Raw genomic sequence first — 72,089 nt, forward strand, 5'->3', positions numbered from 1 at the left:
TTGTTTTCACTTTATGTATACCGACGCTGACTTTATATATTCAAGTTTTGACTTTATATATTCTGACGCCGACTTTATATATTCACAAAATCAATGTATTTGCCTGTTTGGTACCCCATAGTACAAACCGGATTCCAAAAAAGTTGGGACACTAAACAAATTGTGAATAAAAACTGAATGCAATGATGTGGAGATGGCAAATGTCAATATTTTATTTGTAATAGAATGTAGATGACAGATCAAACGTTTAATCCGAGTAAATGTATCATTTTAAAGGAAAAATATGTTGATTCAAAATTTCACGGTGTCAACAAATCCCAAAAAAGTTGGGACAAGTAGCAATAAGAGGCTGGAAAAAGTACATTTGAGCATAACGAAGAGCTGGAAGACCAATTAACACTAATTAGGTCAATTGGCAACATGATTGGGTATAAAAAGAGCTTCTCAGAGTGGCAGTGTCTCTCAGAAGCCAAGATGGGTAGAGGATCACCAATTCCCACAATGTTGCGCAGAAAGATAGTGGAGCAATATCAGAAAGGTGTTACCCAGAGAAAAATTGCAAAGACTTTGCATCTATCATCATCAACTGTGCATAACATCATCCAATCAAGTCCGTAAAACCATACTGGATGCCCATGATCTCCTGCATGGGGCCCTTAAACGACACTGCACCACAACCAGGAATGCTACTGTAAAGGAAATCACAGAATGGGCTCAGGAATACTTCCAGAAACCATTGTCAGTGAACACAATCCACCGTGCCATCCGCCGTTGCCAGCTGAAACTACAGTGCAAAGAAGAAGCCATTTCTAAGCAAGATCCACAAGCTCAGGCGTTTTCACTGGGCCAGGGATCATTTAAAATGGAGTGTGGCAAAATGGAAGACTGTTCTGTGGTCAGACGAGTCACGATTCGAAGTTCTTTTTGGAAATCTGGGACACCATGTCATCCGGACCAAAGAGGACAAGGACAACCCAAGTTGTTATCAACGCTCAGTTCAGAAGCCTGCATCTCTGATGGTATGGGGTTGCATGAGTGCGTGTGGCATGGGCAGCTTGCATGTCTGGAAAGGCACCATCAATGCAGAAAAATATATTCAGGTTCTAGAACAACATATGCTCCCATCCAGACGTCATCTCTTTCAGGGAAGACCCTGCTTTTTTCAACAAGATAATGCCAGACCACATTCTGCATCAATCACAACATCATGGCTGCGTAGGAGAAGGATCCGGGTACTGAAATGGCCAGTCTGCAGTCCAGATCTTTCACCTATAGAGAACATTTGACGCATCATAAAGAGGAAGGTGCGACAAAGAAGGCCCAAGACAATTGAACAGTTAGAGGCCTGTATTAGACAAGAATGGGAGAGCATTCCTATTTCTAAACTTGAGAAACTGGTCTCCTCGGTCCCCAGATGTCTGTTGAGTGTTGTAAGAAGAAGGGGAGATGCCACACAGTGGTGAAAATGGCCTTGTCCCAACTTTTTTGGGATTTGTTGACACCATGAAATTCTGAATCAACATATTTTTCCCTTAAAATGATACATTTTCTCAGTTTAAACTTTTGTTCCGTGATTTATGTGCCAGCAACACTCATGACAATGACAAAACAATTACATTGTCAATCATGTTACGTTATTATTAAAATGTTTCCTTTTCTATTTACTTCTCCGCTGCCAAGCGCAGGTATTTTGCTATATATATATATATATATATATATATATATATATATATATATATATATAGAGAGAGAGAGAGAGAGAGAGAGAGAGAGAGAGAGATGACAACAACACTCATATCATTGACAAAACAATTACATTAACAATCATGTTATTTTTAAAATTTTTCTTTTTCATAACTTCTTTAACACACTACTTCTCCGCTGCGAAGCGCGGGTATTCTGCTAGTTTTTAATAAATTTGCAAAAACCTCAAGTAAACTTTTTTCACATTGTCATTATGGGGTGTTGTGTAGAATTCTGAGGAAAAAAATGAATTTAATCCATTTTGGAATAAGGCTGTAACATAACAAAATGTAGAAAAAGTGATGCGCTGTGAATACTTTCCGGATGCACTGTATAGTAAGTGATTTGTCAATTTGGAGTAAGTTGATGTATAACCCTGAATATGTATTTGCTTATTTATTACAGTATATATATTCAATAATCAATATTAATATACTCAGTGAACACATATTAGGTTTGGAGTTTTCATTATTGTTTGTTCAAACACAAGGATGAACAAGAATCATGACTTAACTGAATCTGACCAGTGCCAGATGTGATGGTTCGAGCACGTAGCATTGCCCTCCTATGATATTCATGCACTATGGTCTCTAGAGTTTACAGAGAATGGTGTGACACACAAAAGCATCTTGTGAATGAAAGGTCTGTAGGTAAAAAACAACTTTGACAATCAGAACAGCCGGGCCTGTTCCACCCAACAGAAAGGTCACAAGTATACGAATAACAACTCTTTACAATAGTGGCTTACAGAAGAGCATTTCCAAAAACACAACATGTCATAGCATGAAATGTATGGACTACAGCAGTAGAGGATCATGTAGGGATCAGTTACTCGCAGAAGTACAAAACAGAAAAATGAGGCTACATTGGCTGTTTAATTACCAAATCTGGATGATTGAATATTTTAAGAGTGTTGTGTTATCTGAAAAATCTTGATTTGTACAGTAACGTATACGTAAAATACATGAATCAATGTGTCCATCCTGACTGTTGCAATCATACAGGCTGCTGGTGGTAGGAAAATGCTGTGAAGAACTCTAAACATTCTTATTGGCAAACATTAGGCCTCTTAGTACCATCCTGTCATCATATGAATGCCTTGTGTCCTTTTATGGCTCGACTACAGTATTTGGATAATGTGCTACTGTACACATTGTCACAAAGCACACATCATTTCAGGCTGGTTCTATGAACATGATAGTAACTTCCATTTATTCCAGTGGTCTGCAGGGAGTTTTGGTGTTTTATTGTGAAAGAATATTTAAAAAGTCACTTTAGCCAATAAGGGATTTTATGTTGGTAAATAAGTCAATAGATGGCACAAACAAATGAGCTTTATTTGTCTCAGGAGGAAACTTGACTTTTTACAAAAGTTCATTAAACAAATAAATACAATGTCCTCCATAATGTTTAAGACAAAGACACATTTTTCCTTGATTTACCCCTTTGATTCAAAGATTAAAATTGAATATCAAACAATTCAGATGTGATTAAAGTGCACATTGCAGGTTTTTTTTAAAGTAATTTGCATACGTTTCAGTCACACTATGAAGAAATTACAACACTTTTTATACATGCCCCCCATTCAACCCCCAATACCATTTCAGGACACCATAATGTTTGGGACAATTGACATCACAAGTGTTTGTGATTCCTCAGGTGTGCTTCACTACTTTATAAGGTACTTAGGTTTGCTTCTACCCACAGATTACCTTTGGAGTCTGTAGTTGCCATTGTTCAACATGAGGACACGAACTGTGTGAATAAAAGTCAAAGAAGCCATTAAAACCTAAGGGCTACTAAAATCAACTGTCTGTGATATTATTAAGAAGAAAGAACACACTGGTGAGCTTGGTAATCACAAAGGGATTGGTAGGCCAAGAAAGACCTCCACTGCTGATGACAGAAGAATCCTCTGCATGGTAAAGAAAAAGTCTTAAATACCTGTCCAACAGATCAGAAACAATCTTCAGGAGGCAGATATGTACAGTATGTGTCAGAGGCTACACTCCACAGAAGACTTCATGAATAGAAATACAGAGGCCACTTTGCAAGATACAAACCAGTAGAAAATCATAAAACATGATGGCCAGATTTCAATTTGTGAAAAAGTACTTAAAACAGCCTGCAGAATTCTAGAAAAAGGTCTTTTGGACAGATGAGACAAAGATGAACCTGAATCAGAGTGATGACAAGAGTAAAATGTGGAGACAAAAAAGAACTGTCCAAGATCCAAAGCATATCACCTCTTCTGTTAAATATGGTGGTGGGGATGTTATGGCTTGGGCATGTATGGCTGCCACATATTCTGGGACTTCATTGATGATGCAAGTGCTGATGACAATTGTACAATGAATTCTGAGGTGTATAGAAACATCTGCTCATGTTCAAGTAAATGTAAAATAGCAAAAGTTAGACCTCTTATATCATTGAAAGATGCTGAGAAATTAATTCACACTTTTGTTTTCAGTAGACTAGATTACTGTAACGCACTCCTCTCAGGACTACCCAAAAAAGACATAAATCACTTGCAACGAGTGCAGATTGCAGCTGCTAGAATCCTAACTAAGAAAAGAAAATCCAAACACATTTCTCCAGTTTTGATGTCACTACACTGGTTACCTGTGTCATTCAGGATTGACTTTAAAATACTGCTTATGGTTTATAAAGCCTTAAATAATCTCGCTCCATCTTATATATCAGAATGCCTGACATGTTATATTCCAAATCGTAACCTTAGATCTTCAAATGAGTGTCTCCTTATAATTCCAAAAGCTAAACTTAAAAGAAGTGGTGAGGCGGCCTTCTGCTGTTATGCACCTAAAATCTGGAATAGCCTGCCAATAGGAATTCGCCAGGCAAATACAGTAGAGCACTTTAAAACACTGCTGAAAACACATTACTTTAACATAGCCTTTTTATAACTTCACTTTAACTTATTCCTGATACTCTATATGTTCAATTCATCATAATAACTATTCACAGTGGCTCCAAAATCCGTACTGACCCCAACTCTCTCTTCTGTTTCTTTTTCCGGTTTCTTTGTGGTGGCGGCCTGCGCCACCACCACCTACTCAAAGCATCATGATGCACCAACATTGATGGACTGAAAGCCAGAAGTCTACGTGACCATCATCATCAGGTCTTTCCATGAAAACCCTAAATACAAAGAGGACTGTTTGATTTATGTTAGGTAGATTGCCCAGAGGGGACTGGGCGGTCTCTTGGTCTGGAACGCCTGCAGATTTTATTTTTTTTTTCCTCCAGCTTTTGGAGTTTTTTTTTTTGTTTTTTCTGTCCATCCATTACTTATTCTAGGTTAATTAATGTTGACTTATGTTTATTTTTTATTGTGTCTTCTATTTTTCTATTCATTTTGTAAAGCACTTTGAGCTACATTTTTTTGTATGAAAATGTGCTATATAAATAAATGTTGATTGATTGATTGATGTCTCTAAACGTTTTTGGACAGCACTTCATACTACAGCAAGATAATAATTCCAAACATACTGGTATGGCAACACAGGAGTTTTTCAAGCTAAAGAATAATAAAAATCTAATTACAATATAAATCTAATTGAGCATGTCTTCCCTATGTTGAAGAGAAAATATAAGGGACAAGCCCCTGAAACAAGCAGGAGCTGAAGATGGCTGCCTTGGTGGCTTGACAGAGCATCACCAGAGAAGACTATCAGCAGCTGGTGATGTCTATGAATCTCAGACTTGAAGCAGTCATTGCATGCAAGGGATATGCAACAAAGTACTAAATGTGACTGTTTTAATATACCTACCATTGCTATGTCCCAAGTATTATGGTGCCCTGAAATGGGAGGCATGTAGACAAAGTGTTGTCATTTATACTTGGTGTGATCGAAATGTATGCAAAAACAATTAATTAAAGACTGCAATGTGCACTTTAATCATGTCTGAACTATATCATTTGACATTTTAAACTGCGGAGAAGAGGAGTAAATCAAGTAAAATGTGTCTTTTTCCCAAACATTATGGAGGGCACTGTATGTACACACCAGAATGGCTAAAACAAAAAAGAAAACTACAGAGAAGGAAAGGAAAACTTCTTGCTTGGCAGTCACAGCTCCAGTGAGGCATTATGAAGACATACAGCTGTTGGTAAAAGGGGTCCCAGTAGTGTTTCTTCACATACTTCTACTGAATAATTCATTGGCTGAAAGTTCTCAGTGTTAGTGTGTTAGAAAGAGGATGTGCTGCATTGTTCTCAATGGTACTTAGTTTTGTTTTACTTCTCTCCTTTGCTCCTATCTACAGGGGTTCAGTGTGTGTCCCATAACTGACCCTGTCCTTTTAATTAAGTTATTGATATTGGTGGGGGGTGGAGGGCGTGCACTTGAAGTGATGTTACTAGCCCATCACTGGAGATAATGAAAATGAGCCTTGTTAAGCTTCGCTCATCACATACATACAACCTAAACAATTCAAATTGGGGTCATACAGCAAGCTTTATATCAGGAGACTACACTGTTCCAGCCAGTGTGGTGCTATTAGTGCGTGCTCCCAACCTATAGATTACTTTATTTATTACAGTCTTTGTCTTCCTAAGCCAAATGTGATACTTGAGATCAGAGGGGCAGTAGATGGAAAATCTAACAGAGTTGTCTCTGTAAGTTGTGATGTCTCTGAAAATGTTTACATTCAATAGGGTGCTATTGATGGCTATTTTTTAGTAGATGATATCGTTCAAAGTCAGATAAATAACAATTTCCATTTGTCAGGGAAGTTGCATTCAGTTGAATATGAATAAGACATTTAAAGTATATCGATAGTAATGCTCCCAATTGTCTATATCACATTATCTGTTCCACTCACAAGCATATGCACAATGGTTAGTTTTTTTCTGAACTAAAACACATACAGTACAGTACATAGATAAAATAATAACACTCTTTAACATTTATCTTTCCAGAATACTTTAATCTATTTGCATACATTCCAAAATTCTATTCTATCTTTTAAAAAACATCCTATGAATCATTGTCATCTGCCAGCTAGGTCTTAGTCATACAGTTTAGTCACTTAAAAGCTACATCTAAATAATCATGTCATTTTCTAACCTGTTTAATCCAGACCAGGGTCACTTAGGGGTGTTGGTGTCTAACCCAGCTGGCACAGGGTACAAGGAATGAACAAACCCTGGACAAGGTGCCAGTCCATCGCAGGGTGAACACACACAAACCACACACTATTCACATAACCTGCATGTCTTTGGACAGTGGTAGGAAACAGAAGCAACTGGAGGAATCCCATCCAGACACAGGGGGAACATGCAAACTCCACTCAGGGAGCACCGGCGATATAACTCTTGGTCACCTTGATGTGAGGCAACAGTGCTACTACTGCACTGCTAGATTACATGTGCTCTGAATAAGAGTGCCATCCAGGTTGCAGTGTTAGAGTCGGCAGTATCAACAAATCAGTCCACATTTCTAGTTGTGGAACACTGCAGCTGCTCTCCACAGTGATTGTTTACATATTTTTTATACCCACAGAAATGTCTCTTCTCTGATATCTGCTCTCTACATCTTTTTATTGTCATGGGTAAGCACTGAGTCAGACAAAAGATCCTCTAGATCTTCCATACACACATAATGCACACACACAAGCGCACGCACACACACCTACACATTCAGCAAGATCTTCCATACACACATAATGCACACACACAAGCGCACGCACACACACCTACACATTCAGCAAACCCAAGCTCTAATTTCAAGATCCCTGTTAGTTCTACAGCTGTAAAAGCAATTCTACTAAAAGTTCAGAAAATTCCCGAAGACAGAAAGTGAAATGGTCTGGAAATTAAGGGCTTGCCATTCCTGGACACACTCTCCATGGCAGTAAGTCAAACCAGCACACAGTTATTCATTGTGCACTAAATGGCTTTTCTGAAATATGTTTAGGGATTGGATATGACATCCCTCTTCCAGCGAAGTGCCTAGGTGGAAAATACCTGACAATAAAACTGGTGCCTTAAAGTTAAATGCACATATATTCTAGTCATAATGAAGATCTCTACACTCATTATTGTCCCCAGTAATGAAACCTTCCTAAACTGAAAGGCAAGAATGTAATTATGTTGCAAGTAGATTTCATTTGCTTGAAAAACTACATACAAAGCCCTGGATTAAAAAGACAGAGATGCAAGTGAAAACTGGCCACATGCCTTCTAGACAGGGCAGGGATCTGTTACTGCCAGAAGGGATCCTACTCTTCTGGGCCCTTGAGCAAAGCCCTTAACCAAAGGTGCTGTACAATGGCTGATCCTGTGTTCTGATTTTCAAAGATCATGTAAAATGACAATTTCCCCTCAGGGATTGACAAAGTATATCAAAACTAAAATCAAAATCTTGATGGATGAAGCCTGGTAATAAATAAAGATCCAGATCAAAACTGTCTAGAGGTCATCTGGATAGGGAGAACAGTTTGGGTAAGAAGATATCATGGGTCTTTAGACCAATTGTGTCAATTGTGTCAGACAGATAGCATCCTTCTTTGGAAGACTAATAGGCTAACTGCTCAAACATATGCAATACACAGGCTGACACAGACAGCAATTTATATATCAGATTGCTCCACTGACCACATGCATTGGGTTGTGTATAAAATCTATTGTCTTATCTGATTAAGTCCCTTATGTGCAAGCATTTTAGATTGGTCACTATATTGTACGTGTGGTAGTCCAATATTTAGACCTGCAGTCTTACAGCTTCAAACTCCTGAGTTTAAATCTCAGGTTGGTAATGCTTATGAGGATTTTTATGTTCTCTCTGTGTCCAATTGCATTTTCTTTTAGTATTCCTGGCTCTCAGATGTATGCAAGTTAGACTGATTGAATGAAAACTGGATTGAGGTGACTGTGTGTGAGGGTGCCTTGAGTATCTGATCCAGGGTGGCTTTCTGTGTTGCATTCAACACTGACATGATAGGATCAGACCACATACAACTATGTATTGGTATATTTCAGGTTTCTTAAGTTAAATAATATGTTCAGTATGAAATATGTATTATTTTTTTATTTTGCAACTGCTCCTTATTTTCATTGATAATAGATATTAACATGAGACAGGATCCTGATCTGACCAGAATAGGATTATGTGGGTTTGAGAATATTATGTGTGTGCATGTGTGTGTGTATGCGATGACCCTGCGATAGACAATAGACTAGTATCCAGTCCAGGTGTTGCTCTTGCCTTGCACCTGAAGATATTTGAGATAGGCTTCAGCTGCTCTGTACCCCTGCTTTGGATAAACAGGTTAGGAAAATAAATGAAGGGGTGTTACTGTGAGCATGAAGTAGTTAAGCATTTGAGGCAAATGTTACTCTGAATTGCTCTATGAGTGTCTTGATGTGTTCTGTTACGGTGATGAATAAAGATGTGTGTGTACTGCTTAACTTGGTAGTCTGTACTGTGACATAATCCAATAAAGCTGAAGGCCCATCTCTACATCTCCTGTTGCCAACTGCATTACCGAACATACTGTGGATACTCTAACAGTATCTACAGGTGCTGGTCATAAAATTAGAGTATCATGTCAAAGTTGATTTATTTCAGTAATTCCATTCAAAAAGTGAAACTTGTATATTAGATTCATTCATTACACACAGACTGATGTATTTCAAATGTTTATTTCTTTTAATTTTGATGATTATAACTGACAACTAATGAAAGTCCCAAATTCAGTATTTCGGAAAATTAGAATATTGTGAAAAGGTTCAATATTGAAGACACCTGGTGCCACACTCTAATCAGCTAATTAACTCAAAACACCTACAAAAGCCTTTAAATGGTCTCTCAGTCTAGTTCTGTAGGCTACACAATCATGGGGAAGACTGCTGACTTGACAGTTGTCCAAAAGACGACCATTGACACCTTGCACAAGGAGGGCAAGACACAAAAGGCCATTGCTAAAGAGGCTGGCTGTTCACAGAGCTCTGTGTCCAAGCACATTAATAGAGAGGCGAAGGGAAGGATAAGATGTGGTAGAAAATAGTGTACAAGCAATAGGGATAACTGCACCCTGGAGAGGATTGTGAAACAAAACCCATTCAAAACTGTGGGGGAGATTCACAAAGAGTGGACTGCAGCTGAAGTCAGTGCTTCAAGAACCACCACGCGAAGACATATGCAAGACATGGCTTTCAGCTGTCAAATTCCTTGTGTCAAGCCACTCTTGAACAAGAGACAGCGTCAGAAGCGTCTCGCCTGGGCTAAAGACAAAACTACTGCTGAATGGTCCAAAGTTATGTTCTCTGATGAAAGTAAATTTTGCATGATGATTATAACTGACAACTAATGAAAGTCCCAAATTCAGTATTCCAGAAAATTAGAATATCAATTAAGACCAATGAAAAAGAAAAGATTTTTAGAAATGTTGGCCAACTGAAAATTATGAACATGAAAAGTATGAGCATGTACAGCACTCAATATTTAGTTGGGGCTCCTTTGGCCTGGATTACTGTAGCAATGCGGTGTGGCATGGAGTCGATCAGTCTGTGGCACTGCTCAGGTGTTATGAGAGTCCATGTTGCTCTGATAGTGGCCTTCTTCTGAATTGTTGGGTCTGGCGTATTGCATCTTCCTCTTCACAATACCCCATAGATTTTCTATGGGGTTAAGGTCAGGCAAGTTTGCTGGCCAATCAAGAACAGGGATACCATGGTCCTTAAACCAGGTATAGGTAGCTTTGGCACTGTGTGCAAATGCCAGGTCCTGTTGGAAAATGAAATCTGCATCTCCATAAAGTTCGTCAGTAGCAGGAAGCATGAAGTGCTCTAAAACTTTCTGGTAGATGGCTGCGTTGACCTTGGACCTCAGAAAACACAATGGACCAACATCAGCAGATGACATGGCACCCCAAACCATCACTGACTGTAGAAACTTTACACTGGACCTCAAGCAACGTGGATTCTGTGCCTCTCCTCTCTTCCTCTAGACTCTGGGGCCTTGATTTCCAAAGGAAATGCAAAATTTACTTTCATCAGAGAACATAACTTTGGACCACTCAGCAGCAGTTTTGTCTTTAGCCCAGGCAAAACGCTTCTGACGCTGTCTCTTGTTCAAGAGTGGCTTGACACAAGGAATCCGACAGCTGAAACCCATGTCTTGCATACATCTGTGCGTGGTGGTTCTTGAAGCACTGACTCCAGCTGCAGTCCACTCTTTGTGAATCTCCCCCACAGTTTTGAATGGGGTTTGTTTCACAATCCACTCCAGGGTGCAGTTATCCCTATTGCTTGTGCACTTTTTTCTACCACATCTTGTCCTTCCCTTCAGCTCTCTATTAATGTGCTTGGACACAGAGCTCTGTGAACAGCCAGCCTCTTTAGCAATGACCTTTTGTGTCTTGCCCTCCTTGTGCAAGGTGTCAATGGTCGTCTTTTAGACAACTGTCAAGTCAGCAGTCTTCCCCATGATTGTGTAGCCTACAGAACTAGACTGAGAGACCATTTAAAGGCTTTTGTAGGTGTTTTGAGTTAATTAGTTGATTAGAGTGTGGCACCAGGTGTCTTCAGTATTGAACCTTTTCACAATATTCTAATTTTCCGAGATACTGAATTTGGGTCTTTCATTAGTTGTCAGTTATAATCATCAAAATTAAAAGAAATAAACATTTGAAATACATCAGTCTGTGTGTAATGAATGAATCTAATATACAAGTTTCACGTTTTGAATGGAATTACTGAAATAAATCAACTTTGACATGATACTCTAATTTTATGACCAGCACCTGTATATTCAAATATGAGTGTCATCATAATGAGAGTGTCTTTCTCTTTTAAATATTATCAGATCAAAGAAATAATACACAGTGCATAATAAACATCTATGTATGAAATTGTAGATGTCAACTGCCATCTGCTGGACACTATTTTGCAGGTCACTACAAATACTTATGTGCTTGTGTCTGGCACCCTCAAGTTCCAGTGAGATCTTATTGGCATGGATTCATTTAAAATTAGAAGACCAAAAATGATATAAGAACCTCTCCACCAACCCAAAACAGCTAATAAATCCATCCACTCAAACATTCTGTAATTAAAACAAATGTTCAGAGCTTCTTGGCACAATGGTAGTAAATGAGTCAGGACAAAGCACCCTACACAAATTTTGCTACATATTATTCATTTTAACTGAGGTCCAGTTTTTTCTCTTATCAAAATACCTGAAAAAATATAAAAAATATATAAATGGTCTCAAATACTTAAAGAGTTGCTGCTCAACTCACTGTGGTATGCCTTCACATGGTCTGTTGCTCTTGATAAACATCCTTACTTATATCTAAATCTATAAAAAAAAAATATATACAAAATATGACAAATAAAAATAATACAATAAAAACTGAAAAGTGCACTGTTGTAAAATAAGTAAGGTCACCTTTGGAAACCTTATGATAAAATGCTCTTTTTATTTAAAAATATACCAAACCTTTACTCTGAATGGTCTGGATCACCAGGATCCAGGGGTCTCAAAACCTGTTAGTCTGCAATGGTGTGGATAGAGGCGCAAGGCCAATATTGCACACCAGCTGTTGGCTCAGTTTCTAGCAGAAGATACCATGACCTACTTAAATGTATCCTTTATTAATTTGTTCTTGTTATGCTTTATTAAATTGTTATTGGTATTTGTATATTAATTGAATTAGTTTTTATGTATCTTACCTTCCATGATATAGAAAATCTTTGTCACTACAAAAATCTGGATGAGCATTTGTAGATGTATTATGATTTTGCTTCATGTAATTGTGTATGATTATGACATTATTTTTTGTATATTATTTTGAAATCACAGAGAGAAAGTTATAGGTGCCCTTTTGTTATAAAGCTTGTGATGTCTGTTGTGTTTTCATGGTTTCTATATTTATTTAGTATATTGGTGGCCTATTATAACTTACTGTATGAGGATGGTATAATGACATGCTATTTTCCATCTACTGTTCAGTTTTCCATAAATTTAGATGTGAACTAGAGCATTTATCAAGACCAATGGACCTAATCAGCCACTGTTTTTGAATATTTGTAACTTCATAATTTAGTTTGGGTTGATATTGAAATACTTTTAAGAATACTATATTCAGATCATATAACAAGGAACATTTCTTAAAAATACACTGCTCAAAAAAATTAAGAAAATACTTAATCATCACAGTCTAATGCCAAATCAATTAAGCTTCAGGTATATCAATCTGTCCAGTTAGCAAGCAGAAGTGATTGTGCATCAACTTTGGTGCAAATGAAAGTGGCAACAGGTGCAATGGAGAAGCAACAGCAAGACACTCCCCCCAAAAAGGGAATGGTTCTGCAGGTGGTGACCACAGACAATTGCTCTCTGCATATCCTTCTTGACTAATTCTCTAATTTTGCATTTTGCTAGTGTCCTTGTCACAACTGGTAGCAAGAGGTGGTTGCACAGGTCGTCCACCTCCTCCAGGATGGCACATCCATATGTGCTGTCACAAGAAGGTTTGCTGTGTCTCCCAGCTCAGTCTCAAGAGCATGGAGGAGATACCAGGAAGACAGGCCATTACATGAAGAGAGCTGGGCAGATAACTCAGCAGCAGGGCCGGTAATCTGCTCCTTTGTGCAAGGAGGAACAGGAGAAACATTGCCAGAGCCCTAGAAAATGACATCCAACTGGCTACTGGAGGATATGTTTCTGATCAAACTGTCAGAAACAGACTCCATGAGGGTGACATGACCTGTAATCACAGCCCATCACCATGCAGCTCCATTGGAATTCGCTGGAGAATACCACAATTGGTGGCTCTGTCACTGGCACCCTGTTCTCTTCGTAGATAAGAGCACACTGCAAAGAATGAAATCTAAACCAAGTGAAAAGTATTTAAATCATGATATTACATCTAGTTTTCTTTACTGTAAGAATTATTGACATATCCGAAAATTTGCATTTACGATTATTTAGCTTACTTTAAGAAATCTTGACAAGTAAATTTTCGCACCTTTTTGGCAGATTTTTTTTTTGGTAAACACAAGCAAAGCAACTCTCGTTTATAAAGTTTTTTTGTCTAGTTTTTGCATATGCATTTTTTGCAGTGCAGGTTCAAACTGAGTGCATGTGACAGATGTGAAAGTCTGGCGACGCCATGGTGAATATTGTGCAGCCTGCCACATTATCCAGTATGACTGGTTTGGGGTGAGTCAGTGATGGTCTGGGGAGGCATATCCTTGGAAGGTCACAAAGACCTCCACATGCTAGGCAACGGTACCCTTACTGCTGTTAGGTACCAGGATGAAATCCTCCGAGCCATCGTCAGACCTTATGCTAGTGCAGTGGGCCCTGGGTACCTCCTAGTGCAGGTCAATGCCTAGTCTCATGTGGCCAGATTGTGCAGGCAGATCCTGGATGATGAAAGCATTGATGATATTGACTGGCCTACAAATTCTCTAGATCTGAATCCAATTAAGAACTTTTAGGACATTATGTATTGGTGCACCCAACAAGTAGCACTACAGACTATCCAGGAGCTCACTGATGCCATTATCTTGGTCTGGGAGAAGATCCCCAAGGACACCATCCACCATCTCATCAGGAGCATGACCAGACATTTTTGGGAGTGCTATACAGACACATGGGACCCATAAAAACTACTGAGTCACATTATGAGCTACAGTACCATGCTGATATTCACACAGGTTGAATCAGCCTGTGATTAAAATTTTTGACTTTGATTTTCTGTGTGCTGTTGGATCCAGCCCACAATAAGTTGGTGATTTTGGCTTCCATTGACTGTTGTTATATCATTTTGTTCTATGTTGAATTACACAATATCACTTAGTAAACATTTTCCACTTGAATATTTCATTCATCGAGATCCAACATGTGATTTAAGTGTTCCCTTATTTTTTTTTAGTGTACATACTTATACACTTCCATTTATACATTCTCAATCTCATGAAGTCCAATCCATGCACAAGGGGATTGGGGCCTATCATGACTGCCATATGAGGCAAATATGAATTAATAATTCTTTTTTTTTTTTTCTTTAGTTCCAGGTGATCAATAATATATTTTAACCAATAATACAGTATATACTGTTCCTGCTGCACCTGTACTTGCTCATGATCTGTTTCTGTTCTGTATACTCTATCCCTAAGTTAAATTTAAAGACCAGCAGCACACTACTTTTCAGTTAGATGTACACATTTCTTGTAATAATATCTGATTTTCAATTTACTTATTTTATGAGTTATGTGTGTGCCTTGACACAATCCGCTGCCCCACCCAAGTTTGGATCCAACTCTATGTGCAATGTTGCCAAAATAATCTCTGAGGCACCTCAAGACCTTGTAGTGGCATTAGTGGGATGAGAAAATTAACAGATTGATGGATGACAAGGTGGATCATCCAGCTGGTTAGGTTTCAAACCACTTGGGTTAGGTCATTGTGATTTTAACACTTCAAACAGTAACAAATAAAGATTTGTTGGAGAGAAACATGTGGCTTCTTTCTGGGCAGGTAAAAGAACTGGACAGTAGATTGAAATATATTAATTTCCACTGCATTTGCAGGGTCCCTTTATTCTACATAAAGATACTGTATAATGTATGGCAATGTTGTAAATATTGCACCATTGTTTTTCTTCAATTCACCCATTTTCACAATCTGTTGATTCCTGGTCATGGTTGTGATGCTAAGTTTCATTAGTATTTATTTCTTGATCTTACTATATGTGCAAGTAAGAAGTTCACTTTACTGTGTACACTTGACGATTAAGACTCAATAAACCAATATACAGATAGATAGATAGATAGATAGATAGATAGATAGATAGATAGATAGATAGATGGGTACTGTACATGTGGGGCAGTCTGACTACAGTATGTAGTGCAGGTTAATCAAAATAATGCATAAGTGAACTTCCATTATCTATCTATCTATCTATCTATCTATCTATCTATCTATCTATCTATCTATCTATCTATCTATCTATCTATCTTGTAGCATTGCCACATAAAGTATATATTTTTCTTCTTTTCTCTATGGAAAATCCCGTTGCCAAATATATATATATATATATATATATATATATATATATATATATATATATATATATATATATATATATATATATATATATATATATATACGGAAGATAGGCGCTTTAAATAGAGAAGACCTTTTGGGAGGTACAGGGTTATTCTTTACAATTTCCGGAGGTTGCCATGGAAACTGACGCACTATTTAAATAGAGGCGGGAAAAGGCAGAAAAAAAAGGAAAGAAAAGACAGCCTGAGTTGTATGGTGAAGGAGGGAAAGGACATGACCATTCTAAGTCCAGGATAAAGATTTGTTTTCGGGGAGCACCACAAGTCAACTGCAGTCTGGGGTGGCCACCTCGAAGTTTCCGGATACACTGAGGATACCAGGAAAAGGATCCAAAACAGTGTGAGCGGTAAATCTTTTTATTCTGAGATTGGCATGCCTGATGAACTGGACTATGGAGAAATAGTAAAACGAGAAAAACACTAAATCAAAAGGACGGAGGGGAAAGCCTGGGAATTATAGTTTCATGCTTTGTGTTCATAGTGTATATTGGAAGTGGGTTTTTTTTTTAAAGTGTATTAATTATAGTTTTTTGTTTTTGCATTTTTTTTTCTCAGTGTGGGTTTTTTAATATCGTTTTATTATTATAAATCACCTTTCGGCGCTGTAGGAAGGGGTTAAAGGCAGGGTGAGGTTGTCCTGCAGTCTTCAATTAAACTTATTAAAGTTTAGCGGAAAAAATCGTTACAGAGAGGTGCCCTCTCTGAGGATTAGCAGCCATAGCCTTTTCTGTTTTACCCCTGTTACGTGTTACATCGTTAGCAATGTCCTTAGTGCAGCCAGGGCAGGCAAGCGCGGAGCCGATTTCCTCGCTGTGTGAAGAAATGCTAGGCGGCGGCCGCCATGTTACAGTTAGGACACCTTCAGCTAAACAAGAGCGGCAGAGCTTGTTGAAATCAATGTATCTCGATGACCCTCAAGGACAGGAGGAAATAGATAGTGATGGGTCTCTACCGTTGTTAAATGAACTGGCCGGCCGTCTAGAGGTGCTTGATCAGCGGTTAACATCTGTAGTTGAGAGCACTCTATCCCGTGAGGACGCTATCAGAACCCACGTAACGGAAATGCATGAACAAATGAAGGAATATGTGGAAGACCTGAGAATAGAACTAGAACGAGATATTGTGCAGTGTTTGGAAAGACGAGATCAGCTGTGGAAGGAGCACCTCCGTAGGGAAATACGAAACAGTTTTCGATCATTTAATACTGTTCAAGCGCATTCGACTCCGCGGGAGGGGTCTCGTCTTTTTGCTTCTTTCGTGTCCACTCCAGTGATTCGTGTGGAGTTTCCAAAGCTTGGCGAGTCGTATACTACAGAGGACATAACCAATTTTGTTGAACAAGCCGAAGCATTTCTGTCTGTAACTCCCCTGAGTAAAGAGGAACTGTTGAGGGTGATTAACGCAGCGTTAAAGGGACCCGCGAAGAGCTGGTGGCAGGCTAGTAAACAGACGATCGGCGATTGGGGCAGCTTTAAAACAGCATTCCTTGAAGCATTTTTTACCAAACCGAACTGGTGAATAAACTACTATCCATGGTGCAACAGCCTAATTAATCAATCCGGGACTTTGCTTATGACTATCTGGCGCTGTGCTTGAAGTCACGGCCGGAGATGCAAGAGGAAGAAATAGTGAGACGTTTGCTGAATGCATGCAATCACCGCCTGGCGGGGGGGTTGAGAGGGCTGGTAAAGGTAGGCTCGTTGTTGGAGCGGGATTGGGCTTCATCAAAGGATTACTGGAACAAGGTACATTCTAGTAAAAAAGAGCCTCCACCTTCCAAATCCGCTAAAATAAGAAGCTGCCAGGCAGATGTTGGACTCACCGTTTTCTCCTCTTTGACACCCCTATTAGTGGTTCCCGTACAGGTAAGGGGCTGGATACTAGATGCTGTGGTGGATACGGGAAGCCAATATACCTTGATACAGAAGAGCTGGTGGAATAAATTGGCCCAGCCCCAGGAAAAGCTGCAGCTGGCCTCGGGGGGTCAATTTCATTTTGGCGGATGGAACCAAACACCGGGCCCTAGGCAAAATTCAGTGGAAGCTCCAGTTACATTCATCAACCTGGAGGACAGAGATCTATGTAATGGAGGATATGTACCTGACAATCCCAATCCTTTTGGGGTTGGATTCAGCCATGGCTATCCATATGGTTGCATATTTTCAACCTCGGAGATATTTGGTATTCGGGGGTGGAGAGCATTCCTTTTTATCCTAGGCCCGTGAAGAGCTTCAAGGGGTTTACTTGGGTTTCTATGCAGTAGAGATTAAGGACTCCAAGGGCACTGAGGCAGCAAGCACTCTGGAACAACCTGAGGGGGTAAGAGCTTTGCTGGGACAATGGCCAAAGGTATGGACGGAAAGCCTGGGACAGACCACTGTTATGTTTCACGACATCCACACTATAGATGAGGTGCCAGTCAGACACAAGCAACATACCGAGTTTCACCTCAGAAGAAGGAAATTATAAAGGAGCACATAAACAAGATGCTTGTAGATGGAATTATTGAGCTTTCAGCATCATCTTAGGCTGCTCCGGTGGTCTTAGCAAGAAAACCTGATGGGTCTTTCCGGTTTTGTGTAGACTTCAGAGGCCTGAATGCGAAAACTCACCTTGATGCTTATCCCATGCCTCAGATACATGATATATTGGATTCATTGCATGGTGCTACCATTTTCAGCACATTGGATATGCGTAGTGGATATTGGCAGGTACGAATGGGAGAAGACAGCAAGCACAAAATAGCAGTTACGAACCCTGAGGGTTTGTTCCAGTTCTGGGTCATGCCTTTTGGCCTGAAAAATGCCAGCGCCACTTTCCAGCGTCTTATGGAGCATGTACTGGGAGGATTAATAGGTGAACTCTGTTTTGTTTACATTGATGATATTATTGTCTACTCCCCCACTTTAGAACAGCACCTGAGGGACTTGAACGCTGTCTTCCAGAGGCTCCAGCAGACACAGCTTACTCTAAATGTAAATAAATGTCACCTTGCTCAACCTCATCTCCATTTTTTGGGCCACATAGTGTCAGCAAAGGGAGTTGAAGTAGACCCAGAAAAGACCATTACTATACAGAACTACCCTACGCCTGTGGACCTCAAGAGTTTGCACGGTTCCTAGGATTGGTAGGGTGGTACCATAAGTTCATTCCACACCTTGCTGACCTACCGGCCCCCCATAACCACGTAAAGAAAAAAGATGTGCCCTGGAAATGGACCACTGAATGCCAAGAGGCGGTTGATCAACTAAAGGCGGCTCTTCAATCTCCAACTATCTTAGCTCAACCAGATCCCACACTGCCTTTCCAAGTCCAGACTCATGCCAGCAACCTTGGCCTTGGTGCTGTTTTATCCCAGAAGAAGGATGGACTGGAGAGGGTGATCGCTTTTGTGTGATGAAGTCTGTGTGGTGCCGAAGTAAATTATTCTACCTCTGAGAAAGAGTGTTTGGCGGTGGTATGGGCAGTGGAGAAATGGCATCATTTTTTGGAGGGAGTTGAGTTTGAGGTCTATACCGATCACAATGCCCTTACCTGGATATTCAATCAGCCCAAAACGTCCTCCCGGCTGACAAGATGGGTTCTACATCTCCAGGGTTTCACCTTCAAGGTTTTTACAGGAAAGGATGTGGCAACGTGGTTCCAGATGCGTTGTCATGGATTCCAGAATCTACGGGTATGATATGTCTTGCCATGATCCAAAGTCAATGGACGCATTTACCCCTGAGCTTACCAGACTTGGCTAAAGCACAGCAGATGTGTCAGATGTGCCAGCAGTTTCGGAAGGACTCTAGCAAATAAGGGTTGGGTTGCATTTATTTTGAGGAATTGCAAGGTTTATTATATTGAGCAGTGCCGGCGAGATTTGGAGGGAATAAACTACAACTTGTGGTCCCTCAAGAATATGTCCCTGTGTTCCTCCAATACTATCATAACAGCCCTTTTGGCGGACAACTGGGTAGATTGAAAACCTTGTTAAGACTGTTGGAAATGGCATGGCGGCCTTCTGTGCGGAAGGGCGTATGGGACCATGTGAAAAGATATCAGACATGTCAGATGATGAAAACTCCACCTGGAGAGTTACAGTCAACCGTGGTGTCCGAACCTGGAGAGATGTTGGGAGTTGACCTGATGGGACCTTTCCCTTCTAATTCTACCAGATAGACAGTTTTGATGGTCCTTGTTAATTATTTTTCAAAGTGGATGGAGCTGTTTGCTCTAACAGATGCTAAAGCTCAGAAGGTCTGCACCACCCTGAAAAATGAAATATTTACCCACTGGGGTGTGCCAAAATATATTGTGTCTGATAGAGGTCCCCAGTTCACCAGTGAGTTAATGGAGAAAATGTGTATGGCATGGGTTGTAAAGCAGAAACTGACTACGGCCTATCATCCTCAAACTAATTTGACAGAGAGAGTAAATCGGACATTAAAGACCATGTTGGCATCCTATGTAGGAGACCGCCATCAAGACTGGGACAAATGGATCCCGGAATTGCGATTTGCCATTAATACGGTGAGCCATGAGGCTACTGGTGCTACACCTGCCTTGGTAGCCTTAGGACGACAGGTAAAGGGCCCATTTGATCATTTAATAACAGCTCCCTTACCTGAAACTCCTCAATATACTACAGTTACCACTCTAGATCAATTTAGGAGGGACGTTCAGATGAGATTGGTGAGGGCGACAGCCAGACAGGTATTGCCACTCACAAATATGTAATATTCGATCATTTTCCTCAATAAATGACCAAGTATAATATTTTTGTCTCATTTGTTTAATTGGTTTCTCTTTATCTACTTTTAGGACTTGAGTGAAAATCTAATGATGTTTTAGGTCATATTTATGCAGAAATATTGAAAATTCTAAAGGGTTCACAAACTTTCAAGCACCACTGTGTGTGTATATATATATATATATATATATATATATATATATATATATATATATATATATATATATATATATATATATATATATATATATATATATATATATTCTAGCACATGCACATCTGTGAATCACCTCATCAGCTTAGATAAGATAGGGGGTGCTGTTGCTAACAGTATTGTCTCTTCCCTCTGCAGCCTCTTGAGGGTGAATGACTCGACCCCCCTCCATCCAAGACAACCCACACCACCATTTAAAGGTTGCGATTCCTAGAATGTAGTGACTCAGTCTCAATAAAACCTACTGCAGGAGGGTGCTCTACAGACAGACTCGTAGGAAAGAGCCATTGGTAGCTACAACATGTGTGCTGTCAAGTATCTGTTTATTCTGCTGCCAAGAGTTGTGTTATTTTCTTTTTTGTTGGCCTGGTTGGCATTTGTCTGTCCATTGTACCATGACAATATATCTATCTATTATATAAAAAAATTTGGGGTCAAGACATGATAATCTTCGAGAGACACTTTGAAGTCCCACGAGACTTCTTGCACGTCACGGCCTACTTTCAAACAATTTCTCGGAGACACTTCAATGTCCCACAAGACAAGGAAGTGAGATAAAAGGACAGCTTCTATATGGGGTTTTAAATGATTGACGCGCAGCACAACATGCAGATCACACAGCTTGGTATCAGCAGCTGCTGTACAGGCTTTTAAATGATCGATGCGCAGTGTGACATAAAAATCAAAATGCGCAGCATGACATGCAGATCACGCAGCTTGGTAGCAGCTAGCAGCAAGCCTGCAGCTGATCCTTCTTTAGCGTTTGTTCAACCCCCCCCTCACCCCACCACCACGCTAGCGGCAGAGATATGAAGAGGCTAGTGTGATGCGCGCCCCTGTGTGTGGGTGTTGTACAGGCTTTAGAATGATAGAAATGCAGCGCGAGAAGCAGAACATGCAGCATGGCAGGAGGAACAGTAAGCAAGCAGGTGATCCATCTGCATCTCCAAAGCGTGCATTCAGCCACCCCCTACACATTGCAAGCGGCATAGACGTGAAGTGGCTGGCATGTGGCACACCCTTGGGTGGAGGGGAGGGGGTGGGCTCACGAAGCAAACAGGGGGCAAAGCCCCCTAGTATATATTTATATATACTCCTGCACAACTTCAACTGTGTGACTGATGCTTGAACATTATCCTGAAGAATTTGTTTATATTGGGTTGAATTCATCTGACACTTGACTTTAACAAGGGCTCCAGTCCCTGAACTAGCCACACAGTCCCACAGCATGATGGAACCTCCACCAAACTTGACAGTAGGTAGCAGGTGTTTTTCTTGGAATGCAGTGTTCTTCTTCTGCAAAGCGCTTTTTTTTTTATGACCAAATATCAAAATTTTTGTCTCATCAGTCCAAAGCACTTTGTTCTAAAATTAATCTGGCTTGTCTAAATGATCATTTGCATACAACAAGCAACTCTGTTTGTGACGTGAGTGCAGAAAGGGCTTCTTTCTCATCACCCTGCCATTCAGATGTTCTTTGTGAAAACTGCGCTGAATTGTAGAATGATATACAGATACACCATCTGCAGCAAGATGTTCTTCCAGGTCTTTGTAGGTGATCTGTGGGTTGTCTTTAACCATTCTCACAATCCTGCGCATATACTGCTCCTGTATTTTTCTTGGCCTGCCAGACCTGGGTTTAACAGGAACTGTGCCTGTGGCCTTCCATTTCCTGATTAAATTCCTTAATGTCCAGAATGAGCCATGCTATTACACCCATAGCGTGGGGAAGTGGTTAATCAACATTATCACTTTCATTCCAATAAGAGTAATAAATGTCATGGAAGCTAAGATGACTAGGCCACCTTTTCCTCAGCACCTTCTGTGGGAGTTCATGAGATGTAGTCATATAGTGTCCTGGATCTTCTCCCAGTGGGTCTGGCTTTCTACATCTGCTGTGCGTGGCACCAAGAATGCATCCTAATTACATGTGCAAACCACCTCAGATGGTTCCTGATGATCTGTGGAAGCAGTGGTGCTTCTCTGAGCTGACCATATCATGCAGTTTGTTCCTAGCAATTCCATGCAGGAGCCTCATTTCGGCCACTTGCACTTCTGACCTCATAGATTATGACTAGGATGTAGACTGACTGGGAAACTAAAAGCTTCATCTGAGGATTTAGCACCGTCAACACCTTCATAATCCAGAACAACTACAAAACTACTACTGCTGCACCAGTTCATTGGTAAATGTCTCCATCAACTATTCCTTTACTTATGAACTGCTCAGTCCCTTAACTGCAGTGATTACACCTCTCTTTTTCTGAAAGAAGACCGAGGGTAGTAGGTGCTAATTCATATCTTTTCTGAATCATACCTAATCATAATATTTCCCCATCCTTGCTGACAATAGTCTGAGTGAATCCCCCTGCCTTGTAGCCAGGCTGAAAGTCATTCTCCATGGCCTCATCAGACTCCACCACCACCACATAGGGTTTTACAATATTCACGGTTTTATCCATTACATTTTGAGCAGTGCCTGTCGGTCTATTCTTTTTGCTAACAATGTATGCAATCATCTTGACAGTTTTCCTTACAGCTCATATTCACCAATGTGGTTTCCACATAACAGGCAGCATTCTGGCCACAGTTGCATCCAGCAGCCTCCACTAATGAGGTCTTCAAGACAATCCATTCAGTCTATAAAGTACATTGTAGACTGTTGTAAAACTCATCAGAAGCTTGTCTGGAGCCAAGAGCTGGAATGACCCTAAACAGAAGCATCTACTAGTTCTTCCTAGCCTTCTGTCCATTTCAGTTGCGTCACCACCAAAAGGTGATCACTTGACAGCTCAGAACCACTCTTTACCTGAGTATCCAGAACATAGGGCCTCAGATTAGTTGACACTACAATAAAGCTGATTACTAACCTTAGACTAGACTTTGAGTTACTAGCATTCTTGTATTCTAACCTGTTGCTTTATTATAGCCAATCCATGGCTAGCACAAAAATCCAATCACAATTCCCAATTCGAGTTCAGACCAAGGAAACTGTTCCTCCCAGTCATTCCTCTTCGTATATCTCAGTCATTCCCTATGTTAGTGTTAAAGTCTCCCAGTAGGACTACAGAAATAGTAGCACACTTTCAAGCACTGAATCCAATGTCATAAAAAAGGCAGGATACTCTGAGTAGTGGTTTGGTACATACACACAACAGTCAAATGTTTTTATCTTATTCACCAAAACAAATTCGAACTGTATGGCGCTCAGCTGAAGAATCACTTTTAAGGCTACTCCAAAGTAGGTGACAGACCACTCTTGATTAAGACGTTAGTTGCAGAAAAATTACTATAGAGTCAGACAGCAAGACAATTTTTTGACTTCTTCCCCACCAGAGGTTCCATGTGAATTTTTTAGACTGAGCTTGACTAGGCTGCACATGTCACATCACCAGCAGTCATCTGCCAGTGAACACCACTCCTGGGTGTTTCTCCAGCAGTAGTTCCCAATATCCCTGTTCTGAGATTCTCTTTGATTTAATCATGGTAGTTCATAGATTGTTTGTTCTCTGCACCACTACACCAATCTGGCATGGCAATCCTATCAGCAGTGCAAATATCTGGATGTTTCTAAGGATTATTAAGGTACAAAAGCACCCACACCCACCATTTCAAGGTAACTTTTCTGACCTTCTGTGTGGTCCTGAGTAAAATCTACACCAGCATACATCATTATTTAAAACTGTACATGAAAAATAATTGTGGAATGATGCTGGCTCTGAATGTTCTTCAGAGTCTGTATGGACCCATCTCATTTTTTTCTCTTCTACTTCATTATCGGGTTAGCTGATTTCATATTCTAAGAGCGTTTTTCTCAGCTGTACATATCATTTTTCATGTTTGCTCTCACATTTTGCCTGTTTAATTTTCTGATTCACTCACAGGCAATGCTAATGCACCATTCTAGTCCCATTTGGCCAGAAGGTGGGGACAATAAGTATCTGCTACTGAAAACAACAATATGACCATTTCTGGCCGCCTTCTCATCTGGAACAGTAGGATCCTTCATGGCAGTCAGACTTGGTATGGCAAACTATCTGAAAGCGCTGTGGACAGTCTGGTGATTTAAAACGAGCTTGTTAGTCTTTGAACAGAAAAGTAACGTTATGCAGAACTAGCCCACATCGAACACAGTAACCAGAAAGGCAACAAGATAAAAATAATTTATTGCTTTACAACACAATTATTGGGCAGATGAACAACAATGTGCAGTAGGCGCCTCTTGGTGACAATCATACAATATTAATGCTGGCACCAACCAGGATATTCTCCATCTTTTCTGGTGCAAATTGGACACACCTGGCCAGTACCATCCAGGTAGCAGTATGCAGGGATGAGCAGCCACTCTATATTCCTATTCCCTTTGCATGTTGACCCCATCAGCTAGTGAGGCATTCCACAGGATCTTAGAGGGATCAACAGTATCAACTAGGACAGTCACATGTATTACATCCATACAGTCAGCTTCCTTTCCCAGACAGAGCCTGAGTAGGAGAGAAAAAACTTTAAACACTGAAAGCCACTATTGGCCTCAGTGGTCATCATGGCCTGTGGACAGTGAGGTACCATCCAGGAAAGGTTAGCCCCAGCTACTAAACTTCATAGTCAGTGAGATTTTTTTATAAAGATGCTCTTCAGTATCAAGAAACGCAAGGACCTCCCGAACAAACTTTCGTGAAAGATACATAATTGATTCTCAGTATGTGTGGTCAAGATGATGCAGAGTGAGCCATTTTAATGGACAACTTTAGCTGGACTCAATATTTGGCTTATAATGAAGCATGACACAAATCAGGCAGGGAAAATGGCTGCAATAAGTAAGAAAGCTCTCGGAATGATCTTTGGTCAATTCACCCTATGGATAGCCTCTTCAACCTCATGGACTGAACGGGAGAGGGTGGTTTGGGAAAAAAAGGCCAGTTGATTGGGGTCTGCAAAAAATCCCATCTTGTAGCTAGCTGTCTATAAGGAAACAGAAAAGAGAATGGACACATGGCAATCATATATGTATTGAGGACATGAAGGCCTGCTGGTCAGCTCCTCCGGCAGCAGCTGTCACAAAACAATATCCTTTCCACTAAATCTGGCTATGAAGTGTAGCAGGAAAAGATTCAGCTCTGGCCTCCAGAGACAGTTGAAAGTGCAGGCAGTGATATGGGCTGAAATGAACACTCTGGAGAGCTGTTAGAAAAGAGACATATATTAGGAATTAAACAAGATTCACTCACCACATACAATAGGGTCATCTGGAAGGTTTCAGTAGGTGTAAAGGAAACAATCAGTGGTAATTTACCTGGAAGAGAAGAAACAGACTAACGAAATTACAATAGCTAGTGTCCAAAAGCAATGGTGAAAATGCTAAATCATTAATTGAAAACAGCACAGGTAACCAGACTGTGGTAACAACGATGTTAAGTATTTATAGATCAGCAGGTGGGATGTCATCAAATTTGTGAGAATAATGAATTTTAGATTCAGGTCTTTATGTGTGAATGACATTAAAGTCATGAATGTCTACCTGGGTAAAGATCTTGATTATCTTTAACATATTATCATCATACAGCTGGTTTCCTAGAAGAAAACAGGTCTAATTGAAGTCCCAGCTGTAATGACATTAAAGAACAGAGTATCCTCAGATCTTTGTGCGTTAGATTAGAGATCTGAGGATGTGTTTCACCAGAGAATTCTACAGTTTTCTAAATGGATGCTCCACACAACACCAGAAATGGTGGGATGTTTTAGATCAATTAATCTTGACTAGGTTGGTTAGGTGGATACTGTGGTGTTCTGCCACAACAGAAAAAAACATTTATCACACAGAACAGCAGATGTAACAGAGAAATGGTGCCTAGGAAAGGCAGACATCAAAATCCAAAACTAGAACACCCAGTAAGCTAGCCAAAAAATCAAACTAAATAATTTAAGCCAAGTCTTGTCACGCTAAAATGTATTTTACTAACAAAACAGATGTAAGAATTCTTCCACAATATCCAAAACCTTGGTCAATGCCATCTTAAATATTATCTAAATATTGATGTTACATGACTCATGACATTACTAACAACAATATGGCTGTCACTGCTAAAAAAGTCACAAAACAGCAGTGCCCACAATTAAAACCTTCTAATTAGTAATGCAGTAAATCAATAAACACATCAGTAAAAATGATTAATACAGTCGCAATGGACATAAAAACACAATACAGCAGTAGAATATAATTCAGGGTATTAAAAACCCTAAAATTGTAATAGTGAATATTTCACTGTCATTATGATGGATATCAAACCCCTTGCCCCAGATGGCATTGAGAAAAATTTAGAGCAGAGTTCCCTACATTTTTTTATTTTTGTCTTGACCCAATCTTGCCCTTCTAAGTGTCTTTGAGACCCATTTCTTGATGAGAATCAGAATGGGGAGTGGGGTTCCCCCTTTCAGATTCACATGTGATTGTCATAGCAAACTCTCTACAAGAACTGCCACCAATTCCTGGAGCACGACAGTGATGTCTCCCTTGGAGAATCACTGCCAATCATCAGAGTGCTTTGGATCAGGGAAGGTCATCAGAGCAATTTTGATTTCTTAATCAACCTGCGGTGACACACTGCGACCCACTTAATATGAACGTGTTGCATATAGTTTAAGTACAGCTGTGACTTGCAACCCACTGGCGGCAACCTGTGATCCATAGTTTAAGATGAGAGCTAAGGCATTCAAGAAACCTTTGTTTAAAATTTAATTTATTAGCTGTAAGTGTATATACTGGATACTGAGATATGAAAGCAAAGAAAAGGAACATTTATCTACAATATTGCTAAGATGTGCTTAGGTGGTGCTCCTGTTCTAAGAAAAAAAAATTTGACACTGTCTTTGTGAAGTTTACATATTTTCTCTAGGTTCTCATGAGTCTTCTCTGGATACAACCTCTTCTACTCACATCCCAAAAATATGCCTGTAAGAAACGTTAATATTTTTTCATAATTGTTCATTTTGGTTTGTTTATCATTTATTACTATTTTGGTGATATAAATTCATCACCTTTTGTGTGCTGGTTTTCATTGGCATTGCCATTTTGGATCCTGTAGTCATTAGGACACCATATGCACTAGGCTATGCTTTATGTCATGTAGTTAGGTATTTCAAAAAGCTCAGTTACCTTGTTGTAGTCAGAATCTCACTTAATTTCTATAGTTAGGTTATGCTGTTTTCAGTTTAAAACAAGTTAAGATGCTAAAAAGGAGTATAGTGAAGCATGAATAGAACTGTGAGATACTTCAAGGATTATTGGGAGAAACAGTATGTTACAATACACATCTGATAAAGAAATGTAGTGTGGGACAGACCAAGGTCAAAACCAGAAAGACAGAAAAAACTGGCAAACAAAACACAAGGACAAACCAAGAATCTAAGTCAGGAAACAACAAGAGTTCAAAACCAGAACTGAGCATACCACTTGCCCTAGTTGAGAGAAACTAACTGCACTAGAGTTTTTTTATTGATTTAGTAGATAGAGAGATAGAGATAGCGATACATGGTACCACTGCCATTGCTCCACTAATGTGACCAGTGCATCACGTAAATAAAAAGAACAATCAAAAACAAAATGAAAAATAAACTAGGCCAAAATAAACACATATGTTTCAAAACACAAACCATTACATTACACATGGTAAAAAAAAACATCAGATGACTCATTAGATAAATAGACACTGCCATTAACACAAGACTGCTAATGTGTAAGGATTGGCTCACAGAATAACAAAATTGAAAATGTATTTTCCAAATACCAAAAGAGAACTTTTTCTCTTTCACATCATAGATCACAATTTGTTTAAGAACCAACATTCTTAGCAAGCTTTAAAATGTTCATAGTTCTTTCATTGCACTTGAGGTTCAAATATATGGCACAGACATATTACATTAAAATATCTTCTTAATCATTTATACCACTTGCTGCAGATAAGACGCCACACACATTAAACAAGTTTAAATTATGTGGTTGTGTTTGATTTTTAATAAGCTATACCCACCTTCACTTAGTGTTTTCAAATGCTTTAGTTTAGGATTAAAAAATGTATGTGCTGTCACATACAAGTGAAAATGCTTTTTTCTTCTGGGGTCTGACTTAGTAAGTACCTGGGGAAAGTGTGGCATACTAACATAACCTTTCTCTCCTGCCTTTAGCTCAAAAGAAGACTAACCAGATGAACCCAAACAACACCAACACCCTTTCTCTTCCACTCTACCCCTAATGTAACAGCCTGCAGCCCCCTCTACGGGCATCAATTTCAAGATCACCAAGGGACAAGACACACGTCTTCGGTTGTGAGTGCTCTAAAAAGATGGCAAAAAAGATCAATTGTGGAGCCCCAATATATTTTGACACCTTTGTTTTGTTTATTCTGGGTCCATAGTGCCTAATTCGAAGACTTTTGTACCTATACAAATTGAAGTTTTTGTTCAAGGTAAATCAATTAAAAACTGTTGCATTATTTAAAATTATATTATTCAAAACAACATAACTCAAAATCTTGTTGCAATACTTCTTTTCTTTCTGGCACACTTACTGAAACACAGCATTAACAATATTTTTAGAATTTCTCACTGACTTCTCAGAATTTCTGCTCATTCATTTGAACTCATTTATTCCACTGTAGGGTAGGGGAGCCATAATCTACTTCTGCAGCACTGAGCACAAGTCCCATGGAACCTGAGCTCAAACAGGCAGCATCAAGCCCAGTGGAGAATTCAGACTCTACAGTGGGTCCCAATCCATCCAGGGACATGCAATGTCCATGCATACTGATTGTTAGTTGAACCCAGGCCCTGGTTAAATAATTCATTTGTTAAGATTAAACAACAGGGGATATTTAAGGGTGCCAGAAATGATAGCCCAGGTGTCACTGGATGACTCATTATACAGTAGATATTTAAATTCATGCTTTAATTTGCAAATAAAGACCTACCAAAATAATTTTAGGATACAATGAAAAATGCACCAAAACATTCAACAGTGCTACAAGCAAGTGTTAACATAAAGTGACAAATCATTTAATATTTTAACCATAAAAAGCTGAAATTGATTATGAGACATTTTTCAAAATATACTCATGTATTTCAAATTTAAGTCTTATTAATATCTACAAAGACAATATTCTTCATATTTGTCATTTCGATAAAATAAAACATTTTTTCAGCTATCCACTTTACAAAAAGCCTATAATACAGAACAATAAATAAATTAATCATTACTTATGTGGTAAAAATCGGCAGACATTCATGTAGGTTACATGACATGAACAGAAAGCAGACTGTTCAGTTAGATCTAATTTCCTCTCACCCTCTTATTCTACCTTTTTTAGTATCAAACCAGACACAGTTATAAATTCAGTGCTTGTGGAAGCAGTAACATTCACACTCTCCTGTACTGAATAGGAACTTTACTATTTATCTCAAGTTAAATTTCTAAAACAAAAAAAAGATATTGAATAGATTATAATGCAAGGTCAGGTTTACTCATGTTTGGTAGATAACATAAGATTTAAATCACATTTTGTGATATATTTAAGTTTTTTCCTCTTATTAGTACTAGAGGGCTCCACCCCCTGTTCGCTTCACTCGCCCACCCCTGGGTTTGGTTTACTGGATATACAATTTAAAGAGATTGTTATTTTCATGGGAATTGTTACATATGACTTATTTTCACTTTTACTTTAAAACTTTTGTACAAATAATACTTGTCCTTTATTTCCAGCCCCAGGCGTGGTTAAATCTTTCTCGTAGGATACTGTCAGATCATCTGCTGTCTTTCTGCTGCTGCTGGTGAGCTGCGCGTTATTTTTGTTGCGCTGCACATCGATCACTTTAAAGCCTGTACAACAGCTGTTCTTTTGCCACTTTGTGTCTCTGCCACTCACGTTGTGAAGGGGGGGCTGAACACACACTAAGGAGTTGCAGTTGGATCATCTACTGGCTTCTTGCTGCTGGTGAGCTGCATTTTCTACTTGTCGTGCTTTGCATCGATCATTTCAAAGCCTGTACAACAGCTGTCCTTTTGCCACTTTGTGTCTCTGCAGCTCGCGTTGTGAAACTTGCGTTGTACTGTATTACAATCAACTGCTGCTGGCAAACTGCATGTTCTGCTTGTCACTTATCATTTTTTTAAGAGCTGGGAGCACATGATGTCTGTCTCCCAAAAGCATTCCAACAACTGCTTGGTTAGATGTCCGTCAACTTGTTTTAAATGTTTTCTCACTGCCTTGTCTTGCGTGACGTTAAAGTGTCCCTCGCAAGACGTCAAATTGTCTTCCGAGACACATCTTGTCACCCAGGATTTTTTTTATAATAGAGAAAAATATTCAATAATAATTTAAAGTTAAGTTGTGTGGCCTTTAGTCAATTTCTAATGACTCACTCAAACATGAATTCAAATGATTTGCCACACTGCCCAAACTTAGCCAATATTACAACATATTCAGGGCCCCATCCGCACCAACAAGAAAAACAATGATTATTAACACAATTCAATATAAAAAATAGGGAATATATTAAATTAACTAAAGGATACTATATAAAACATAAGATATAAATATAAAATAGAACATTTGAATAAACAGACGATAAGAGACAATAAGCAATGTACAAAACAAACTACATTTCCCTCCAAAAAACGTACCACCAGAACACATATAAAACAAATTAATCACAAAGTCCACAACTGATAACCACGAAAGACAGTCCAATTTTTAAACTAATGAAAGAAGCAATGTTGATTAATTTGTAAAGCCATCATAAACCTGCCTTTAACTGAAGCGGTTGCAAGGTGACACAATTCTTTCAGGAAAGTAACTGATATAATCTTACCACATCTTCATGTGTAGTGAAGATGAAGCAGGCATTGGGGGCACTCTTTGAAATGATAGTTTAGGTGGCCACCTTACTGTCTCCTCAAGATAAATGTGTAGCAATGGCAAGATGAAAGATCCTGGGCTGTGGATGGCTGAAATCTGGATATTTCAGGGTTGGAAACTGGTGCAAGCTATAGTCATGCTGATGAGCATATACAACAGGGGAAACATGCTTTGCCACTGTTTCCAGGCCCTGGAAAGATTTCCAGCCCAGTGATAGCTGCAAACCTGCCTAATGGTGTTGTGGACCAGCCCAATGAATGATGCTGTTGACTTTTTCCCCTTGGAGTTTTCTCTCTGTCAGTGTTTACTGACTATCTTTTATTTTAAGTCACAGCTTTCACAATGATAAATCACAATATCGTTTCCATTGCCTTGGTGAAATTTTCTTTTTTTATTTTTTAAAATGGAATAAAGAATGTTTAATCTGATTCTGTTCCATATAACAATCAAGATGAATGAGGCCTTAAATTGTGCAATACTTTTTATTAATTGTCTTGCACTATTTAGAAAACTCTGTGTACATACAGAATCAGAGCCCCTTAATTTTGATGTCTTATTCTATGTTGTAGTCATGTTTAAAACTGAAATGGAGAAACAAATGATATACCTATGACTAAGATCGCTTGGAGACTGAAATTAAATCTATAAACTGTCTGTTAACACTAGCTTTTTAGCAAGCCTATCATTTGTGGATTCCTAAGTATTTTGCATTGACAAGGCAGCAGATAAAAGAAATAAATTAGTGCTTAATTAAAACATATTAAAAAAAATACAATAGCCATTCTGTGGTACCGAGGAGTTCCAGTATCAAATGCCATTTGGATTTAAAACATAAGGCTAACTCTGAATATGGTCCTGTTTTTTTGGAACTAGAGTGTAAGACTGCTTCTAAATGGGCGGCATGGTGGCGCAGTGGTAGCGCTGCTGCCTCACAGTTAGGAGACCCAGGTTCACTTCCCGGGTCCTCCCTGCGTGGAGTTTGCATGTTCTCCCCGTGTCTGCGTGGGTTTCCTCCGGGCGCTCCGGTTTCCTCCCACTGTCCAAAGACATGCAGGTTAGGTGGATTGGTGATTCTGAATTGGCCCTGGTGTGTGCTTGGTGTGTTTGTGTGTGTCCTGCGGTGGGTTGGCACCCTGCCCAGGATTTGTTCCTGCCTTGTGTCCTGTGTTTGCTGGGATTGGCTCCAGCAGACCCCCATGACCCTGTGTTCGGATTCAGCGGGTTGGAAAATGGATGGATGGACTGCTTCTAAATATTGATCACAAGCAGCATGGACTGACAAACAGTATGCGGAATGCCCTGTGTTAATCAGGGGGACCCATTAGTGACGCAGTTGTTGTCTGAACACACAACTCTTACTCTGGTAGTATGGGATATACTATAAATTATTTATGCACAGTGCTATCAGTTAGAATATTTATATATTAAGTAGACAAAGACCATCATTCATACACAGATGAGCATCATGCAAAACAGCCACTTTTCATGATATATGAAAACACTGTGTGGGCAACAGTAAAATAGCCATTTCCTCATACAGATTAAGGCATTTACATACCATGAACAAATCTGCCACAGGCCAGTTTTGCAGCTACATTTGGCTAAGAGCACAGAAAACAGAATGACTACAAAAGTAAGTCATTGATTTTATGCAACATGAATGCTGCAAGTATGACCATATGAGCAGTCTCAGTCACTTTCTTATATTCACCAGCACACTCCTCACCATCAATATTACCAAGACTAGCACTAACTGTGTTGAGTTTAAATTTATACAATTCTATAGACCTCTGCCTTCTTTTTTGAATATTTTCAAGGCTTGCCAAATGACATGCTTCCCTTCACTGCTGAACAGGCTGCTTCCACTCTAGCATCTATGCCTATCCAGTCTGCTACCATTTAAGCGTCTAACTCAGTCCAGCCTGTGACACACTCACACACAGCTGCCTTCCCAACTAGCTTATAAGGAACTTTCTGCTAACTGGTACAACTGATTCTCGAAAACCCTGTAATAGGTCTTTAACACTGTGACATGTTTTTAAAATATGTTTTCAAGAACTCCCAACAATTTTGATTTTCCAGCTTTTCGGGATTCTAATTGAGAACCTAGACCCCTCCACCATTTGGGAATCTCCCTTATTCACAAATTGTTCACAATGTACTTTCAGTTTTGAATAAGAAATACAGGTTGTTTGCAGCTTAATTTGCAGGTCATGCATTACAAATGCATGCTGTGAAACTCAAGACCTGAGGATGTGGGATTAAATAATTCCTTCTAAAATTTACTTCAAATAACACAGCTAAAATGTGGTAGTCAGGTTTTCTGCCTACTGGGTTATGCAGCAAATGCTAATTCAGTTATAGAAAATTGCAGAAATAACAGGGGATCCAGAATTATAAAATTGAATGTGGAATTTGTCCAACCCCTTACATATTATTGAGCATCTGAATACCCTGGCCTTGTATTACAATCAACAGTCAACAACCTCCAGCTTGTCATTGTAGTAGAAATCTAGTTTACAGAAAAAAACAGGACTCATTTTTGCCTAGGTGCAGAAAGCATTCATGATTTCACTCTGCTAAAAAATAAACCAAGGCAAACAAATATTTTTTAAGCTTTTGAGTCAATGCCAAAATCACTTCATGCACTGTCATTTTTTCTGCACTTTGCAGGTTAACTTATTGTAGCACTTAAGATTTAATTCCCTTCTTGATCTTAATTTGTGAACACAAACCACCCACACTTCTACTTCTCCTTAGTTGCACTTACCTGAATCTGGCCACTCGCTGGGCTCCATCTCTTCAGATATAATCTGTTAGTCTTAAGGAAGAAAAAAAGAGGGATGGGAGACTAATGTCAATTCAGAATCACCAAACATTTTCACTGTTTCTCTGCTCTATCCTAAGGGAAGCCACTAAATTTGTCTTTACACTATCAGTGACCAAAGCATTTGAAAGGGTTTTTACATTCAGACAAATCCTACATGAATTGAATTGGATTTCTAAAGGCTAAATTTCTGGAAAGCATCATGGGGTAGCTGCAAACTATTAGTTCAGTTAGGTAAATCCCACAATGTACTACCTTTTTTCAGACAGATATGTCACACAATGTACCTACCCTTCTTTCAGATGAATATGTCTCTTGATTATGAATATTCAGGCCATAAGTTATTGTCTTCACAATCTGTATCATGTACTGAATGTTATGCATATCATTGTCTCTTTGTATGCTCAGAAGTATGTGTTAGTATATTTAAATGCTAAGCACAAGAACTCAATTTTCATACTTTTATGCCCAAATGTACATCTTTTATTAGGTGTTTATATTTTATGGCACATGTTTTATGGCTGTTCATATTGACACATGCATTTTATGTGTGTGCTTTTAAAGCATGTGGATTTGCGTAAATGGGAGTCTGTGGTGTCCATGTGGCTGTGTTGCTTCAGTTATGACATGTGGATCTAAATGTTAGTGTAGTAAGTTGTGGTGTGCAGCAAATATAATCAAATATTTATATGTCACTGTGATTTAGGCTTTAATGGTTATATAATTTATATGATTCATATGATTCTTTAATATACTGACATATTTGCACACAGATTTTGCTTGTATTAACCACATACATGAACGTACTATAGCTTGTCCTAGGAATATGAGACATTATACAAGCTATACAACAAAACATCTTTTAAATGAAAACAATCAGAAACACGACAGAGCGAAAGGTCAAGAACTAATCATTTTATATAGCCAAGAACTTTAACAGATTTGTCTGGGTCAATGGTCTCCAACTCTGGTCCTGGAGCACTATTGTGGCTGCAGGTTTTCATTCATGTACATTTACCTATTTGGCTAATGCCTTTATCCAAGATGACTTACAACATTTATGATACAATTGGTTACATTTCTTTTTGCATTTTCAATTGGAGCCCAGCAGGTCAAGTAATGTGCTCATAGTCACACAGTGTCAGTAGCGGGATTTGAACCTACAACCTCAGATACTGAAGCATAAAGCCTTAACCAATAAACACTGCCTGCATTCTAACACTTTTCTTAATTAGTGACCACTGGTTGCTACTTAATTTACTGCTTTTGCCTTAATTTTAATTGACTTGCTATTTAAGACTCAGACGTGTTAATTAGTTCTTTTTTCCTTAATTAGCATTCAAGCAATAAAGAGTTACAAAATGAGCCAATACATGACCAACAACCTGTGTCCATTATACAATATCTGAAAATAAAGAAAGGTGAATGTCTCAATAATGTTGAACCGCTCAGGTCCTCAAAACATTTTGATAGTGTTCTTAGAAAAAAGACAACAGCTTTGGAAATGTCTACTGTGGAAGAATGAGAGCACCAACAAGCTATGAAATTAAATAATAGGGTATAGTTAACATAAAGAATGGGCCTATCATTGGCAGAGCTACATTTCTGGGGCCTTGAAACCTGAACTGTTATGGGGCCCCTTTCACCACCAGCAACAAGGTCTGGGTAACTACTGTTATCTTCTTCAATGGGGTTGTGCCATGACAGATCACCAAAAATGTTTTTAAAAATGTAACCAATACATGTAGGGTTTTTATAAACCCCTTTTCATTCAGCAGAAACCCAAAGTCTTTAAGCAATCTGCAATAAAGTCACTTATGGGGCCCCTCCGGGATTAAGGGTCCTAAAGCTTAAACTTTGTTAGTTTCATAGCCCCTGCTTTTATTTAAGGAACAAGTTAGATTGAAATTTTGAGGCACTGATTCAGGTCATCTGTTTGTGAACTGTTTAAGGAAAAAAATGAAGCAATTCAGGTTGTGCAGCCACAGTAGCACTCCACTACCAAAGATGGAGTTCACTGCTCTAGGTACTGACATAAGAGACAGAAAAAGAAATGTGTGAGGAAACAACACTGTTTACTATTTAAACAGGAGTAGAAAAAGTGCATCCACCACACCATGCTGCTTGCTAACTACAGTATATGTCTGACACTTCGATTTGATATCCGAGTGCAGTCCAGTTGGAACTCATCAGGCTATTCAGCCTTTAAACCTTTTCCCTAAAGCAAAACACCCTTGATAAAACTGAAAAGACCACCGACAACATGCCTGCTGTACCAGAGACTCTTGTTATGATGGTGTGGTTTGTTTTAACAGTCAAATGTTTTGAAATTATAAAGTTAAGCTAAATGCTAACTTTGTTTGTAATATGTGATGAGAAACTTTCATAGTTCATGAGTGTCCATAGGAATGGAGAAAAAGAAAGGTCACTTACCTTTTGTATTTGACTTGGAATGACTGGATGCTACTGCAGGAGGATCAACAGGCAGCCCAACATACACACCACCGTAGTTCCTATGGTAAAAACAAAACAGTAAAGAATGAAGATATGTTGGGATAGCAAGCTGAAGTGGAAGGAGTCAACATATTTTATCTGAAGGTGAGTTACTAGTCAGCAGGCAGAAAGAAGGCTTGTGTCATGTAATGTGAGGCTTTAAATGAGTTCTAGGCCAATACGCAGATAGCAAAAGTTCAACTCACTGATATTAGATCATTCAAATACAGTATACGAAAATAAACTGAATTGATTTAATGCAATACAAGGCACAGATGCAGTGCCACCTGGCACAAAGTAATTGTCCTAGTACTACTGTTGAAAACAATAAATACCTATAATACTTTTTTCATCAAAAACACTGGCAACAAATTTTATCAAGCTCACTTCAGACAACTAAAGCTTTATAATTATTTCGGTCTCTGGAGTTTTACCTTCTTTTTTCATCTTCTGATGTGGACTCTTCTGTCCTAAAATTAACAAGAAACAGTTCAGTAACCCCTCCAAGATGTATACAAGATGAAATTGACAAAATTCAAAAACAGGAGTTTTATTTTAACATTGTTAGTAGGAATTGCACTCCACCAGTCACTCTGTCCCTTGGCAGCTCCCTGCTGAAAACACAGAGCACCCACTCTCGAACCTGGGACCTTCGGGTTATAAGGCAGCAGTTCTTACCTCTGCATCATTCACAATTACGTGTAAACCCCCTGTTGATTGACATTTGAGCTTGAGTTTTTAACTCATTGACAGCTACATGTAAATCAAATGCTTTTTTTTTCTTTGAATATATTCTTCAATAAAAGCACACATGTTTATTTGATATTTGGACTAAAGTCTTCACCCGTTATACACTTCTCATCATTATTAGTATAACATGGAAAAAGTTTCTGCTTTAGGTATGTGTTCAGCATTTTTTGCATTTCTCGCATTTCCTTTCATTCTACACTTACCCAGATCTTTGTAGACACGGAACATACATGAAATGCATGTATTCCAAATAACAATATACTGTATTATTTACCCTATACAACTCCAGGCACCCCACATGCAGATAAAGAGCCTTGCCTTGAGCTGGGAGACCTTTTTGCCCGAGTTGAGCACTGTCCAGGTGGGGGATGGGATAGAAGGCTGCATACTGCTTGTGCTGATTGATGCATTTACAAAACAAAAGATGCTGATGGTAGAGGTGTGAAGGGATTTATTTTATTTTATTATTTTTTTAATTCTATTGATTTTTATTGAAATCACACAACATTCCATACAAATAGATCAATTTTACAAGAATAGGATTGAAAACAAATCAACCCCCACCTATGAGAAAGAGAGCACGAGCAGAATAAAACTTAAACCTAGTAAAAATAAGTAAATAGATAAATTAATAAGTGAATATAAATGAATGGAGAAGAAAAAAAAAGACTAGGGAGAGAATCTGCTTCTTCAGTGCTTTAAATGCTTATTCTAAAATGTTATTGATTACATCCTGCCAGGTTTTGAAAAATTTCTGCACAGATCCTCTAAGTGAGAATTTGATTTTTTCCAATTTCAAATAGTATATAACATCAGTTTCCCACTAACTTAAAAGGGGAGAGTTAGGATTCTTCCAGTTGAGCAAGATAAGTCTGTGTGCCAGTAGTGTAGTAAAGGCAATCACAGTTTGTTTGTCCTTCTCCACTTTAAGCCTATCTGGGAGTACACCAAACACAGCTGTTAATGGGTTAGGATTGTGACACCAAGGCTCTCTGAAAGGCATTTAAAAATTTTGGTCCAGAATGATGTTAATTTGGTGCAGGCCCAAAACATGTGACCCAGTGAGGCTGGAACTTGATTGCAGCATTCGCAGGTTGGATCCTGCCCTGGAAACATTTTGGACAATTTTAAGCAAGACAGATGAGCTCGATATATAATTTTGAGTTGAATAACTGTATGCTTTGCATATATAGAGCTCAAGTGAATTATCTGCATTGCTACCTTACACTCCTTTTCTGATGTGTTGAGGGAGAGATCCTTTTCCCATTGTCCTCTTGGATTTTTGAAAGGGAGGAACTGTAAAATGGTTTTATAAATTGCAGAGATGCTGTCGAAGTCCTTGAAACTGATCAATCTATTTTCCAGCACAGAGGGCGGTGGGAGGTGAGGAAAAGTAGGCAGGTTCTGTTTAACAAAATTCCTAATTTGAAGATAGTGAAAGAAATGTGTTGCTGGAAAGTTAAATTTATAATGTAATTGTTCTGAGGATGCAAAGACATTGTCTATGTACAGATCTCTAAGCGATTTAATCCCAAATGTTTTCCAGACATTAAAAACTGCATATATTTGCGAGGGTTGAAAAAGGTGGGTCTTGTGCAGAGGTGCCACCGATAAAAGATTCTCTGTCTTAAAATGCTTCCTACATTGGTTCCATATTCTGAGTGAGTGAGTGAATTGGCTTATTAGTATATTGGCGATAATATGCATTTATTGGGGCGCAAAGCAAGGAATATAAAGGAGGCCAAGCCTATATTTGTTCATCTATTTGTGTCAATGTCCAGGTTTTTGTATGTTGCATGTTTGCTGCCCAGTAGTAGAACTGAAAGTTAGGTAGAGCCATGCCACCTTCTGCCTTTGTAGGGTCGCTCTTTTGATTTGTGGATGTTTTGAATTCCAAATAAATGTGGTTATGGTTGAATCTAATTTCTTAAAGAACGATTTATTGATTTATATTGGAATATTTTGAAATAAAAAGAGAAGCTTAGGGAGGAAGTTCATCTTAATAATGTTAATTCTTCCAACTAAAGTGGGATGAAAGGTTGAACATCTATGCAAGTCTTGCTTGATTTTTTTCCATACAGACAGCGAAATTTTATTGATAAAGAGCTTTGTGTTTGTGATGTTTACCTAAAGATATTTTAACTGATCTGCGATGATAAAAGGGAAGGTGTCCAATCCAATATTTTGTGCTTGAGAATTCACTGCAAAGAGCACACTTTTAGTCCAATTAATTCTAAGACCAGAAATATTTTGAAATTCTGTTAGTGCTGTTAGGACTGCAGGCACAGTATTTTGTGGGTCTGATATATACAGTACCATATCATTTGCATATAGAGAAATTTTCTGTTCAAGTCCTTCTCTGATATTCCCCTTTATCTCATAAGCATTCCGACAGTGAACTGCCAGTGGCTCAATGGCGATTGCAAAAAGTAGTGATGATAAGGGGCATCCTTGTCTGGTACCACTTTCTAGTTTAGTGTAGTCTGAATTAATGTTGTTAATACAAACTGAAGCTTCTGGATTGGTATATAGTAGTTTGATCCATGCACAAATGTTCGGGCCAAACCCAAATTTCTCCAATGTAGTGAAAAGGTAGTTCCATTTAATCATATCAAATGCTTTTTCTGCATCCAAGGATAATAAAATCTCTGGGACATTTGACTTTGCGGGTGAGTGTATTACATTAAAGAGGCGTCGAAGATTGGACGCTAAATGTCGGCCTTTAACACTAGAATTACTGGAGCCTACGAAAAAACTCGTAGATCCGTCCCACCTTAAAACTCTTCGCACCTCTCCGTCAGCGTCTTTTGTCCTTTAAATGTGTTCACAAGCAGCAAGCAGCAAACAGCAAGCAGCAGCCACAGTTTTCTCAGCTCAAGTCCGTTTACCTGCGTGTCAGTTGCTTAGAGTTGTATAGAGTGAGAAGTCAAGCAAAATGACACATTTTATACATACTATTTGGAACACTTGCATTTCATATGTGTTCCTTGTCTACAATTATCTATGCACAGTAAACACATCGTTAAAACAGAAACGTTTTTCATGTTTTAGTAATTATTGACAAAATGTAGACATGAAGTGTATAATTTGTGAAGCCTGAATTCCAAATATCAATGAAACACTTTCACAAAAGGTACAAATATAACAGAACAAATGCACTTCCATTCAAAAATATAACTGCAGAAAACCAACCCACTTTAGGGTGCGACATTGACACGCAGTTGATACAAAAGCTTCGGTGGTGCAACGGTATCAACTGTTGACTGGTAATCAAAGCTTCACAGGTTCTATCCCGGATGAGTTCACAATCCCATCTCCCATACACACATTTGACACTGCTATTTTAACATAGACGTGCTATAACAGAGGTAAACTCAAATCATGAGTTAACATTCGATCTGGCTCTTACATACAAAGGATGGTGCATATGCCCAAAACATTAACATTTATATGTTACTTACATAAAAGCCAGATCGAATGTTATTTACCTATTTACCTTACTTCCTACAGTCACAAGTAGAGTGCAGAGCTTCCGATGTACATATACAAAGTACAGCGATGGCAAAAGTGCATTTTTGATCCGATGTAGAACCGTCATCATAATTTGAGTTTACCTCTATTTTAGCGCATCTATGTGAAAACAGCAGTGTCAAATGGGGGCTTGGTGAGTTGGGATTGTGAATGTGACTGAGAGAATAAAACTGAATAAAAAAAAAAAAAAACAAAGCTAACCTTTACGAGTATCATAAATTACACTGGCTGTTACAGACTGAAATCAAATGTATATTTTTATTCTAAAATAGTAAGAATATGAGCAGCTCACTTCTCAAAATGGACTCGTCCAGGTTCGAACCCGTGCAGCTTTGATTATCAGTCAACAGTTGATACCGTTGCTTGTGCTGATTGATGCATTTACAAAACAAAAGACGCTAATGGTAGAGGTGTGAAGGGATTTAAGATGGGCTGGGATTATGAGTTTTTTTGTAGGCTTCAGGAATTCTAGTGTTAAGGAGACCAGGGCTCATATACCAGGTCCTCCCTACATGGATGTTGCATGTTTTCCCCGTGTCTGTGTGGATTTCTTCCGGGTGCTCTGGTTTCCTGCTGCAGTTCATAGACATTCTGGTTAGGTGGACTGGCGATACGGAATTGGCCCTACTGTGTAGTTCAGGTTTAGCAGGTGTGTATGTTTTCGCCCTGTGATGGGCTGGCACCCTGTCCAGGCTTTTTGTTCCTAACTTGTCCCCTGTGCTGGCTGGGATAGGCTCTAGGACCACCCAGACCCCCAAACCCCAAGACCCTGTTCAGGTCTAAGCAGGTTAGAAACTGACTGACTGACTATACTTTCATGCCTTAGATGCATAAATATATGAAAAAGAGTGACTAACAGATAAAAATGTGTTATGTAAAGCAAATTTTAATTGCATCAAAGTCACCATACAATTTGATTGAATGGAAAATGCTCTGATAAAAGAAGCTGGACTGAACTGAAACACAAACGGAAGAGCACAGCTTTTTGTTTGGAATGATTTGGAAGATCAGTTCTGATTACACTAATGCAGAAATGCCAGATCTCCTTTGCACATTTGAGACACCATTGGCTATCTGCCACGTAATCTATGGCAAATTTCATAATGTTCAAATAAAGAAAAAAATAAAAATTCACTGCTTTAAGACCAAAGTATTTCAGACATACCTTATAAGTCAGACAAATGACCAGTATTTTCTTGTCTGAACCATTTAATTTATGGCCAAGACATTACCAATGTTTTAAATGAGTGATTTATAGTTTATTCTTCACATATGATATAAAGCCCCATTTTCTGCAGGCATATCTCCAGTGTTCTAATAGTAAACTCTCTCAGCTCATAATTAATTATGTTTAAAAGATATTTGGTTATTAGAGAAACTCTTGTAATAATGGTAACACAGCTAAAATCTGTTATTCTCTAACATTGAGCAAAATAATTGCGCTTCAAAAATTGCCAAAATAAAATAAATTTATCTAGAAACACGCCAGTCTACTGTGTTGTGAAATGAAGGTTGCAAAGTTAGTAATACTTTGGCAATACTGTGTTTTATTGTAACTATATTGTGTTTCTAAAAATATACAGTTGTAAAGTAATATTGATATTAGGTGTTCTATTTAAAAGTAAACTCAACTAAATTATCAATAATCTGGTAGGTCCACCATACTACTCTATATTGTGAGGTCACTGTTAATTTTGCAGTCATAAATTACATATAGGAAATATGACTCATACTGGAGCATCACATTCTCCAGAGCACAGGTGTACTACAGTGTAGAAAATATGCTTAAATGCTCTAAAAGGTAAAGGTGCTAAAGTGGTTCTTCTGAGCAATACCACTGGGGGACCATTTTTGGTTTCATAAAGAACAATCCACATGAAGGTTCTGGAAATAACTTGTATTTATTTAGATCTGTAACAGCCTCCATAGAGTAAATTGCCATGAATAGATAACAGATTTGTGAAATGCCAATGCATTCTTAATTTTAAAAGGTTGCTGCAAATAATAACACAGGCTAAGAGGTTTTCTTGATCGTCAGTATCCTGCTAGGTAGCCTACTATCCATTAAAGATTTCTGTTTTGGGAAGCTTTTCAAATCCCAAAGAACCAATTTCACAGAAATAAATTAGTTCTTTGTCATGCAGTGGTTATACGAGGTACCACACAACCCTGTAAAGGGCCATTAAAGTGTTATTTTTAAGTGTGAAGAAGGTAAGAATAAAGATACTTACGTCTCCTTTGTTGTTCCAGTAGGACCTAGAATCAAAGGGAAAAAAAAAATGCTTGGGTCAGTACAGATAATGCAGATGAAGGAATGAGCATCAGCTCAAAAGACACGTAAAGATCCATAAAATTGTACTCTTTTTCCCACTGTTAAGCTACACTAGGCTCGGCTGCTTTCTCTGGCCCAGTTTGTCTCAGCTCAATTCTGTTTTCTGGGTTATTCTGATTTACATTGTTAAAATGTAAGCCCCAACAACCAGCAACACACAGCATTTGTTGTCAGTCTGGTTCTGGCAATAAGGAGTAACAGAGCAGCCCATCCACTAATCATTTGGTAACTACCCGGAGTAATAAATGAGTAAATGTCTGTCAGATTGAAGTCAGGATCACCCTACTGCCAAAAAAAAAAAAAACAACATGAAAAACAGTTGAATTCAGTCATTTCCCTTGCATATTTTTTCTATAATGAAACTTTGTGTTCTCTTTAATTTTCCAACCACTGTATACTTCATCACCTATGTCACACTCTACACTTGCAGTGAAAAATCAGGCTGTTCCTGTCAGCTTAGGGATTGCACAGCACTGACCCATATTGGAAGATAATACACTCACAAAGGAATCAGTGACTCTGCATCTTCTATAGCTGTTAACGACACACAAAGTTCATAGCTTTAGAGAGAAATTCCACAGTCAAAGTCATCACCATAGCATACGTCACTAACAGGAACCTGCAGTCCTGTTCTCTGCTCCCCCTCAAGACCACACTGAGCAGTAGGGCCAGACAGAAGATTTTAAAATGATAGAATTCTGTATTTTTAAACATCCATTGTTCCTAACATCCAGCTGGTCAGCCAGGTACCTAACATTAAATTAACTAATCTATTGGATTAATAAAGTATCTATCTATTCTTTTCTTTGCCAAACAAGCTGTCAGGAAATATTCTGTACTTGGTGCCTTTTCTTTGTATGATACGTTTACACTAAAAATGCAATACAGTTTACATGATGATGAAAGTCCCATTAATTTTCTCTTATTTTATTTGCAAAGTACAGTACTGGTAAATTGTACATTTCTTAATAATCCTAATTCTAAGCATACTGTCATATGCTGAAAAAGCATCTGAGCTGTTCATTAACTTTCACAACTGACTAAATAAGCAAACCTTATTATGAGTGTAGAGGGAGTTGCTCTTTATTCCTCACTGTGTGTTGTTTAAAGGTCTTTTTTGCTGGTTTTTCATTATTTACTGTATTTAAAATACTTGTTTCTTACGTCATTAAGCTTTTCCCTCCCAATTTTGGTATTTGCTTCTCACTCCATTTAGGCAACAACTTCCTGGATGAGTTGTGTGATGAGATAATATATTTCAGTTTTTAATTGCTTTTATACTATACATCTTGTAATACATATTTGTCATTAAACAGATCACTTTTTCAGTTTATGTTGAATATGGCTAATTTATTTCACATTCAGAAATAAAGGCATATGATACTAATTGACATTTTCATGTTATATCTGATGATAAACACTGAAATTAACTGTTATTACCCTTCATTTTATATCTGCATGTTCTAGCTACTGTGTGGTGTGTATTGAATATTTCTCATAACATACCACATTCTTTATAAAATCTGGAGAACAAGCAGGCTGACCAGCTCACCCTAGACCACACCAAGAGGAAGTAAAAGAATAGCCTCTCTGCCATACTGGAACACAGCCAAGTCTTTCTATCAAACCATTTACTCAGCATCATGTTTACTGGAGTAATTTAGAAAGCCATTACTACATGGACACTCAAAAACATCCACAATAGATTTCAAACCAAAGGTAAGTTTGCTATGCTTAGAGGTCAAAAAACACAGAAAACTTACCTCTAAAAGCCGTTTTACCTTTTATTTTTCAGTGCAAGCTTCCTTTTATGAATGTTTGCAGATTACTGTTCAGTCACATTTTGCTATGTCATGGGCTTAGCGTTTGTTAATATCAGTTATTCTTTGTGTTCTTTATTTGTGATAGTAATGTGTTATATATCAATATTAAAAATCTTAGTAGATTTTCACAGTCATGACTAAATGCTCTTGTTAAAACTATTTTTAAGAATACATGATTGCTTTACCAATCGTGGTGGGCTGTAGTGGCTGCAGGTTTTCATTCTAACCAATTATGTACAGCAGGGGGTGCTTGCTCCCTAGCAATGGGTTTGTTTTTTTTTTAAAAAAATGCATTATATATTTGAACCTGTAGATGTATACCCTTTCAGAAAACATTGTGGGAATATTAAGACAAGAGAAATAAAGTACAAAAGGATTTAGTACATACTGTAAATACATATTTGCCCTCTACTCGCTTCGCTCGCCCACCCCAATCAACCCCCAGGGGCGCGCTTCATGCTTCACATCTCTGCCACTCGCATTGTGGGTGGGTGGGGCTGAACGGTATGCTAAGGAGATGCGGACGGATCAGCTGCTGGGCCATGATCATCAGCTGCACAACGATCATTTAAAAACTTGTACAGCAGCTGTCCTTTTGTCTCACTTCCTTGTCTTGTGGGACGTTAATGTGTCTCTGACAAATTATATGTAAGTAGGGTGTGACATGAAAGTAGTCTCACAGGACTTCAAAGTGTCTCTCCGAGATGATCACGTATTGAAGTTTTTTTTATATAATAGTTTATATAACTTGACTTAAAATGCAGCATTTACTCCTAACATACATTGTAGTGTATACATTATTATTGTTATTATACATATTATATATACAAATCCAGTCCAAAAAGAAGCCACTGCAACAGCACAATCATCATTCATTTCTTTAGAACAGGAATGCTGATGACTGCAGTTCTGTTTTGGTAGGGCACAGGGGGCATTTTTCTGGCTAGATGTTCAGCAAGCTATTTGTATATGGCTATGTATGGACTGGGCTCTTCTAAGTCTGCAATATATAGTAACATGTTTGTTCCACTATCTGTGAACAATGCATCTGCATTAATCACTCATGGTCTCTTGTTGAAAGCAATGGGTAAGGCCTGCTTTAATCACTTAAGGTCCCTGTCTGAAAGAATCGCCCTAACTTCACAAATCACAATATCAGACACTTATTTTTGAATTCTGGTTACACCAGATCCAATTTCTGCTGCTTATTAACTTCTTTTGTCTTAATTTTAACTAATTTTCCATTTAAGACTCAGACTTAATTAATAACCAATTATGAAAACCAAAATGAGCCATCACATAACCAGCTAACCGGTGTCCATCGCACAATATCTGAATATGAATGAGAAGATCTCAGTAATGCTGAGCTGCTCAACGTTCACAAAACATTTCGACAATGACCTTAGAAAAGTAAACAGTTTTGGTAATGTCAGCTGTGGCAAATACGGGCATCAAAAAGTCATGAAATTAAATAATGTGTGTAGTTAACAACAAGAATTGACATCAGATTAAGAAACTGTTTGAAGTGATTGGAGTTTGAGGACCAGATTTAGCTAGTCGTCTGTTGGCACACTTTGCATCTTAATTTTGTTTGCCTGCCATTTAAGGAAAAAGAAGCAATTCAAAGGACTGCGTCTTAAAAAAAATATCAAGATGACTAAAATCAGGGTAAAATAAGCCAATTAACAGCAAAAATTGTTCACTGATTAAGAAAGTGGCAGGACAGAAAAACCTGCAGCTACTGAGACCTTCCAAGATCACACAGTTCGACACTTCTGCTCTGCTGAATTGTGGTTTAGGATGAATTCAAGGCATTTCTAAATATACTTCATTTTATTTTTACACCATGCATTAAAAATGATTTGGTGGTTATTTATTCTGTGCATGCAATGGAACGAAGAGAGATTAATTTATTCTGTTTTTCCCCGTCTGTTTTTATACAATCTGCCCAGCGGTTATCCCGAAATTAAATATGTTAGAACATGAATAAAGTACCATACGCATTTTACTGATTAATTTTTCGTCATTTACTATAAAACGTAAGTTAAAAATTTAAACCTTACAAAGACTTTGTAATGACCCGATGCAGTCCGATGGCTGATAACGCAAATACTCACCCACTACGGCGGTGTTTTTGTAAGTGCGGTTGTCCTTCTTGTTGTCCGTATGGGTGAGTACGTGTGTTTCTTGCTTTCTGAGGGTTTTTTTTATGCGTTTGTAATTTCGAAATGTATTTGTCCTTGTTTTAAAACAATATATGCATCGTTTTGGTAACGCAATTAAGGGCAAGAAAACAAGTGTAGGTGAATGTTTGGGAGATGAGTGGATCTGAAGGGGTTAACCAGTCTGTTTTGGGGCGGTCTCCGGTAAAGGTGGGGCCAGCGCATCCATGCGACTCTCACTACTCGGCCTTGAAGTGCCTGGAAAAAAAATTAAAGTGAGCATTTGCTAAATGACGCTGCTTTTTTCGTACAAGGGTAACCCTAGCAACGCAGCGTATCTCTGGGGGTCAGGGGCGGGGACCAAGCAGAGCGGGCTCAGGGTCCAGAGTTGCCAGGTTAGGTAAATTCCCTCCAAAAGGGGTTAAGGAAACTGACGGGGAGGGGAATGTGTGCCCCCCTAGCTGCATGAAAGCTGACTAAACAGGTGTATCAAAGGTGGAGCCTCCTTTACATTTAAATCCCATCTTTGATTGCCATGGTGTCAATCCATTTTCCAATTACCCCTTCCAGACTTCCGTTTTCAAAGCACTGCTTTGGACCGTAACTCTTGAATACCTGGTCCCGAGGATGTTTTATTTAAAAAATATGTATTCTGTTATTTTTAACAGTCTGCATGTACAAGTGATCCTGCGCTTAGTCCCCGATCGCCTGTATGGGTAAGACGTAGGTCAACATACCCATTACACATAAGAAGCTTGGTCTGCTAGCTACGAGCAACTGCGTTTAAAACCAGACGCTTGCGTAACCTGCGGAAAAGTGAAACGTGCATCGCTTTGTGTTAGGCTTTGCCATCGCTCGTTCAGCGTGAAGCTGACACGGACAGATCGACTCGTGACAACGCGACCAATTTGGCACCCCCTGTTATACGCTTGTTGACAGATAAGCGCCTTGTTCCTCTCCACGTGGCCAGATCGAGCTAAGCATGCGTGGCTGTGGAGCTGAGCTGAATCTTAAATTACCAGGTGTGCGGAATTTCAGCGATCCGAATCTCTGGTTCAAACATTTTAATTAGCGCCACTGGATTGTTTAATTGGAGATACGAGGCTGCCGACAGCCTGTGCGCCTCTTTGGGGAATATGGCGCAGGCTGCGGATGAACGTTTAGCTAAGGACACTCTCACAACATGCTTGCTGACGAAATTAATTTACATGGGTTAAATGTTGCACAAATGAGCACAGGTAAACAGCTACCAGCCAAATTTTAGACAAGCTGAAGGGTTATCGGGCAATAACGACCTATCAGACAAGTGTCTGGGAATGAATGGCATCCATGGTCTAATAGTGGCAATCAAAGACAATACGGGTAAAAGAGGCAACAACAATTTTAAGTACAACAATAATATGTGTAAATCAAAGAGTCACTGGTGGAAATGATGCCAGTCAAATTGGATGGCCCTGGGATAAAGACCTTCAATAGGAGGCAGGTAGTAGATTACCTGTGTAACAGGTGCAGGTCAAATTGGAGGTCAGAAGGAAAGCAATAAGACAAGACCTACTTATCAAACTTGTGTTGGCATAGAAATTACAGGCCTGGCAAATAGAAAGGCACTAAGGATATTAACTACCAGTCAAACTATGGGCAGGCTGTGAGGTACCAGGGTAATAGCAACCAGTGAGAATCCTGTGCCAGGGAAACTAGTTACTAATAAATTCTTCATGTCATCAGCTGGAGTTTTTGCTTTCCTGTCCTCCCTGGTCATCCAACCACAGTATTAGACTTTTGCCATTAAACACATTAGGGACTTAAAAACTGTTAGCTAGTAAGTTATTTAAGCCATTTATTTCTATAACAGGTACTGTGCATCCAGAAAGTATTTGCAGCACATCACTTTTTCCAAATTTTGTTATGTTACAGCCTTATTCCAAAATGGATTAAATTCATTTTTTTCCTCAGAATTCTACACACAACACCCCATAATGACAATGTGAAAAAAGTTTACTTGAGGTTTTTGCAAATTTATTAAAAATAAAAAAACTGAGAAATCACATGTACATAAGTATTCATAGCCTTTGCACAATACTTTGTTGATGCACCTTTGGCAGCAATTACAGCCTCAAGTCTTTTTGAATATGATGCCACAATCCTTGGCCAGTTTCGCCCATTCCTCTTTAAAGCACCTCTCAAGCTCCATCAGGTTGGTTGGGAAGCGTTGGTGCACAGCCATTTTAAGATCTCTCCAGGCTGTGAATACTTATGTACATGTGCTTTCTCAATTTTTTTTATTCTTAATAAATTTGCAAAAACCTCAAGTAAACTTTTTTCACGTTGTCGTTATGGGGTGTTGTGTGTAGAATTCTGAGGAAAAAAAATGTAAAAAATTAATCCATTTTTGAATTAGGCTGTAACTTAACAAAATGTGGAAAAAGTGATGCGCTGTGAATACTTTCCAGATGCACTGTATATTTGTATTATTGGCTTATTTTGTTTTTTCTTTTTTTGCTTTGTGTCCTCCTCCACCATAACCTATCATGTATCGGGGAGGAGTGAAAGCTTTAGATTTGTCAAAAACGTCAATCTCTGGTTTTCAGTGGATCTCGATGTTTTAGGGTTCCCTGATACTGAAAACATCAGTATCTCAGTGAGGGGTGTGTGTCTGTGTGTCACAGTTTTTTGAGAATGGTCTAGTGCTAAAATGGCTGAATAGAAAAATACCAAACTAGAATCTTAACCCTGGTTTGAGATGATGATGTGCTGATTAGTTTTTGAGCAAAATCATGCAGGAGAAAGATGCACTCTACAGGAACCCTCAAATAAATTTTTGATAATATCTTGAGAATTATGGCAAATACCATAATTCTGAAATTAATTATGAATTCTTCTCATCAATTGCTATCATAATGACCTATATTATGATGAGCATCAGAGCGGTAAATAATTACTGAAATGTTATAGAACAGTTCAGGTAACTTGGTTCCTAGGACGCAAAGCCTACTGATGCTCACGTTTGAATTCTTTGTAATTGTAATAATTTCATTTTCCTTCTTGCAAAGCACTTTAAGATACACTTTCTGTATAAAAATGTGCTATATAAATAAATAGTGTTGTTTTAGTAAGATTAGGGGATAAAAGAACAGCACTAGTATAACCCGCCCAATTACATTCTTATAATGGTTCTAAAATGTTTACTGGGATTTGGGATTCCTAATTGAACCATTGCTTGACATAGAACCATATTATTCTGGGCCAGATTCTTTGTATACAGAATTGGTTCTCTAAAATGGTTCCTAATATATGGAAGATTAAAAAAACTTTAATGTGCAGTAGGCTACCTAAAACACATACAAAAAAGCTTAACTTAGTTTCGTTACTTTAAGTAGAAAGAGTCCTTCAGGAACACATTTTTTTTTTAAATCTGATATTATCTGTTCAAGGTTATTTATAGATCTAAGTAAATTAAAGATCTTTCTGGAACCTTCATGCAGATGATTCTTTAAGGAACCAAAAATGTTTCCCCTATGGCTTCAACCTATAGAGCCACTTTGACAATTTTGTTTTTAAGAGTGTACGTTGGAGGTGAGTAGCAGACAACAGCTACCTTTCATACTGAATGCAGAGAAGCAAGGGGCAATTGCCACAAGTTAGCTAGAGGTCAGGAAAAGAAAGAGACACCAGGAACCAAAGCCACTAATGAAACTAGAATCAGACAGTGAGTGCCAGATCATTATTTCCCAGTTATATTAAAAATGTTTAGGGTGCATGAGGAAAGTAATAATAGAGTGGAAGTAATTATTTGAAATGTGGGTAGTCAGGGGGACAGTCCCACAAGCTACCATTTACACTAGTGGAGAGCAGAGGGGCACTGGGACAACTGCAATCATTCAGAATGCAATCTGGTAGAGCAGCAACTAGAAAACAAGCTACCAGTTAGAATGTAGAAATGAAGAGTGTTTACAATTTTAGTTACTTCTCAAATTAAAGATTGGACAAGAGGTAAATACCTGTAAAGGGGCACCAGGGCAGGATGGAGGCACGCTCTTTCCAAAAGAGCCATCCGTGTGAAGGTTCCAGAAAGAACCTTTATTTTTTAGATTTAGGCTCTATAAATAATATTAAATTTGAGAAATACCAGTGGATTCATACAAATGTCTCTTGCTGTATACAATAACATAGACGAAGTTCAAGTTTTCTAGATTTGTAAGTGCCCTGCCTGGTAGCTTGCTATACATTAAAGATTTCTGTTTTGTCCAAACATTTATAACCTTTTCAAAGCCCCCAAACAATTTTATATGCAAAGAATCCTTCACAGAATGACATGATTCTTTGTAAAACAATGGAACAACCCAGTGAAGTGCTATTAAGGAACCAGTATTTTAAAGAATGTAAAAGTAACGGGGTCATCACCATCACAAGCTACCATTAACATTAGAGGTGGACAAAGGTGAAAGAGATGGACAAAGTAATAGTCACATTAAAGGCAGCTAGAGGGGTACTTGAGTAAGAGCCGTAATTCAAATGAGAATTGGATAGAAATGCATCAGGGCCATGCTATCAGTTATAAAAGATATAGCTTCAGCAGCTTCAAGTGCAATGGGCACTAATTAGCAATGAGATTAATAGACTGATACCTAGACATCAACTAGCTCAGTATAGGTAGGTATTCTTATATCACAGGGGATAACTAGTTAGTCTAAACTGACGTGGGTAGCACCAGCACACATTACCAGTGAAATATGAAGAGGGGGGCACCAAGGTGATTGCTACCTGTGGAAATTGAGAATGAGATCTCCAAGCAGAACATGCTCAAGCAAATATTCACGGTGTGACATGAATATAAGGTGTAGCACATAATAGGAGGCCACAAAAGACAACAGTTACTGTCAGACTAAGAGAGGTAAGTACAAAGCAGAGGGATGCCAGGGGCAATGCACCCTAATTAAGCTGCCTGACAAGGGCAAATAAACAGAAGAAAGAACCAAAAAAGCCCCCTGCTGGTCAAGCCTCTAATGTCAACCGGCCCCTGTACCCTACAAGCTGTGGATGCTTCGCTAGCTATGTGCACGCGCTCGCCTCCCCGTATACAGAAGTGACTTTGTCCCCGTTTCTGTGAGTGCGTGCGTGGGTAGGCGTGTGTTTCTGTGCGCCCCCGTCAACATTCCTGCAGACAGACAGTCAGACAAACACGAAAAAAGCCTCAGCACGATTGGAACAACTTACCCCCGCTCGTTGTGCTGGTGGCAGTCGAATTTCCACATCCCATGCTGAAGAAAAATAAGGAGCGTTCGTGGGGTACAGTTCTCGGGTTCTCGATGCTTCTCTCGCTCTGTCTCATCTCCAGCTAGAAGGATGGAAGCAGTCAGATATGGAGGAGAGAGCGGGATGAGGACAAGACGAGGGCAGAGCCTTCCTCTCCCCACCCCGCGAGAGCTGCTCCAATGGCGTGCGGCAGGCAGCGAGCAGAACCAAGAGGCCGAAGCGTGAGCTGTAAGGTGCAGTTCGAGGCTTGGCTGCTGAAACCGACGGTCTTTTTGCTCGTGTCCTGATTCTTTTGCAGAGACCTCGAAGAAATGAGCTTTATTCGATTTTGAAGCCGCACTACAATAACAGCGGAGTGAGTAATTTATTTTGGTATGGACGGATAAAACGTGCAGGCACTCATTACTCGGACTGAACAAGACATAAAAGTATCGGTCACAACACTGAGTGCTTATGATCCTGAATCTCCCATCTCTTGTGACATAAACTCTGCGATCTCAGTAATGAGAAATCAACAGCAGTAATTGGGGCAGGCGTCCCGGTAGGGTGTTTTTAAGGTTGCCCAGATAGGCTGATCCAGTCGCTAAGAAATACTATTTGGTGGACGTAATGAACGGACCGCTACAGGTAGGGTTACCACTTTTAAAACAAAAAAATAAGGGACGCATACTGCAGCGGGGGCCACATCCCTTGGGGGCCAAGCGCAATTTCATTCTCAAATACGGGACGATTCCGTATTTTAAAGGACGGGTGGCAACCCTAGTACAGGTATACATACAGAAACACGTTATTTCTGTACTTGTGCGTATATGTGACACAAAATACAAATACCTTTCTAAACGGAAAAAAAAATATTGCACTACGTTCCATGGTTTTGTTGCATTAGATTTCGTCTTCCTAAACTGTGTAATGCTGAAAATGGGATAAAAAAATGTATTCAGTGTCTCTATATGATATTTTGAAAGTAATCCTATTTTCCATTGGGGTTGAAATCTGAGAATCGCATCTCGCTGCAACGTGCGAGTCCTAAACTTGACATTAGTACGAAGTCAGGGGGCGTGTAGGCAACGCACTTTGTGTTCCAGTTTTGTGTCCAACTTAGTTCTCATCGATCATTTGATACTGCCTTTTCAGGCAGACTTCAAAAGCTCATTACGTGCTCGACTTTTCGTTTTGAAACCATAGGTCAGATTTTCCAAAATGTTAGGCGACTGGTTTGTCAAAGCTATTTTGACACATATCTGGAGTGAATTTTTTTTTTTAACTTGCTCAAATTATTTTTGGACGGTGTTAAAACTGAGTGTCAATTTTTGCAGGTGTTTTATCATGCTGGTGTGTTGATGCATTATAAACCGTTTAAACAGTACTAGGGTTGCAAATTATGCATTGTGAAAATGCAAGCACATTAAAGAGGCGATTGGCAGAACTTTGTGCCCCATTCAGCTTGTGGTAAACATATAGTTAAACATGACAGAAGCTAAGTAATTAAATGTTTATCTTGGCATCATCTGGTAAAAGGGAGGAGCCATCCCTGAAGAGGATGGCAAGTGATTTAAAAGTGTATAGAGGGAGTTTATCCTTCTCTTATTTAGTCTATAGCTAGTTCTGCAATTACTTTTAAGGTCCAGGGCTGTGCAGAATTGACATGTCCAGCTACAGTTTGTTTTTAAAGCAATCAATCAATCAATCAATCATGGACTCCTTTGGTACTATGTCTCTTCTGAGAATCCTTGGGTATCACCGATTTGACTTTCTGTTGTGCTCATGGTGTCCCGAATGAGGCACATTACCCACATTGTGAGGGAGCGTCAGTTACTGCACTACGGCCTTGTTTTTCCATTTCCCTGAAGGTGATCTGGCTCAAAGGCTAATGCTGAGTACCCGAGTGGCTGAACCAGGCCAAGGGGTCGCCCACGTAACACCTGGCTGCGGCAGAGAGATGGTCATTTCCGGAGGGTGGAACTGGACCGTGTGTCTGCCTGGGGATTCCAAAAAGGATCCCAAGCTGTTTTTGTCATGTGGTGGGTGCAGCAATGTGCTGTACCAGTGAATGCTCCCCAACCTTACCTGAATCAATCATAGTATTCCAGGAAAATCTGATTAGTTCTATTATTTCTAGCTACACATAAAATCAATAACTATTAATTTATATATCAATCTACCCACAAAATCACAGGCAGGTCTTCCATTTGGACATTCTGTTTGTGCGCCCAGGGACCCATGACGACAAGGGGCTTTTTCATCTTGCGATCACCAATCCTGCTTCATCTCACCATCCTGCTTGATGTAATGATCAAGTGTACATGCAGCAGATTTACCTGTTGGGGTCTCCATCTCTGTCTCAGCTGAAACGATTGAGTGTCAACGCTCCTATTTCACAAGGGAGGACCCCTCCCACAATCAACAAAACAAATGAGTGTCTGACACCTCACAAACCCACCCAATGAAATGACTGAGAATGTTGAAAATCACTAAGTGATATACCCACCCAAACCCAAGCCATACTACATAATGAAGTGATCAAGTGTCCGAAAACACCAAAAACGACACCTCAAAGCCCAAACCCCTCCACTTGATGAAACAACTTGGTGACTTCACGCTAAAATCAATTGTTAATAGGTCAACTCCCTGTTAAGGAGCTCTATTCATTAAACCACCCAGGGGCCTGTGAAGGTCTCAGTTCAGCCTTGCATCCTATTTATTTGAATTCTAAGGTCATAGCGCATATTGTATTTTTGCGCCATCCTCTGAACCATGGTACATGAAACACAAATTCCAGCAGCATGGGTTACATTCACATTATAGTAGATTATATTCTGTGTTCTGCAATAGGAAATTGTAGTCTCCAGAAGAAGTCCGTGAAACGTTAAGAGAGCATGCAAACGTCATGCAGAAGTCTTCCAGGCTAGAAACAGTACCAGTTTCCAACTGAGCCAATATGCCATCTTAAACAATTACTTACTCTGTGCAACCCAGTACAAGAAATACCCCAACAGAAGTGTTTTGGGTTTTCCATTAATGACAGGCCACAATTAAATGTTTGTGTGATTATTAAAGGCATTATTAAAACACGAACAGCAATAAGGTGCACAGTACACATTGTTGCTGCCTCATAGACCTAGGTTCTTGGATTCAAATTCCAACCCAGCCAAAAAAGTCCAAAAATACAATAAACTATGAGTGAATTTGTGTCTACCACTTTAAGACAATAAAATAATAGACAATAATAAAGGGGATTATAATTACATTCATGGAGGGCCCCCCAGACAAAATGTCTCCACTGGATTAAGCATTTTGGTGCCTTCCAGACCCGAAACATAGTAGTCTTCTTCTTGTCTTCTGCACTTTGCATATTGATGGTTTAAACAAAGTAGTTCAAGAAAACATTTCAGACAAAGAAAGTTAGCACACTTTTTTTCTTGCAGATCAGCAGACATCCATATTTAAGGGCCCCTCATAGACTTTATTTTAGTTATACAGGCTCCTCAGGGAGTTGACAAGAAGAAAATGTCTGCAGAGGATTGTTGGTTTTGAATGCATTTGTAGACATTGTTGTTGTCATTGTGAGTTTTTGACAATAGTGCTTCTCAAACTGTGGTCACACAGCCATCTGGGGAAATAAGTTGTTTGATTTGAAAATTGTAGGAGATGAAAAAGTGACAGTCTTGAGGGATAGGAGGACTTGAAGTTCCTAGAAGGGTAGAACAAGCTACCCTTTCATCTCCCTTCCTAGTAGTGTTCCCTTTTTCCTCTTTGTGGTTCCCTCACTTTTTTCGGAGGAACGTGCCATTTTGTTTTTTAGTATGCTAAAAGCAGAACTTGGTAAAAGTGAATCCATGTGTTTAAAGCTGCATCCAGACAGGATCCGTTGTACTAAGGAGGTACCTTAGGCTGATTGCCACTCTCAAACAATCTATATATATATAATTCTCTAAGGGCATGCAAGACAGTGAGCGCAAGCAAGACAGAGAGTGCACGCAAAACAGAGAGCCACACCCGCCAACTCACAGAGCCCTGTCCGCCAACTCTAAGACCATGAGATACTCTTGACAGAGCCCCGCCTGCCAACTCTAACTAAGGGCAAGCAAGACAGAGAGCCACGCCTGCCAAAGCCCTCCCGCCAGCTCTAAGACAATGGGATACGCACGACAGAGCCCCACCCGCCATCTCTAATCCTACTTCCGTGTCCACTGTCGCTCTTGATCAAACAGCAGTAATTAGCAAACAAACAAAGATAACTGGCAGTAACAGTGCAAAATTCACAATTGGTATGCCAGCTTGAAAAGATAAGTTTTGAGGGTAGTTTTAAAATGTGTTATTGAATCGAGCTGATGTATATGAGAGAGAAGAGAATTCCTGAGTTGAGGAGCACTATGAGTGATGCTCGAGCTCCTATAGCACAGAGTTTGATGTGTGGTACAGAAAGTACAGCTGCAGATGAGAATCAGAGTGAGTGAGACGAGTGTCAGTCTGTAGGAGATCAGTGAGGTTGTGGAGAGCTTTAAATGTTAAGAGTGGTATTTAGTATTGTATTCTGTAGTTAACAGGGAGCCAGTGAAGTTGAGAGAGAACAGGTGTAGTATGTTCAGTGGATTTAGAACAGCAAGTTATTATCCTGGCAGCAGAATTTTGAATAAATTGTAAGCGATGGATACGTTTTTATGGGATGACAGATAGAATACCATTACAGTAATCTATACCTGAGGTGACTTGGGCATTAACCAATACTTTAGTACTGTGTTGCGTAAGAACAGGATGAAGTCTAGAAATGTTTCGGAGATGGAAGAAAGCAGTCCGAGAAATGTTACTTATACGGGAGGAATTATTTAATAATATTAATAATAATAATAATTATTATTATTTAATAATTGCCATTATTAGTGTATAAATGGATATAAATAATTGCATGTAAATGATTTGCCAAAATCTGTTGTATGTAAACGATACTGTTTAAAACGTTGTTTTTTCATCAGAAAACCCGGTTTCCACGTCTACCTGTATTAGTTTAAATGGCACTTTTACCACTCGCAATAGGGCAGACGCGCTGACTTATCGTGTTGACTGGGCAACACAGTGAATGCGGCGCCTATCTATATATGTCTATGTCACGGTCATAACGGTCGACAACGTCCGCCATGTTGAACTCTCTTATTTATGGCCCCATCTTCACGAAATTTGGTAGGCGGGTTCCCTGCGCTAACCGAAACCAATGTACGTACTTATTTCGGTGGCATGACGCCTCTGTTGACCGCCATATTGAACTTTCCAACGGTCTTTATTACTTTTGGGCCCATCTTCAACAAATTTGGTATGCGGGTTCCTAACGCTAACTGAATCCTACTTACGTACATATATGTGTCCATAGCCTGCACCTTGGTTACCATGTGAGGCGCCGTTGGGTCCCTCATCCCAATGCCTCCCACATTTTTGGCTGCCTGCCTGTATAAGGCCTTCCGTTGCTCTGGTCTCTACATTCCCTTCCTTGCTTCGCCACAGGATTCACGTCTCCCTGCTGATAAATGCAGCCTTTTTATTTAATCCACTGCTTCTCTGCTGTTTTATTGTTCGTTTATTACGATTATAGTTACTGTGTAGGTATTTTAGACTTACTTTACATTGTTCAGGTACCCATTTCCTTTATCGTTCCAACCGTACCCCATTAACATGTCTATCGAGGTGATCACCATCGATCAAAGAACTGTCACTTACCGAGTGGTTTCCATGCCCGGAGATGGCACCTGCCTTTTCCATTCTCTTTGTTACATATTGCACGGCCATATCAGGCTCACTCTTGATATCCGGAGGAACATTGTGTCTTATGTATTGAATGACTGGGACAGGTTCAAGGTGTGGACTGATGACGGTACAGGAGATAATTATACTACACAGGAGCACTAGAAGAGTGAAATGCTTAAGCCCTTCACCTATGGTTCTGCATGTGAGTTGATGGTTGCCTCTAAATTGTTCGGTTGTCACTTTCAAGTGTACCGAAATGGCTAAATATTTTACACCTTTCGACAACCGCCAATGCCTTTTAAACATCTTAGATTCCCAGGTGACGATTTCAGTAGTGGACACTTTGATGTTTATGAATGTTTAAACTCTCAAAAGCTGGATGTGAAGTTATCGATGAAACCGGTTGTATGCTTACAATGCTTGACAGATGCCGAATGTCACTTCAACACAAGTCCTGCAAATGCTGTCGTAATTGAAACAAACCATGAAACTCAACCCAATTATGACAGCAGCAACTTTTTACATGGCCAACTGTACATTGCATGCTCAAGAGTAAGCTCAGCGCACAGCTTGGTCATATTACAACTGGAGGGCCAAACTCACAATGTGGTATACAAAGAGATCCTTAACAAATAATTATTGGTATATTTTCCCTCAGTTTAAAAAGGTTTAATTTTCTTCTTAATAAAAATTTTAAGGCAGTACTTCGCCACTGCAAAGCGCGAGTATTTTGCTAGTCCCACATATATGGAAAGTGGGAGAATTAGTGATGAGTCAGTGAGGGCTTTGCCTTTTATATGTGTAGATAGCAAAATACCAAGGCTTCAGAGCGAGAAGTAGTGTGTTAAAGAAGTTCTGAAAAAGAAAAGGAAACATTTTAAAAATAACATAACCAGCAGTAAAGCAAGGAAGACTCCATAATAAGGACAGTTGGGTGTACGTAGAAGGGGTGCCTGCTAACCTAAAAGGGATATTCGGAGCTGACGGCTTTACTTGTCTGTTGTGGAGTGGGCGTCGGCCATGGATGGACGCTAATGCCGAGTCACCTAGGTGAGACAGACTTCATTCTTCAATAAAGGAACTGTCGCCGAGCCGGAGAGAATGCCTCTTTACATATAAATTAAGTAAACGTGTCCGCGGCGCACATCAGGATTGGTCGCTGGATTCACTGCAGACTTCCCAGGCCGTGTGATTATAAACTTTTAAAAGAAAGTTCAGATAAAGTACTGGGGAACGTGTGTGGATTGTGTGTGACTGGGTGTCTAATTTATATGTGTATATAGTTGTAATATAGGTTAAGTACATGTGAATATATTTGCGCTGTTTATAAATAAGATATTCTTTCCATTTCTTTACCTTGCTTTCTTTTTTTCCTGCTTTCTTGCATTGTTTCGTTTTCGGCAGAGTCTCTATGAAGTTGTGGATTTGCCTGCGAGTATGTAGTTACAGTGTGTCTATTAACTTGTGGATTTTTCTGCAAGTATTTAGTGACAGCATGACAAATTTGTTTCCATTTAGCTGCATCAGAAAATGTACCACGACGTCTGACACACCTCCTTTTTACTGTTCTCTCACAGCTTGGAGTGCTGCTGACAAATGGCCTTATATGGGCAGGCAGCCAACTACGTGGGAGGTGTGGTGATGGGGGACGCAACTCTGCCCCACATGGCGACCGAGCTGCATGCTATGGGCGTATATATGTACATAAGTAGTGTTCAGTTATGACCGTTACTCGTAGAATTTTGAAATGAAACCTGCTCAACTTTCGTAAGTAACCTGTAAGGAATGAGCCTGCCAAATATCAGCCTTCTACCTACATGGGAAGTTGGAGAATTAGTGATGAGTGAATCAGTGAGTCAGTCAGTCAGTGAGGACTTTGCCTTTTATTAGTATAGATTAATCAATTAATTGAACATTAAAAGCTTATTTAGTTGGCAGTTGATTATGTTAAGTCAACTCTGACTCCCAAATCCTTCTTGTAAGGTGTACTTTAAATTTTCAGACCTCCCATTGTATATTCAAATCTAACATTTTTATTTCCTACTTATAATATGATACATTTACTTACATTAAATTTCATCTGCCACAAATCTGCCCAAGCCTGTCTGTTGTCCAGGTCCCATTGTAATGATTCAATAGATTCTACATTATCTGCCAATCCTCTTATCTTGGCATCATCTGCAAACTTAACCACCTTGTTGCTTATATTTCTATCCACATCATTTGTATAAATTAAAAATAGCATCAACCCTAGCATGGACCCTGTGGTACACAAACCACTCTTAATGTCACCCAATTCTGAAAAAGTTCCTTGTACCATAACCCTCTGGTTCCTGTGTTTGAGCTAATTCTGCCCCCATCTACACACAACACCCTGAAGTTCCTCATCTTTTAGTTTGATTCCCAATCTCTCATGCAGTTCCTTAACAAACAGTTTCTGAAAGTCAAGATAAATAATATCAAATGTTTCACTTTGATCATATTTTTGTTCCTTCCTCATAGAATTCCAGCGGGTTATTAAAACAGCAACTTCATTGTCTAAACCCATGATGACTGTTCAATAAAACTTGTTTTTGCCAGGTGTTGCTCAGTCTTTCAACAATTCCTTCCATTTATTTTTCTGTGATGCATGTTAAGCTTACTGGCCTATAGTTGCTTGGATCTGCCTGATCTCCCTTTTTATATAATGGAATAATATTTGCCATTTTCCAATTCTTCCAAAATTTCCTCAGTGCAATAATTCTGTCAGTCCAAGGAAGAAAGAGCTTCATTCTAAAGTCTTCCTAGACCCTGTTATAGATTGTCTCAAACTCATGCCTCATGTACATGCAGTCTAAAGTTCTTTAACATGGATGTAGATAGGAACATGGACTGACTAATTAAAAGACCTACACCACTGTTCATTATATTGTTCTGTACTGTTTAGTGTTATATTGAGACAAGATTTTCATCCTTCATCCATCCATCCATCCATCCTCTTCCGCTTATCCGAGGTCGGGTCGCGGGGGCAGCAGCTTAAGCAGAGAGACCCAGACTTCCCTCTCCCCGCCACTTCTTCCAGCTCTTCCGGAGAATCCATGCTCCCAGGCCAGCCGGGAGACATAGTCCCTCCAGCGTGTCCTGGGTCTTCCCCGGGGCCTCCTCCCGTTTGGACGTGCCCGGAACACCTCACCAGGGAGGCGCCCAGGAGGCATCCTGATCAGATGCCCGAGCCACCTCATCTGACTCCTCTCGATGCGGAGGAGCAGCGGCTCTACTCTGAGCCCCTCCCGGATGACTGAGCTTCTCACCCTATCTTTAAGGGAAAGCCCAGACACCCTGCGGAGGAAACTCATTTCAGCCGCTTGTATTCGCGATCTCGTTCTTTCGGTCACTACCCATAGCTCATGACCATAGGTGAGGGTAGGAGCGTAGATCGACTGGTAAATTGAGAGCTTTGCCTTACGGCTCAGCTCCTTTTTCACCACGACAGACCGATGCAGAGCCCGCATCACTGTGGATGCCGCACCGATCCGCCTGTCGATCTCACGCCCATTCTTCCCTCACTCGTGAACAAGACCCCGAGATACTTGAACTCCTCCACTTGGGGCAGGATCTCTCCCCAACCCTGAGAGGGCACTCCACCCTTTTCCGCTGAGGACCATGCTCGGATTTGGAGGTGCTGATTCTCATCCCAGCCGCTTCACACTCAGCTGCGAACCGATCCAGAGAGAGCTGAAGATCACGGCCTGATGAAGCAAACAGGACAACATCATCTGCAAAAGCAGTGACCCAATCCTGAGTCCACCAAACCGACCCCTTCAACACCCTGGTTGCGCTTAGAAATTCTGTCCATAAAAGTTATGAACAGAATCGGTGACAAAGGGCAGCCCTGGCGGAGTCCAACTCTCACTGGAAACGGGCTCGACTTACTGCCGCAATGCGGACCAAGCTCTGACACCGTTGTACAGAGACCTAACAGCTCTTATCAGGGGTCCGTACCCCATACTCCCGAGCACCCCCACAGGATTCCCCGAGGGACACGGTCAATGCCTTTCCAAGTCCACAAAACACATGTAGACCGGTCGGGCAAACTCCCATGCACCCTCCAGGACTCTGCTAAGGGTGAAGAGCTGGTCCACTGTTCCGCACCAGGACTAAAACCACACTGTTCCTCCTGAATCCGAGGTTCACTATCCGACGGACCCTCCTCTCCAGAACCCCTAATAGACTTTTCCAGGGAGGCTGAGGAGTGTGATCCTCTATAGTTGGAACACACCCTCCGTCCCCTTTTAAAGAGGGGACCACCACCCCGGTCTGCCAATCCAGAGGCACTGTCCTCGATGTCCATGCGATGTTGCAGAGACGGTCAACCAAGACAGTCCTACAACATCCAGAGCCTTAAGGAACTCCGGCGATCTCATCCACCCCGGGCCCTGCCACCAAGGAGTTTTTGACCACCTCGGTGACTTCAGTCCCAGAGATGGGAGAGCCCACCTCAGAGTCCCCAGGCTCTGCTTCCTCATTGGAAGGCATGTTAGTGGGATTGAGGAGGTCTTCAAGTACTCCCTCCCACCCATAACGCCCGAAGTCGAGGTCAGCAGCGCACCATCCCCACCATATACGGTGTTGACACTGCACTGCTTCCCTCCTGAGACGCCGGACGGTGGACCAGAATCTCCTCGAAGCCGTCCAAAGTCGCTCTCCATGGCCTCCAAACTCCTCCCATGCCCGAAGTTTTGCCTCAGCAACAACCGCCGCTGCCGCTTGGCCTGCCGGTACCTATCAGCTGCCTCCAGAGACCCACAGGACAAAAAGTCCTATAGGACTCTTCTTCAGCTTGACGGCATCCTCACCGCCGTGTCCACCAACGGGTTCGGGATTGCCGCCACGACAGGCACCACCACCTTGCGGCCACAGCCCGTCAGCCGCCTCAACAATAGAGGCACGGAACATGGCCCATTCGACTCAATGTCCCCACCTCCCTCGGACGGGTTGAAGTTCTGCCGGAGGTGGGAGTTGAAGCTACTTCTGACAGGGGACTCTGCCAGCCGCTCCCAGCAGACCCTCACAACACGCTTGGGCCTACCAGGTCTGACCGCATCTTCCCCACCATCGGCCAACTCACCACCAGGTGGTGATCAGTTGACAGCTCCGCCCCTCTCTTCACCCGAAAGTGTCCAAGACATATGGCCGCAAGTCCACGACACCACCACAAAGTCGATCATCGACCTGAGGCCTAGGGTGTCCTGGTGCCAAGTGCACATATGAACACCCTTATGCTTGAACATGGTGTTCGTTATGGACAATCCATGACGAGCACAGAAGTCCAATAACAAAACACCGCCGGGTTCAGATCGGGGCCATTCCTCCCAATCACGCCCTTCCAGGTCTCACTGTCATTGCCCACGTGAGCATTGAAGTCTCCCAGCAAAACGAGGGAATCCCCAGAAGGTATGCCCTCTAGCAACCCCTCCAGAGACTCCAAAAAGGGTGGATACTCCAAACTGCTGTTCGGCGCATACACAAAAAACAGTAAGGAACCTTCCCCCACCCGGCGGAGGGAGGCCACCCTCTCCCACCGGGTAAACCCCAACGCACAGGCTCCAAGTCGGGGGGCAATAAGTATGCCCACACCTGCTCGGCCTCTCACCGGGGGCAACTCCAGAGTGGTAGAGAGTCCAGCCCCTCTCAAGAAGATTGGTTCCAGAGTCCAAGCTGTGCGTCGAGGTGAGTCCACTATATCTAGCCGAACCTCTCACCTCGCACTAGCTCAGGCTCCTTCCCCTTCAGAGAGGTGACATTCCACGCCCCAAGAGCCAGTTTCTGTAGCCGAGGATCAGACCGCCAAGGTCCCCGCCTTCGGCCACCACCCAACTCACACTGCACCCAACCTCCTTGGCCCCTCCCATAGGTGGTGAGCCCATGGGGAGGAGGACCCACGCTACCTCTTCGGCTGTGCCCGCCGAGCCCCATGGGTGCAGGCCCGCCACCAGGCGCCGCCATCGAGCCCCACCTCCAGGCCTGGCTCCAGAGGGGGGCCCCGGTGACCCGCGTCCGGCAAGGGAAAACGTTGTCCAAAGTTTTTACTCTTCATTGGAGGTTTGTTGTTCATCCTTCATTGGTACCCTTTATAGCACATGGACAGAATCTTGTTATTCTCATCTCCCCCAACTCAATAACAAACAATTTGGAATTGCATAAACTTCTCCTATCCCTAAGGAAGCTTAATTTCAGAGCCAGTGCTCTGCAAAAAGTTCTCCCTATCTGAACCTAACTAAACATCTAGTCTCCTCCTATATTTCAGACGCTTCTCCCAGTGACCTGAAATTGTATGTCCTAAGAGTTATTTTTCATTGCAAAGTGCAGTTTTTCTGACTCTGAATCCTAGTCATTACTTAACAAGCATTTCACTCAATGTCTACTCCTTATCTTTGAGCTGGTGAGAACACATGACTTCTTCAGGATGAGGCCAACTTGACCAAATGATTCACATAACCACCAGGTTCTTACCAGCTCACATCACTTTACTCAAATGGTCAAAAGTGTTAGAACACCTCAGTTTTTTCTATTTTATTTCAAATTTAATAAGCTGAAATGCAATGAATGCCTTAAAATGGTGAACGGTTAAGCAGTAAACTACTGGAATTTATCAAAAACTGAAACAAAGGAAATTTCAGAATATTACAAGTGGGGTATCTTCAGGGAAGAACAAATATGTTACAACCTACAGATGTTCTGCAGCAATTAAAGTAAATTAAGCCTTGCAAGTTGAAGCAAACAATTTGCACAGGTGTCCCAACTTCTATTGATTACTTTAAAAGCCTCTATTTGTCTTAAAGCACAGTTGGAACAGATTGTGTTACTGCACCCTCTGAAGTACTACTTGGACAATATTCCAGTGATAATAGCAAGAAAATGGCAATTAACAAACAAAATGAGACAGAGCATTATTGCCCTTAGAGGGGTAGGCCTTTCATTTAGAGAAACTGTCCTACACAATCTAAAGGTAATTGGGAACTCTGATAGGAAGAGATCTGGCAGACCCAAAGTCACAACCCAATCAGAACATAAGTTTCTGAGGGTCACCAGCTTGCATGATAGGCGCCTCACAGCACAACAGCTTCAAGCACAGTGGTTGATTAAATTAAGTCTCAGTTTCTACTGTGAAGAGGAGGCTTTATGCTGCAGGTTTGACAGTAAGAAAGCCATTCCTTAAAGGACAAAACAGGCCCTTGAAATACCGGCTGTGGACTGCTGCAGACTGGAAGGACAGACGAATCAAAATTTGAAATCTTCAATTCATCACACAGGGTGTTTGTACACCATCAAGTTTTGAAAGGATGGTTCCTCAGTGTGTGACACCAACTGTCAAACATGGAGTACTAGATGTGATGGTTTGGAGTTCTTTTTCTGCAGGGAGTGATGGTGACTTGTGCAGAGTAACCGATATTCTGAATCAAAAGGGTTACCTATGGCAAGCTATGGCAATTCCTTGACTTATTTTTTTAGGCCTTGATTTCATGAAGCATTAAGACATTTAACCGTGCATTTCAGTAAAAACAAAAAACTTAGGTGTTCTAAAACTTTTGAGTGGTAGTGTTTTTCTGTTCTTGGTGAAGCTATTTTTATTTTCATATGAGCTATCATGGCATTCCAATTTTATATGCAGTACATTTAGAAAATTAGAATAATTTTGACAGGAACAGGCTATTCATCTCAGCAATACTCATAAGTTCTATTCACCTACTCTCTCCAAAGTAACAATAAGTAGAGTTTTGAAGGTCCATTAAGTACCTTTTTATACCATACTATGTGATAAGTTAATTTCTGTGTGAAAAACAAAACTTTCTAATATTTGTGCAAATTTACCCATAACAAGTTTTCAACTGTGTCTTCAACCAGTTTATCAGTTAAACCTACTAGGAGCACAGCCTGCAAACAGCATAGCTTTAAGGGTCACTGTGATACACAAACCTTTCTATGATAAGGTTATGATCCTATATGTGGATGACAAATTCAATTGTGTCTAACTAGTTATGGGGGATGTATTCTTGCATATGTGATTTCCTGGCTCTCACCTTATAGAAATCCATTTGGCTTTATCCTCACCTCAATACAGGCTTCTTCTCATCCAACAAGAAGGTAAATGGAATGATTTAGGTGTGTATCACTCGTTGTGCTGCTAGCCACACTTTGACTAGCAATTCACATCCCATTAACTCGCCACTTGTGAGGTATTATGTCAAACTGACAACCATAATGAAGGAAATGTATTAATGTAAAAAGTCTATTATCATTTTAATTATCCACTCAAGTGCAGCATACCACTATTTCTGCATTGCTGTAAAGAAGGTAAAATACCAACACGGCTTCCATGAGTAGTGAACAGTTTGCAATGAGAATGGATTGCTATATTGCTTTTAGAGGAACTTCCCAGAAATAAACATTTCTCTTTACTAAAAGTGGAGTTCTGAGTCAGAGCTAGAAAATCAAAAGTAGGCTAATTACAATTTTTTTTTTCTGGCACCACATGCCATCAGAACGCACTGAAACCTAAAACTCTCAAGAAGAAAGAAACATACTGCATACAACAAAATCATTCTAATCACAGCACCACAAATATCTGATAAAAAGCATTTTCTCTTTCCAAATCTGGGATCAGTCGCCACAGATAACACAACTGCACTTCTCCTGCAGTACATTTATGGAAATATGAGAGGAGCTCAGAGATGAGTTTAAAATGAGATTCCACATTTCATTAACTTGGGGTTCTTAAGCTGAGTTAGTCCCAGTAATGACTCAAAATGCCCTCCTTGGGAATGGTAAACTATAAAGACCCTGAATAGTCACAAAGAGAGGAAGCGTTCAATATTTATAATAAAAACATTTGTTTTTCAGAAAAGGTCTTTAGCACAAAAATAAGCTCAGAACAGCACAAGAGGGCAATAGAGTTGCATAAAACAACAAAGACATTCCCAAGCAAACAATGTTCCAAAATACAAATCCAAAGAATTGTCAAACACAGGGCACAGGGTTAAAAAAAAGTTACAAAGCACAGAAAAATCACAATGAAAGTCATCAAAATGTCTGTGCAATTAGTGAATTGTAAGGGACTGTGGGGTTTACTTGGATTCATAGGGCTGAAGTCTGTTCCTTGATGATGATAAGCAGGTGGTCTTGCTTCTCGGGGGACCACCGACAAAACACATGGTACACGGAAAAATAAATTTAAATATAAAGAAACTAAATGTTCATCAATGTTAACATAAAAAATTTAAACAGTCATTTAACCCTAACCCTAACCCTGGCTGAAACATAATACCACAATGTGATGGAGTGTATTATTGTTTATCATTTTGTTTATAACTATACTTTCATATGACTATATTCTGTGAACCCTATCTCTGCTCATCTCTGGCCTACTGTGTGTCACATTTAAAGGTGAAACTGTTGAGCTGCAGATGAACAACACTCTGAAGGCTGGTCTCAAAACAGGCATATGATACTTGTGTTGAATATTCTGCGAGACAGAATATCCTAACTTAAAACAGCATGTGCAAAGCCTGATGTGATTTTTCTCAGCACTTAAAATACTTTTCCCACAGTAAATTTAGAAATAAAAACAGACTAATTAAAACATATGTGGACTGCCATAATACACAACAAACGTAACAGTGTGACCGTCAAGTAAATGCACACCAATACTCATGACCAAATACCACCCAGTACACTTGACCTATTTTTCTTTTTACTTATACTCTCCATTACAATCAGCTAAAAGAAGCATTATGTTAATCAAATGTTCACATTGAGGTTTTTAAAATCTGTTTACTTTTAGGAGCATATATTGTAAGCAGGTGGAAGTAGAGAAAATTCAAGTGAGGTAGATTGATGATTTTCTTTGTGAAAATGCTGGTATCTTCTTCTTTTCATGCATTGGCAACCTTCTAAGTCTTCTGGAGATCCAACTCATCTCCTGATTCTATTTTGTTTATTTTTATGCTTTTTTTGGACTCAACCCAGAAGCAGCCAATGATTTCTCTGGCAATTCATTTGTCCTGCTTCCGTTGGTTTTCTAGAACCTTCTAACATATTTTCAAGCAATATTTATGTATAGAAATATGTTTTCCTTCACAAACCATAGCAAAATATTAGTAAAGCACCAATTGCTACCACACATATGAAGTTACTTTCATTATAGCAAGACAAAAATCATATTTTCAGCCATAAATAAATAAACTGTTATGATCTAAAAATGAATGATCTGTGTTCACAAACCATAGCTGTTACGATTGTGCCTTGATTTTTTAGTGTTTCTCTTTTTTTTGCAAATTTTATTTTTTCCCTCCATCCCCCATGTCTGTTCTTTGCTTATGTTTTATTGAAACATTTGGTAATTTTGCTCAGCCTCTTTTCTCACTATTGGACAATTAGGATCTTCAGGTATTACTGAATTGCTCTATATATGCTGCCTGACTGCCTCATGTCTCCTCCTTTCTATTGTTGTTTCGCTCCTGTTTTATGATTTCAAATTATTGTGAGTCTTTGTTGATCATTTCATCTTTTTCTTTCATAACCTTTTGCTTTAGTTCTTGTTTTTCTCTTAGTTTTGTAGGGCTTGTTTGGTTATTTATTATATTACCTTTTGTTTTGAGTATATAAGTTTGGTCTTCTTCTTTCGGTTGCTCCCGTTAGGGATTGCCACAGCGGATCACCTTCTTCCATATCTTTCTGTTCTTTGCATCTTGTTCTGTTACACCCATCACCTGCATGTCCTCTCTCACCACATCCATAAACCTTCTCTTAGGCCTTCCTCCTTTTCTCTTCTCTGGCAGCTCTATCTTAGCATCCTTCTCCCAATATACTCAGCATCTCCCCGTTGCATATGTCCAAACCAATGTAATCTCGCCTCTCTGACTTTGTCTTCCAAACGTCCAACTTGAGCTGACCCTCTAATGTACTCATTTCTAATCATATCCATCCTCGTCACACCCAGTGCAAATCTTAGCATCTTTAACTGTGCTACCTCCAGCTCTGTCTCCTGCTTTCTGGTCAGTACCACTGTCTCCAACCCATAAATCATAGTTGGTCTCTCTACAATCCTGCAGACCTTCCCTTTCACTCTTGCTTATACCCGTCTGTCACAAATTACTCCTGACACTCTTCTCCACCTATTCCACCCTGCCTGCACTCTCTTTTTCACCTCTCTTCCACAATTTCCATTACTCTGTACTGTTGATCCCAAGTATTTAAACTCCTCCACCTTCACCGGCTCTAGTCCCTGCATCCTCACCATTCCTCTGACCTCCCTCTCATTCACACACAAACACACACACATAAACTCAGCCACAAGGGTTGCACAAACCAGTGTGTTTCTTCGTGCTGGTCCCAAGCCCAGATAAATGGGGAGGGTTACATCAGGAAGGATATTCAGAGTAAAATTTTGCCAAATCAATATGCGGACAACATAAGTTTGGTATTTTAAATTATTTGTTTACTTATTAACTTTTCTTTGAACTTTATGTTTTTTAAAATTTTGTATCTTCATAGATCCTTTATTATTATTATTATTATTATTATTATTATTATTACACATTTGAAATACAATTGGTTGTATTTCTTTTGCTTTTTCAGTCAGAGCACAGGCAAGTGAAGTGACATGGTCATGGTTAGACAATGTCGTAGCAGGATTTGAAGCCTACCACTAAGCCATGGGCTTTTTTGATTAATTTGATTTTTGCATTCTTTTGCATATTGGATTTTTAATAAAATAAATATTTAAGGTTTTCTTTATTTGGACCATGGAATTTAGTACTTCCCCACTCCTTTTTTTTAGCATTCAGGCCCTTCTAATGCTGCAAACATTACACTTACTTTCATGCCAATATCAATGCACTAAACTTGGGTTTCTATAGCCATGTTTTCAATTTCAGTTGTTTTATCCAATAAAGATAAACTACTTCAGATTGAATAAAACAATCTAGAAGCAATTTGACCCCTGAACTTGATAGAACCTTCAGTGAAATTTTACAGTGTGGAAAGGAGATGCTAGTTCTCTTAGACTTGCCACCATGTTGGATATTTGTGAAAACCTCAAAAGTGGAACTCTCTAGAGTGATTTAAATTACACATGTGCTAAACTTATCCATTCATTTTTGGTCTTAAAATTCAGGTTTTGAAAATACTCTGCTTTTCAAAAAGTAGAGCTCATATTAAACATTACTAGTTTTGGCAAGTGCTGTGTAAAATATCCATCCATCCATCCATTTTCCAACCCGCTGAATCTGAATACAGGGTCACGGGGGTCTGCTGGAGCCAATCCCAGCCAACACAGGGCACAAGGCAGGAACCAATCCTGGGCAGGGTGCCAACCCACCGCAGGACACACACCCACACACCAAGCACACACTAGGGCCAATTTAGAATCGCCAAACCACCTAACCTGCATGTCTTTGGAATGTGGGAGGAAACCGGAGCGCCCGGAGGAAACCCACGCATACACGAGGAGAACATACAAACTCCACGCAGGCAGGACCCGGGAAGCGAACTCGGGTCTCCTAACTGCGAGGCAGCAGCACTACCACGCTGTGTAAAATATACTCTATAAAAATGAAATTCTGAATTTAATTAGACAGACAGACAGTTAAATTTTAAGTCAATATTGAAAAGCTAAAACTACCAGAATCAAGGGAATGCATTTACATTCAGCACATGATAGTTGACAACCATAAATACATTTATTTACAGGGTACGGTTATCACCATAAGGAGCACAAGACCAGGGTCTACAAGACAGCCAGAGAATGAAACTCCACACTGGCAATTATGGCCTGCCACTGCACACTTATGTGATGGGGAGGAAGGTGCTGTGGAAGCTTCTAGAAGACCGAAGGCAGATATGGTTGGCTGACAACATGCTATCAGAAACCAGCAGCGAAAGACTACAATCTGGGAGTGATGGTGATCTGCTTCTCTTTGGGGAGAGCGCTTGGCACACCAAAGGGTGATCTTGGGGTGTATCTCATTAAGGTGTCACCAGAAACCACTATGGACCAGAGAACCTGCATTGCAGAAGGACATCGTAGAAGTGAAGTAAAGTAGTGAGGCCAGAAATGTAAAAAAGATTTAATTGGGAGGGAATGTAAGGCGAAAAGAGCATGCCTGGCAACTGGACTGTATTTTGATTTGGAGAAGCATATGAGCCCTGCCACCAAAACATCAGACAGACATTGCTTTAGTACTTTTGTGAATTTGCTTTAATACTTTTAGTTCTTTTTTTACTTGACTGTTACACAAATTTTCATTGAGTTAAATCTGAGCCCACTGTATTTGTTATTGCAGTTATACTGTAAGTCCAGCTATTATTAAATACTTATATAATTCTGTGAACAGCAGTTTGCATCCTACCTTGCAATCATTGATTACAAGATAGACTTCAGTTTCCCACAATGAAATTTGTTGAAGCAAGTTCAGTAGATAGTTGTATACAATCTGTCTA

The 72,089-nt window shown here is 39.8% G+C and overlaps 1 protein-coding gene across 2 annotated transcripts; it reads right to left on the reverse strand.

Annotated features, from left to right (window-relative positions):
- Window positions 1–24,943: 24,943 nt before the first annotated feature.
- On the reverse strand, window positions 24,944–53,389 carry LOC120539642 (overexpressed in colon carcinoma 1 protein homolog). Of its 2 annotated transcripts, XR_005635639.1 has the most exons (7): window positions 52,836–53,389; window positions 43,536–43,560; window positions 37,458–37,493; window positions 36,964–37,043; window positions 34,474–34,524; window positions 26,025–26,089; window positions 24,944–25,758 (listed from the first exon to the last, which is right to left on the reverse strand). XR_005635639.1 is itself a non-coding variant. In XM_039769959.1 (6 exons), exons 1-5 carry the CDS (start codon window positions 52,948–52,950, stop codon window positions 34,520–34,522), a joined length of 261 nt encoding a protein of 86 aa, XP_039625893.1. In that variant the 5' UTR covers window positions 52,951–53,376; the 3' UTR covers window positions 24,944–25,977; window positions 34,474–34,519. The 2 variants fall into 2 exon arrangements, 1 of the variants encoding a protein (XP_039625893.1); XM_039769959.1 differs by lacking the exon at window positions 26,025–26,089 and having other exon boundaries at window positions 24,944–25,977; window positions 52,836–53,376.
- Between the last annotated feature and the right edge of the window lie 18,700 nt (window positions 53,390–72,089).

This window comes from Polypterus senegalus, chromosome 11 (genome assembly GCF_016835505.1).
Source record: "Polypterus senegalus isolate Bchr_013 chromosome 11, ASM1683550v1, whole genome shotgun sequence".
Lineage (NCBI taxonomy): Eukaryota > Metazoa > Chordata > Cladistia > Polypteriformes > Polypteridae > Polypterus > Polypterus senegalus.

Excerpts from the sequence above, each read along its gene's own strand:
- LOC120539642 (XM_039769959.1), bottom strand. The coding sequence starts at position 52,950 with ATGAGACAGAGCGAGAGAAGCATCGAGAACCCGAGAACTGTACCCCAC. Across the intron at positions 43,561-52,835 it reads CACCAGCACAACGAGCGGGG|GTCCTACTGGAACAACAAAG; the intron begins GTAAGTTGTTCC and ends CTTTGATTCTAG. Across the intron at positions 37,494-43,535 it reads ACTGGAACAACAAAGGAGAC|GACAGAAGAGTCCACATCAG; the intron begins GTAAGTATCTTT and ends TGTTAATTTTAG.